Source organism: Arachis hypogaea, chromosome 16 (assembly GCF_003086295.3).
Source record: "Arachis hypogaea cultivar Tifrunner chromosome 16, arahy.Tifrunner.gnm2.J5K5, whole genome shotgun sequence".
NCBI classification, from domain to species: Eukaryota; Viridiplantae; Streptophyta; class Magnoliopsida; order Fabales; family Fabaceae; genus Arachis; species Arachis hypogaea.
Window position 1 is genome coordinate 139,861,587 of NC_092051.1, and position 61,352 is coordinate 139,922,938.

At 32.6% G+C, this 61,352-nt stretch overlaps 4 protein-coding genes and 1 long non-coding RNA gene across 6 annotated transcripts; 1 reads left to right on the plus strand and 4 right to left on the minus strand.

Moving 5' to 3' along the window:
* Positions 1–17,839: 17,839 nt before the first annotated feature.
* LOC112755322 (stearoyl-[acyl-carrier-protein] 9-desaturase 6, chloroplastic) lies at positions 17,840–20,166 on the minus strand. Its single transcript, XM_025803327.3, has 2 exons — positions 19,449–20,166; positions 17,840–18,555 (listed from the first exon to the last, which is right to left on the minus strand). Exons 1-2 carry the CDS (start codon positions 20,154–20,156, stop codon positions 17,986–17,988), a joined length of 1,278 nt encoding a protein of 425 aa, XP_025659112.3. The 5' UTR covers positions 20,157–20,166; the 3' UTR covers positions 17,840–17,985.
* Positions 20,167–23,403: 3,237 nt separating this feature from the next.
* LOC112755323 (uncharacterized) lies at positions 23,404–24,347 on the minus strand. The gene has a single exon (XM_025803328.3). It carries the CDS (start codon positions 24,286–24,288, stop codon positions 23,566–23,568), a length of 723 nt encoding a protein of 240 aa, XP_025659113.1. The 5' UTR covers positions 24,289–24,347; the 3' UTR covers positions 23,404–23,565.
* Positions 24,348–25,860: 1,513 nt separating this feature from the next.
* On the plus strand, positions 25,861–29,679 carry LOC112755324 (plastid division protein PDV1). The gene is made up of 2 exons (XM_025803329.3): positions 25,861–26,494; positions 28,657–29,679. The coding sequence occupies exons 1-2, from the start codon at positions 26,159–26,161 to the stop codon at positions 29,158–29,160; spliced, it is 840 nt and encodes a 279-aa protein (XP_025659114.1). The 5' UTR covers positions 25,861–26,158; the 3' UTR covers positions 29,161–29,679.
* An 891-nt stretch (positions 29,680–30,570) lies between these two features.
* LOC112754095 (ethylene-responsive transcription factor CRF1-like) lies at positions 30,571–31,518 on the minus strand. The gene has a single exon (XM_025801684.3). It carries the CDS (start codon positions 31,516–31,518, stop codon positions 30,571–30,573), a length of 948 nt encoding a protein of 315 aa, XP_025657469.3.
* Positions 31,519–36,848: 5,330 nt separating this feature from the next.
* LOC112755325 (uncharacterized) lies at positions 36,849–39,856 on the minus strand. 2 transcript variants are annotated; one of them, XR_003178977.3, is made up of 3 exons: positions 39,337–39,856; positions 39,155–39,241; positions 36,849–37,048 (listed from the first exon to the last, which is right to left on the minus strand). It is a non-coding gene; the product is annotated as an uncharacterized lncRNA (long non-coding RNA). The 2 variants fall into 2 exon arrangements; XR_003178979.3 differs by having other exon boundaries at positions 36,849–37,085; positions 39,337–39,794.
* Between the last annotated feature and the right edge of the window lie 21,496 nt (positions 39,857–61,352).

Sequence of the window (61,352 nt, forward strand, 5' to 3'; positions counted from 1 at the left end):
TATATATACGATTTTTTAATTAATTAAATCCTCTATATATACACTATCAGGTAGTATTTAATTTTAGAAATTAAAATTAAAATTTTATTTTTAAAATATAAAATTTTAATTTTTTTAATATTTTAAATTAAAAAATTAGAGATAAAAAAAACTAAAATTTTTTAAAATAAAAATTAAAATTTTAATAAAATTTATTTTTAAAAATATTTTTGTTTAATTTTTTAAATTTTAAATTTATCCTACGATCTTTATATTTATCTACTTTCTAAATCTACTTTTTAATCTTTATATTTATCTATATATCCTCTAAAACGCGGCCGCAATATCTCTCCACATTTCTGTCTCTTTTTCCTGCACAGTATCCACACAATATAACTTAATGATTAATTAACCCGAACAACTCCAACCACAAATTGCACTACTTAAGTAGTAAGCACCAATAAATAATACCCTTCCAAGTAAATCCCTGGTTCTGGAAAGGGCAAAACTGTCAAATAATTCTTGTAAAAGACCTTCAACCCCCCTCCCCACCCCTTTAATTCCCTCTCATTCATACGGAAACATATTATATTATATAATAGTAAAACAATAATAAAATGAGTTCTGTTAGAAAGCTAATGGAATACCTATACTGTTATACAATAAGAAAACTTTCACATGTGTCAGGTAATTTTATTGGTATATTGCTATGCCATAATGCAGAGCCGCTGAGATATATATTAAAAAATTATAAGGATGGAGATGAATTGATAGAGTTATGCAGTAGAGTAAGGAGATAGAGGGTGTTGGCTGGTCTTCTAACAGGTTGAAGGGGGAACCAAATTAGAGTTGGTAAAAATTACATGGTGGGCAGTTAAATGCATTTTTTTGTCTTTTTGTGAAGCCATTGTTTGGAACCAAGCCGCAGGAGTGTTATGGAGCCGATGCAAAGATTGGGTCAATGAATAACACTGTATAACAGCAAGAATGTGAGATGGACCATTAAATATATATGGCAACAATAATATAATGTGACTATTTTAACAAATAAAATTTATATTCCAGCCAAAAAACAAATAAAATTTACATTAGGATATTTTTTTTATTGCAACAAATAAAATATAAAATAAATAAATTTTATATTAATTCGCGATATATGATAGATTATTTCATATAACTATTAAAAATATGTTAAATAACTATATTTGTTAAAAATATTATTAAAATAGATTTTTATTTAAAATATTACATGTATAATTATATACAAAAATTGATCCTTTTTATGAAAAAAAAAAACAGTAAAACTTTTTAGTTGTTTCATTTATACCTAAGATTAGTAATAGAAATAAAAAATAAATAATATTATTATTTTTTTAAAATTTTTAAATATCTAAAAAAATTAGGTACGTCAAAATTATATGTATCTAACGGTATATACATATATATCTCATGATGAATTTATGATTATGTTATTTTTTATTTGTTTATAAGACCAGGTAAAAAAAATGAATTTGACTTCATGAATACGAATTATTTTTAATATATATAAATAAAATAATTATTTTTTACCATTATTTTATATGTTACTTATTTATTTATATTTTAATATATTCTATTATTAAGAACTTGAATAATTTTTTAAAAAAAATTATTTATATTTATTAAAATTCAACGATTTATAAAATGTGCTACTTTTAATGTGCACAAGTTATTTTGATTCATTTAGACACTCGTTGCTTGTAATTTGTCTTAATCGAATCAATTGATTATCAACTTAATTTTTTTAAGTATTTAAATTTGGTAGAAATTATACACTCTAAGTTTAACTTATTCAAAAGAATTGTTCATAAGATTAAATGCTAAGTCGATGCTAAAATGAATCGAATTTGAAAACCTTTGTTTACGTTAACAATGACTTGCAAAAACATGTCTGCCACAGGAAGTTAATATGTTTCTTGTTGCTCATAAGTGAGTATTCAAGTCGAAATAAATGTGATGTTAATTGCATAATATTATTGTAAAATTCAATTTATTTGAATTTGTAGAAGTTTATAATTTGATAAGAAACAATATTAGAATAGTTTTTATTCATACCCTAACCCAAAACATAAGTCAGACCCAATAAAGTTAAAAGCGCCAATCAAGAAGAGTGGCCTTATCCACTTATCCACTTATCCGACCTCTTCTAAGAGGTCGGAACAAACTGAAGCAGGCAGTTCATACTTATCTAAGTGAGTAACTGCCTCTGTAAATCTCTCCCCCACTTCTAGAAGGGAGACCTCAACAACCCCTAGATAAAATGGACGGTTATCCACTAATAGTGGATCCACTTCAACGGTGGTTATTGGCACATCACCTATAAATACACTGACACCCTTTAGGTATCTCTAAGTTCCAATACTCTAAAAACATGTTTACCCCCTTGCTAACTTAGGCATCAAAGTATCTTTGCAGGTACTACCCCATTCTTTCACATACATAACTCGGACGGAGGCTCCCAAACGTAAAACAAGTCGGAGGCCACCATTCTTTAGCGCTTGAGCCTTACAAACAAACCCAACCACCATCCAGTTCTAGGTAAGCCCCGGAACAGTTCTCCATCTGATGATGAACATACAGATTTTTATATATTCTTAATTCAAAAATGTTATTTATACATTTACATGAGCTATTATGTATTTTTTTAATATTTTTATATACATATAAAGATCGAATACAAATCAACCTCTCTTATTCGGATTTGGATCTTCTAAATTTTGAATTTTACTTTAGAGAATAAAATATGATCTATCACCATTTATTTCATAGGTGGGACCAAGAAAAAACATAAAAGGAAAAACATCCAATAATAAAAGATTTCACTTTATTTTTGAGAATCCAAATTCTTCTTATTCGATCTCTCTCTTCATCGAACACCAATGGCGGAACCAAGGAGCCTAGCGTAGACCATGGTCTCCCTTCAAAAAAAAACTTTTAATTACATATGTGTGTTAAATTATTAATTATTTGCTTCTAAATTTTTTTAATTTATTAAACAGTTTTAGTACAAATGTATATTGTAATTTTATCGATTATACTAATTTTTTAATGAGTGATTGAATAATTATTATATAAAATATAAGGTAAAGTATCGATTTTTTTCTCAATGTTTGGGGTAAATTCTAAAGTTGTTCCTAACGTTTCAATCGTGTCCTATTTAAGTCCCTAACGTTTTAAAATTGACTCAATATTATTCTGCTGTTAGGGATCCGTTAACAGAATTGACGGCGGGACAAAATTGAGACGATTTTGAAACATTAGTAGAATAGTATTCAATTATTTTTTAATCACATCTAAGTAAATTACACTTAATCATATTATTTTCATTCTAAATAAATTTATTTTTTTTAATTTTACATTTAAAGTTATAAGTTAATATAAAAATATAAAAAAATTTATTTGAAATGAAAGTAGTGTGATTAAGTGTAATTTACTTAGATGTGATTAAAAATAATTAAATATTATATACAGTAAAAAATTAAAATTATTAAAAAATAAAATTAAAATTTATTTCTATCTATCGTTTTTGTTCCCAACATTTTCGTTCTATTTAAGTATCTAACGTTTCAAAATCGTCTCAATTTGTCCCGCCGTCAATTCTGTTAATGGATCTGTAACGGCAGAATAATATTGAGACAATTTTGAAACGTTAGGAACTTAAATACGACGATTGCAAACAACTTTAGGACTTACCCTAAACGTTGGAAACAAAAACAATACTTTACTCTAAAATATATTATTTTATTTTTGTCAATTTTTAAAATAAGATTAAGTACTCTTCTTTGTTTTATGTATGCAAATAATATTTTAATTAAAATTGGACAAAAAAATATATTTCATTAAAAGTTATCGAAAATATAATTTATTTTATATTTTTAATGTGTTAAATACATAAAAAAATTTAATATTTTTATTATTATACGAATATAAAGTGCTCTTAGAATAAGTTCATTATAATAAAAAAATTAAAACTAAAAATATTGTAGATTTAATATTAATTATAAGTAGTACCAAAATTTTAACTTTTTGTCATTTACTGCACCCTGGCTCTATGAAGGCGCAGTCCAGTAGCTTCGATCCTCCCCACCTTAGCTATCTATCCAAGCGGCTACTATTTCTGAGTATTTTCGTCTTTTCATCCACCGGTTCAAGGGTTCTTTTGTAATTCTCATGCTTACTATAAGACAAATTATAAACTTGCTACTTAGCCGTACATGGCATAGCAATGTGACAGTAAAGTTGCTTGGCATATGTGAAAGTCTTCCTATACAATAACTATAATGAGCTATTTTTAAAGCCTAATATGAATTAAAAGTAATTATTAACGAGTTAATAGTCAATTTCGTCCTCGAAAGTGTCTTCGATCTCCATTTTCGTCTCCGAAAGTCAAAATTAATCAAAAACGTCCTCGAAAGATACATGTGTTGATCACGTTCATCCTTCCGTCTTCTCGGTTGATGAGATGGCAAACGGCCGCTTACGTGGCCCTTAACTGCCAAGGTGACAGTGAAGCAGGACGACATCGTTTTAGTTGAGTGAGCCAGTAGCGTTGAAACGTCGCCATTTTGTCTTCTGAAGAGGTATTCAAACGTTGCGATGCCTTACCCCTGTCTCATATCAACCATCGCTCTGTCTTTCGCTCCAAAACGTGTCGTCTCCCACAAGGTATGCCCTAATCGTTTGACTGAAGCTCTGCACCACCCCGACAAGGATCGTTAGTGCTGCTAGACGATTACAGTGAAAAGGCTTTGGCCGTTGAATGCAGAGTTGATGTTATACTGGAGCAGCATTGCTAGTAAAAGAAGGCATTGAGACGTTGAGAGGTAAGGATTGAACTCATAATATGATTTCTGACTTATTCTATGATGTGGTGTATTGTTACTGTGGTGGTGTTAATGTTCGTCTGATTTAGGGTTTGGGGTGACGAAGGGTGTATTAGTGTTGTTTTAGTATTTTCGTGTATGAGATTGTGTTACTTTGTATGGCTACGTGATAGTAGTCAGTGATGTTTGAATTTAGTGATGATTCTGTTGCATGTTTTTTTTCGGGTTAAAGGTTGATTGGTACCAACTGGGTGTACTAGGTGGTGATTGATACAGAGTAGTTGTTGCTGGTCATGTTTGTTTATGATGTTTTCGTGTTTGTCATTGTAGATGGAGGGTCCTCCCATGACGTTTGTTTTTCACCATGGTGGGTTGTTTAGGACGGGTGAGGATGGAGACATGGTTTATGAACCTGATAATACAGAGGTATTGATGGGTGTTGAAGGAGACATACTTGATGTGTTTTTTGTAAGGGGTTACTATAAGGAGCTGGGATACATTGAGGCTGGCAATTGTTGGTGGAAAGTTCCTGGAGTTCCGATTGCATCTGGGTTGAAGAAGTTGGTGACAGATGCTGACTTGATTGCAATGTGCAAGGATTTTGTAAGAGGAACCAACATTTGATCAACCTATACTTTGAGGATTGCATCTCACAGCCCTGTGTAGTGGACAACATAGGAGAAGGTGTAGCTCTTCTGGAAGCAGGAAGTAGTAAGAAGAAGAAGTTCAGTTCCCAGGCCAACATGCACCACTCCCAACCTGTGAAGACTCCCACAGTGAAGCGCCCTCAGCCCAAAAAACCAACCTCTGAGCCCACTAAGGCAACCTCACAGCCCAGTAAGCCCAAAGCTCAGCCTAGTAAGCCTAATTCCAGCCCACGAAGCCAGCCTCACAGCCCAGTAAGCCCAATAAGCCTTATTCTCAGCCCACCAAACCAACACATCAGGCCTCAAAGACCACCTCTCAGCCCATAAAGACTCCCTTGCAGTCAACAAAACTCCACCCTCAACAAACCAAAACCAACAATCAGGGGAAGACAGCCCCACATCATTCCAAAACATCCTCTCAACCAGCCAAGAACCCAGAAAGTAATAACAAGAAAGGAAATACCAGTGCATGCAGAGTAACAAGATTCGGAAGAACTGTAAGAGAAGGTCCCATCCAGGATGAAGATTCTGACTCTCATGACTCGTATGAGAGTACTGAAGATGAGTTGTACAAGCCTCCAAAAGTTCTAGGAGACAATTTATACAGCTGTGACAGTGATAGTGACAGTGGAAAATGTTCACAAAGAAAGCAAAAGAAAGCTGAAGCGAAGGAGAAGCATAGGCCTCCTAAGTCTAGACTTGCGGATAAAGAAATTGACACTGATGACTCAAGTTATGAGGGTTTCGAAGATGAAGAAAGCTCTGAATCTGGATTGCTACTGTTTTAATATTTCATTTGGCCAAATTTTAATGTCTTCCATGTTATGATTTGGTAGATGCAGACGAAGATGATGATGATCTTGGAAGTTTCTCAGATCCTGACTCATGGCATTCAGAGGATTCTGGCAAGGAGTTAGACTCTGATGAGGAGACACCTACTGTTTATCCCCAATATAATGAAAAGACCAAATTTGGAAACCTGAAGTTTGAGGTTAGTATGACATTCAAATCAAAAGCTGAATTTATACAAGCCACTAGGGATTATACTATCCAGTGGGGCAGAAATATATTATTTACCAAGAATGATAGAGTTAGGGTTAGAGCTGTTTGTAAGTTAGACGATTGTCCATGGGTGGTTTATTGTGCTTGTAACAGTAAAGACTTGTCTTGGCAAATTAAAACACTAGTTGATAATCACACATGCCCTAGAAAGAGAAAAACAGGGCTGCAACCCAAACCTGGACACTTAGCAAGCTAGTACCCAAGCTTAGAAAGCACCCAACTATGAAGCATCGAGAGGTGTATGATTGGTTTGTCCGAAAGTGTAATGTGTACCTCAATAGCACATGCATCACCAGGGCACTAAAAGCTGCTAGAAAAATTGTAGAGGGTGATGAGATATCCCAGTATGGTTTGGTGTGGGATTATGCAAACGAGTTACTTACTAGCAATCCAGGATCCAGAGTGCAAGTTGGTGTGATCCCTGTGCCTGAGAGTCCTCCACTATTTGATCGGTTCTATGTGTGTCTTGATGCTTGCAAGCGAGGGTTTAAGGCGGGTTGTAGACCTCTAATTGGACTAGATGGAGCGTTTCTGAAGACACTACACGGAGGACAAATTCTTACTGCTTGCGGACAAGATGCTAACAATCACATCTTTGTGATTGCCTATGCAATTGTCAGTGTGAAAAACAAGGATAATTGGCAATGGTTTCTTGAACTGCTTCACAGTGATCTAGGTGACTAGAGAGAGCACAAATGGTGCTTCATCTCAGATATGCAGAAGGTAATGAATTCTGTAAGGACTAATTTGATTTACTAAATATTCTTTGAAGGACTAGTTTGATTTAATGATTTCTATGTTGAGCACTGAAATGATTTAATATCTTTTCGTGTTTGGTCTTTTGGTGCAGGGTTTAATCCCTGCTGTTCAGGAAGTTTTTCCAAGAGTTCACCACCGCTTCTGCGTGTGGCATTTGTGGCGTAATTTCTCGAAACAGTGGGGTAGTTGTGAGTTAAAAGACCTTGTGTGGGAATGTGCAAGGTCAAGGACAACAGCTGAATTTGATAGAAACATGAGGAGAGTTAAGTTGATCAACGAGAAAGCTTGGCAGTATCTTGATAAATGGCCAAAAGAGGCATGGACGAAGGCGCATTTCAGTGAGGTTCCGAAAGTGGATAACATATGCAACAATGCCTATGAGTCATTCAATGCAAAGATTAAACACGAAAGGAGTAAGCCTATCTTGAACCTAGCTGAGGAAGTTAGGAGAATCATCATGAAGAGTATGGTTGATAACAGAAAGAAGTTACAGAACTACCAAGGAATTCTCCCTCCTGTTCAGCAAAGTAGGTTGGAAGCTATGACAGTGCTGTCCCGCCATTGGGCTCCTCAGTGGTCTGGTGATGAAAAAGAGGAGTTGTACGAAGTGCATGGCTGGCCGACCAATATGGTGGTTGACCTGGGCAAGCACACATGCACCTGCAGGTTTTGACAACTTACAGATAACAACTTTCTTCTCTTACTTAATTAACAATGTCTTCATTCATGATAGTATGTTTACTATATCAATTTGTTTGGCTTGAAAGGAATGTCGTGTATGCATGCAATATCGGCCATACAAGATAAGAATGACAAGAGACCTGAAGAATATTGCCATGAGTGGTTAAAGATGGAAGCTTATAAGCGTACTTACTGTTATAATGTCAATCCGGTTAAGGGGCAGGATCTATGGAAAAAAATGCCACATCCAGCACCAGTCCCACCCCCAGTGAAGCCTAAACCTGGGAGGCCAAAAAAGAAGCGAAGAAGGGACAAAGAAGAACAACCGAGTGGGTCAAAGACAAAAATGAAAAGAAAATACAACCCAATCCGGTGCATGTACTATGGTGAGGTTGGACACAACAAAAGAGGGTGCGCAAAGAAAAAGGCTGTGGATGCTGAGGAACATGCCAAGCAGATGCAGCTACAATTGGCAGTTGTTACCCCTGCTACAGAAGGTGTTGAACCCGAAGTAAATGCTGCCCCTACTGATACTGATATTGGTACAAAAGCTGAGGCACCTATGCCTTCACTTCCATCACCCACTCAGGCTGACTCAGAGAGTGACAGCAGTGACTCGGAATGCATCCCACCAACCCAAGAGCCCCTACAGGTAGTATCATCACTCCTAACTCCTAAAAAAATTTGAATGTAGCCTAATCATGTAACAAACTCATTTGGTACTGGATCATACAGGATAAATTGATAGGTAGGCCACCTAAGTTGCAAGTGATCAAAAGAAAAGCAAGGTTAACGTCCTCCCCTACGCATATTGCAACTGGATCTATGGCTATTTCTGCTGAGACCGTTAAGGGGACAAGTTCTGGAACTACTAATTGGTTGGAAAAATTCATGACCTTTGTGCCTACTCCATGCTTCAAGGCTCCAAGGAAGACTGATGACAAAGTTTGATTTGTTAGGAATGTGTAGTTGTTTACTCATTTTGTGTATGACACAACATTCTGTTTGTTGCTTTGTGTGTGGTAATTTAGTCTATGGACAATGTATTTGTCAGTTAAGAACCTTATGACTTTGTTCTGCTATTTCTCTATTAAGACAATGTGATAATTAGCCGTCAATGACAAGTTACTATTAAGATTACTTACTATCTTCATTTTGTTTATGCCTCAACATAATTCATGCAAACACAGAATTAATTGCCAAATTTTATAAAATTATCCACATTTGACAGGGAATTGCTTCCAACTTCAAATAACTACTCCCATTCAAATCAACAACTTCAATACATCATTACATGTTCATAGAGGATAACTGGTTTCATTTAGAAGTACATAAGAAACAACAAAGTATCACAACTACTACAAACAGCAAAATCATTAGCAGTTTCAAAGCTCTAACTTCAGCTTCCAAAGTGCCCAACTTCCACGCTACCTTCACCCTCCATTCATCATACTCACCTTCAACCTCCATATCAGCTCCTGCATCTTTCTTTGTACCACACACACCCACTACTTCAAATTCATCATCATCAACCCACTTAAAATAATTGCAGTGACTGCCCTTCTGCAATTTCAGATGGGAGTAAACAAAAAAATCAGAGAACATCCAACAGCATATAACAACATGAAAAAGCTTTAACTTCCTTTACCATCACTCACCCGGTACCTTGGACATGCATGGAACAATCTATTCGGATTCTCCGCTGTCCCAGATTTCTTAATCACAGTCTTCAGCCCACAGAAACATGATCCATCATGAGCATTCACCCTCCTCCTTCGCATCGAAACACTGGATCCATGACTGTCGTACGATGCATGTGACAAACCGCCACCACAACCACCATCTCCTCTCTCCATCCACGCAGACAGCCAGGGATTACACCTCCTACTTACCTCTACTGCCCCCGAAAGTGATCACCTCGATGTATTTATCGTTCGAATTGGGATTAGGGTTTATAAACTTGAAGGACTAATTTGATGTCTTAAACAAAACTTATCTTGTCAGCAACAACATGCTACAGCCTGGCGTTGGCCAACTTGGCAGTTAACGGGCCACGTAAGCAGCTGTTTGCCATCTCATCAACTGAGAAGATGGAAGGACGAACGTGATCAACACAAGTATCTTTCGAGAACATTTTTGATTAATTTTGACTTTCGGGGATGAAAATGGAGATCGAGGACACTTTCGGAGACGAAATTGACTATTAACTCAATTATTAACACCCTTTTACCCTAATTAAACTAAATCGCTGTTCAGTTTTTTTTAACAATTTTTTTTCAAAATTCCCCCAATTGTTGTATTCAGAAAGATAGGCTACGGTTCTCCTAAAACCCCCCATTGTTAAAGCTGAACATCCCCTCCCAAGCAGCTGCCGCATGACCGTCGACCTACGTCACTGCCGCAGACGAGCTCTGGAGCCAACCTCACTCGCACACGCCCTCCGTTGCTGGCAGCAATTCCTGGACCTGTGACGGCGAAGCGTTCCCCTCCGACGTGTCGCAGGACACCGACTTTCCGCCGCGCACTGCCATCCTAGCATTTGCAACTTGTCCTATCATTCGCGGCTGAATTCGCTGGCGCTACGTCTCCGCGCAATCCAGAGCCCTAATCTCAGTCTACGCGCCCTGCACCCCGACCGTCATTTGCCCTCGCCGTTCTGCGTTAGCCGGAGACCTTGGACCTCCTCCTGCATCACCATTGCATGGTTGAAACCCATCATCATCAACGATTAGCGGTTAGTGGCTTCATGTCTTTTTATGATGATTCATACTTCTGTTGCTCCTCATGCTGAATACTGTGTATATTGATGAGTTGTTGAATTTCTGAAAGTGAAAACCTCACTTTGCTGCATGATTATTGTGTCTAAACTTATTGATTACCATTGTGCTGCGGATGGTTGCTTTCGATGTATTTTTTCGCGGGAAAAATTACAAAATCTTGGTTCAAATATGCGATTTTTACTTTCCCGCGCTGTGTCGACCGTTGTTGATATTTAGTTGACTCTGTATGGATGGTTACTTCAGCAGGTTTTTGGATGGTCATTTTCCATCAAGAAGTACCTATCTGGTTAACGAGTTATTAGTTTTATGCAGGCATTGCATTTTGTTCTTTATTTTCTATTGCTGTTTAGCAATTAATCTTAGTATATCTGAAAACTATTGTATATTTTCTAAGAAAGTGTACTTGTATATTTGCGTAAGACACAAAAAAAGAGAGTACATGCTTATTGTGACATGAATGTCATTAAAGAGCATTCAAATGGTCTGTAGCTAGTTCTTTCAACATCAATACAACATCCCAAGTAGGGTGGACCACCACATATTTCACAAAATTTTTAAAATATATTTTTCTTTTTAATAGTGTGGCACCCTAAACACAGCTATTAAAATTTGAATGATACAAGAACATTTAACATCAATTGTTCTTGATTTTCCTATCAAGAAAATAATACAATATAATTTTTTTTAAGTGGCGGGGTGAGTTGAGGTGGAAGGGTTAACTCAAATTCCTCTTAACATCACAAAATTATAAATTAAGAAAACAAATGAATAATAATACTATGTTATTCGTACTTATTTTTTCTTATAGTCGAAGCAAAAATATATCTCTGCCTATTGGATAACATGTCTTAATTTCTTATAGTATAACCTTGTTTCCGTGAGTTATTAACTGTGATTTGTTTTTATTTTGGTTTTTTCTTCGTGAGCACATGATAAGTTAAGACTTGAATCTGTTAGTTAGTTTACCAAACATTTGGATGGTCGAGTTCAAAGATGGTAAATGCTATTTTGATCCAAGTACACTAGCAGCTTCTTTGCACGATTTGCTGTTTGACCGGACTCTTGTTTTAGTTAGTATGACAATGCATACAAGAGAAAGGAAGTTAGATCACCATTCACTGCACTTAGCACGAGGACATTGATATAACAGGCGGAAGGATTACCAAAGGGGAGGATAATCAAAGGGAGGAAGAAGTAGCTTTCTTGGGTTTAACTACTATGAATTTATTTACCATATGAAACTTAGCTTACTTTATGCTTAGATTAATCGTGATTTATTTATGATACATTTCAATGACTTGTTTCCAGTAAATTTTTTATTTTTAAAACAAACTTCTATGAATCTTTTCGTTTAAAGTTGTTCAGTCATGACACACTTACTATTGTGGCAAACTGAGCATCCCTTTTGATTAGGAAATTAACCATCTAATTGCCTATTGAACCGAACATCTGGTTTGTTATGTCTTATCACAGGTGTGTCTCTTTTTATTTCAAATTTGACTTCAATACGTTAAGTTATGACATCATTATCACTGGTGTTGATATAAGATCCATCTATTCCTTTGGGATGCATGATGCATATATTCGTTGAAATACCCGAAGAACAACCATCCACACCTACTGAGAAACTGAACATCCAAAATCATACAATAACGAACATCCAACGTAACGCGGTAAAATTAACAACGTCATTACCTTGTAAAACGACCAGCTACTTCACAAGTGACCGTGTAAAATAGGAAAAATAACATTCAAAAACTGTGATAGTCAGATAAAACTTAACCAGCAATCATTGTACACAAGTAGTTACCCAAGAACCCAAGAATAACCATCTATGTTCACAGTAAAATCGAACATCCGAATACGTACATAAATAAACATCCCAAGTATTATAAAAATAAAAAAACATGTAGTCACTATCTAAAACGCAAAGCTACGTACCGAATGACTATATAGTATAGGATGAAGCGAATTAGTACAAATGTAATAATCTAACTCGTAAGTTAAAGAATAAACATCATCTGTAATCATTATGCATTCAGTTCATTTAAATTCATAACGTAAAGTGGTTCATGCTGGCCAAAAAAAATTGGTTTACGTAAATTACGCAAGTATATACTCTTGCAACAGCTGCCTACAAATCTTAAAACTATATATTAATAACATAAGACCACCATCTTCATCTAATATTGATAATAAATGGATACCAATATGAATCCTATAAACATGGAGATTAAAAATAAACACAACCACAGCCATGTCCAACTTACTCTAAATTTTGTTGAAGAAGCTTAACAAATTCATGAAACCACCAGCTTGTTGGGATCATTCCGGCCAATAACAACACCGAAATTTATATCTTGAGATGCCTCCGGACGAACCACCTACTAAACACAACCAAAATGACTACAATTAACTTTTTGCACAGTACTATACTAAATAAACATGCAAAGTGAAGATTGATACGATCATGTATCGGGGAGGCATTCTTGTTTTTCCTCCGAGCATATTTCTTGAGGGACTTCTCCATACATATAAGCATATAACCATGAAAAATCAGCATATAATATGCTTATATGCTTATATACTTACTAATTAATTTAAAGTTAGAACAAAAAAATAAAGGAACTAAACGGTAGTGCACATTTACTTACTAAAATCCAACAACTAAACTATGAAAAAAAAAAGAGTACATGCTTATTGTGACATGAATGTCATTAAAGAGCATTCAAATGATCTGTAGTTAGTTCTTTCAACATCAATACAACATTCCAAGTGAGGTGGACCACTACATATTTCACAAAATTTTTAAAATATCTTTTTCTTTTTAATATTGTGACACCCTAAACACAGCTATTAAAATTTGAATGATACAAGAACATTTAACATCAATTGTTCTTCACTTTCCTATCAAGAAAATAATACAATATAATTTTTTTTAAGTGGCAGGGTGAGTTGAGGTATAAGGGTTAACTCAAATTCCTCTTAACGTCACAAAATTATAAATTAAGAAAATAAATAAATAATAATACTATGTTATTTGTACTCATTTTTTCTTATAGTCGAAGCGAAAATATATCTCTGCCTATTAGATATTATGTGAACATCCAAGAACAGAAAAATATATATCGATTCTGTGTACAAGACAGAATGAATACACAAAATATTTTCCTTTCTCACACAACATTTCTCTAAGGCACAATAAAATTGAATAGAAGAATTGAATCCCAAACCATTTGGTCACATTTCAAGATTTTGTAACAAATTTACCTCAACCACCTTCTAAGATCACTAGTTGAAGAAGGAGAAACTTCACCACCAAGAGTTGGTGGTGCAAATAAAAAGCTCTCTATTTCTGTTCCTCCTAATCCATATAATGTAGGAATAAGGTATGGAAATTATGGCCGTAGTTTGAGGAGTCCAAGTTTCAAAAGTGTGAGTGCTTCACATTTTGGGTTAGAGCAACAATCCAATTACTCTTCTTACGACGGCCTCTGTCTTGGTACACTCTTGTTAGGCAATGTACCGTTACTTCCACTACTTGTTCCAGCTCGTTCGCCATTTCGATATAAGCTACCGGTGTAATGATAATTTATAATTTTACTATCTATCTTTGCTAATAAAACAAAATGACATACTTACTAAATGTTTATTATGCCATAGAGAGTATTTTTTTTCTAAAAATTGGTTGGAATTCTTTAAAAATATTTAATTGTTAGAAGGGTACTATACTATATACCATATAATCCTCAAATTGACCATTCGTTTTTTTATTAGGCCACAGAACTAATTTACGTTTTTTACGATTGACCTTATTTTAGATATGACATATAGGTTTTCAACCCAATATTATGCTTTTGTCCTAGATAACCTCTTAATGTAAACCAAGTTCACACTTATATTTATTTTTAAAGAGTTTAACAAAAGTTAACACTTATATTTATTTTTTGTTCTTTTTATTTAAAATTTGTTTGGTTCAAGATTATTATTTCAATTTGGGCCATTTTAAAAGCCCATTATATTTTTGGATTAATATTACTCATATTAAACTATTATAATATTTAAAAAAAACAATTATAACATTATTATAAAAGGTTTAAAAAATTGAAAAGTCAAACATATTTTTGGTATTAATTTTAAAAGACTAAAATATTTTTTAAGATTAAAATTATTTAATTTGAATTAGAAATTTAATTTAAATTTAAAAAGAGTAAAACTAAAAAGGCAAAAATACCTTAATGTCTAAGGTTGGCAAGACAACACTAGATTATGTGTATGTATTTTGTTGATCCCCCTATTGGTTTGATTTTGAGGTTCAAACATAATCTAATTATACACAAAACTCCATGATTGCTCAAAGTTCCCACATGCTTAGTAATTGTGGATTTGAATTTATAAAAAAAGAAACACATGATACAAAACCTCTTGGTTTTTAAAACTGAATGGATAATTGAACTGATAGAATTAGAGGTTTAATAGTTTAAAGTTTGATCGAATATAAACCAAACATAATACAATAATGTATTTTAAACTGATTAATTGTTGAAAAATTGCACAAGTTAAATTTAATAACTAATGAATCAGATTACAACGATAATATGTATAAAATACAAATACAAGATCTAAGATCCTCGTATTAAGATTTTATCGAAAGTAAAAACTAATCAGATTAAAGTGTTTGATCACCTAGTGTACGTATGATATAAAAGAATAAACTTATATTACAATTTACAAAGAATTGTATAATTATTCAGAAGTTATAGTTATACAATAAATAAAAAAAAAAATCTGAGAACCTGAATGAATGAAAAATAATAAACTTTTTCAGCACTTCCTTCTTCTAAGATTTTATTGACTCGTATATATAACACGAGAGAGTCAAAGATTTATTTAAAACTTTTTTTTTGTTATCACAGTAGACATAAACTATTTGTCAAAAGTTAAAATAAAAAAAATTTACATATTAAAAAAACACTCAAGTTTTACTAGCATTGTCTACAGTATTTCTCCACTCGACAGGATAAGGACTAATTCGTTATGAATCTGAACTCCATTTAACGGTCAGTCATTGGCCAATGAGTTGCTGCATACACAAGACGGAATTTGAACTCCTGTCACTTACTTAAGTGAATAAGTGAACTGACAATTCGACCAACCCAAATTAGTTAACTTTTATATATTATTATTAGAAATAACTATTTCTAACCATGAAAGATTCAAACTCTGACAAAACTGACCATAAAAAATTGAAACTAAAGTTATATCCATATATGATAGATTTTGTTTGTAAAAAATGACCAATGATTAAATTTTTATTCATAATTCCGTAAATACTCGTCTCATTTCCTTATCATTCTTTCTTTTTCTTCCATAACCACCACCTCGCTTTTCTCCTCCGTGTAAAGAAGCTTTTATGCCATTTTTCTCTCTAGGGCTTCTCTTCTCTCCACCGGTTATGATTTCTCCAAGTACCTCTTCCTCTCAAGACAGTAGAGATGCTCGAGAAAGAAAAGCCTGGAGCAACACATGTAGTGTAATGCCGTTCTCCTTAGCAACATCCTACTCTGATCATCATCGCTTCTAGAGTCGCATCTGTGCCCCAGTCGCATACACCGCACATTTTGCAGCAAAGAGAAGCCACAGTTACCAACGCTGGCCACATCAACTAATCTAATCCCTAGTCTCATCGAGCGTTCAAAACCTAATCTCTCATCATCCCACAATCGCAACAACCAAAAACACCATCAGAGGAGCTTCATCCCCAACGTATTCGAGCAGATGCATCCGTCTCGCCGCAAAGCTTCAACCAGAGCAAGAACCGATTAGAGCTCCGACTGAGGTTCTCTTCGGTGGCCATCGTCGTCAACCCCATCGGATCGACGTCAGCAAGTAATGCGATAAAGAGTGAACTCATCCTCATCGAAGAAGAGGTTCTAATTCCCAAAGATTAGGATTAATGTGGTAGAATGAACTTGTCCTCGTCTTTGTTTTTGTTTGGATTATGGTTTCAAATTTGTTTTTGGTGCTAATTTTGGGGGGGGGGGTTTGTTTCTCTATAGCTCTCCAATTGGGACTTGCATTGAAGCATTCGATTGACGTTGGTGTAAGGGTGATTGACGCTGATTATAGAAAGACCAATTGGGGTGATACTATTCAACTATTTGGATGTTGATTTTGTGGCTTGGTTTATGTAAATGGAAATAGCTCTTCTGAGAAGAAGGCATGTATGTGGCTTAGAACCTTTGATTTCATCTAGGAGGTGTGGGAGCAGCGATAGACGGCGAAAGTGACAGCAACGGAGATGAAAACGAGGGAGAGAAGAGAAATGAAAACGAGGGAGAGAAGAGAAAGGGAGATGCAAGCAAAGTGCAAGAGGGTGGCGGTGGTTACAGAAGAAATATGAAAAAAAATAAGAAAAAAGTTAAAGATATTTACAAAATTATAAACAAAAATTTAATTATTGGTCATTTTTACAAACAAAATCTATTATTATTATTATTATTATTATTATTATTATTATTATTATTATTATTCCCAATTTAATTCCTATCAATGCAATGCACACCCAAAGTCTCATTTAATTTTATCCATTATGAGCTGAGTTATTGTGTTTGCATATTGAATACAATATTCATTCAACATGTGTGTCTGATTTCAACCGTGTATTAATAAAAAATAAAAAAATTTTTTAAACACACTTAAATACACCTAAATAAAAAATAAAAAAATTTTTTAAACACACTTAAATACACCTAAATACCATCACGTATCAACATATTTAATTTTATTCTTAATATATAATTTTAAAATAAATTTAAAAATAATATATATTATTATTTATTAAAATAAAAATATTTAAATATTTTATATAATTAAAATAAAATTAAAAAATTTATTTATGTATTAATATCAATAAATATTAAAATATTATTAAAAAATACTTTTTATATATATATATATGTATTTTTGTATCTTATAAAATTTTAAAATTCGTTTGTGATATCGTAATCGTGTTATGTGTAGATGTCCGTACATTGTAAATTACGAGAAATAACTTTGTTGAAAACAATTTTGCAAACAAAGCTATGTTCATTCTTATTAGCATGCATAAGTGCCACCTACCAACACCACCATATCACATATTTCTCTACCAACCAAGGTTTCTTGTGATGCAAGCAAAGCCTAGTACATAATTTTCATGTCTAAACTCCCAACTCACAAAAGCACTTCCTTGTTAAAGATCCAGCTGAACTTCACGCTATGTGACTTCTTCATGTTGCGTGCTCGCTCATCAGCGCGCTCTTGCAGCCTCCTGATCCTCTGAGATAACCCACACACATAATCTTGTGCTCGTTTTCCCTCAGCCGTCAATCCTTCTAGCTTCTCCAATCTCCACCGTCCAACAAGGAACTCCAAGATATCAGCATAATCATTGGCCGTGTACACGCCCAATCGCTGCGCCACGGCGGAGAAGTGCTCGAACAACTTAGGGTCACTCCCATCGTACATCAAGTGTGCTGGCATTGTGATCTTTTTCTGCATCATGTCTCCTATTGCAACAACTGCATCACTGGGATCCACTTCTAGAAGCTTCTCAACAATCTTTTGATATGCGTTTTCGTGGCGCTTTTCATCTGCAGCTATGGTCCCACATATGCGAGCCAGCACAGGATCACCACCCTCCTTTGCTAGCCGGGCTGTGTTTCCATGTGACACGAAGGTGGCTCGTTCTTGAAATGAGGTGTACACAAACCCCAAATAGGGATTGTTTTCGGTTCCTGGATCCTGTCAAATTCAAACATAATCAAATTTTGAATAATATCAATAAATAATTTTAATTTTTGATAAAATTAAATAAAAAATATTGAATTTTAACTATATTTAATCTATTTTTTTAGTTTAATAATCTAATAATATACATTTAACTCATTTTTTAAACATTAATGGTGAACTACAATAAATTTTGCTTACCTCTAGCATCCATTTTGAATAAATTACAACCCATAAGACTTTATCTTTTCATGTAATTATTTTGATGAAAATTCAGATTCAATCAAATTAACTTCACGTAAAATTAAATTAGAACGGTAAAATAAATATACTGATTTAACTAAATTTTTATCTATAAGATGTAAGAGTTCCTAAAATTAACCGTACATGATTTCCACAATTATTTGTCTTGACAAGTGTTTAAGTACAACACTAAAATTGTAATTTTGATTTTGCCATTGTAAAAATCGTATATATTTTTTTTGCAAAGTGAGCTAAAATTCTAAAAACGCTCTAGTTGATTAAAAAAAATTGATAAGATATGCATATTGAATACTAGAGCTTCAATTTTGAATAAAACATTAATTTATTAATTTTTTATCCGTTTAAACAATTTCATTTGTTTAAATTTTTTTTATATCTTTCAATAAAATATACACTAAAATAGACAATAAAAGCACTATGTTATTAATAAAGTTCAAAATGAAACTAGTCACACAATTTTAAATATATTAGCAACTTATATTTATGGAAAATAATACTTATTAAAATTAGAACTTAACATGAATTTTGTACCGTAAATTAAACACTATTAAATGAAAGTTACTGAGATTTTATAGTAATATCACATCTCAGAACCTCAAATATCAGATAATAATAAAATTTAATTGAAATTAGAAGACTTATACCATGCCAGCTCCAATGAGGTATTGCACTGTTTTTTCGATCATCAACATATCAACCCGACCCGAAAGATACAAATAAGTTCTGAGCAAATCCCCATGTCTATTCTCTTCAGCCGTCCAAGCTCGAGTCCACACGGCCCACGGGTTTGGGCTTGACCCGATCTCGTCCCCAACCCCATCTAGGTTGTTAATCATGCTCTGATAAGTAGGTAGAGCCTCCTCCGTGATCATATCACCCACCAACACAACAAAGTAATCATCCGGAATCTCCGCAGTGCGCTGCCGGAGATTCTTCACCTCATCGGTGAATTCATCAAAGGGTTGCGATGAGTCTGGCACCAAATTCTGTGGCTGCCAACATTGTTCTACTGGCTTCAGCATCGGTAGCACACATTCTGAGGCCCAGTTTTCCAGTGACTTGAAAATCTCGATCTTTTCTGGTGCCATGGAGTGGGTTTTCTGGGATTTCAAGGGAGGCGGTGCCGCAATGGCGGCAGCTCTTGGCAATGGCATGATGTGGCGGCCATACTTTTGAGCGGGTGAAAAATGCAAGAAAGTTTGAGTGCGCAAGGAACTTATTTGCATTTGCATGTTTTTTTTTCTCTTGCTTGAGGATGGAAATGGTGTTAGAGTGAGCAAGGTCATAAATATTTGTAGGAGAAATGTGCAGTAATGAGTGATATTTCTGTGGGTAAATGAATCCTTGCACATTGGAAAAATAAATTGTGATTAGATTTGGTTGGTTATTTTTGGTTTAGAAAATGTTGTCCATAATTAGAGGAAGTGATGGTCCCACAAGGGAGGGTATTATCGACATTGAAGACAAACTATTTGTTTAGTAAGTTTGCATTCAAAGTGCCAATAGAAATTGGTGGGGTTTGTAAAACAGGGGGTGCTGTGGTTTTGGTAGAATAGTTGGAGAGAAAGGATTGATTAATGATTCCTGTGGATTTTTAGGGGCCTTGTAAATCTCCTTGTATTGTTAATTACTAAGTTTTTTTAATTAAATTTAAATTTTGTTTTTTATTAGCTTACCTTGAGACATTAATAAAGACCTTTTTTCTAGATTTTTTTTTTCAAATCAATTACAATACACCTAAATACTTTAATCTTAATGAAATTTAGTTTATATTTTTAATTTAGTATCTAATGACTTGGTTTTTTTCACTTGTTGAGTACTAGGTTGAAATGATTTTCTATTTAATAAAAAAAAATCATTATTCCAATGTGTGACACATGTTTAAAGAAACCATCAAAATAAGATGAGTTGGGATTCTAAGGACACTCCGACAAAGTTTGTATGATGACATTTAATAAACTTCATCACACATTTACACTTGGATATTTGATATGCTGAGTTGTTGACATTGAGCCTAATAATGTCTTGTCCACCAGAATCACTACTATAAATTTTTAATTTTTTTTTTTAGCCTTTTTACATTATAGTTCTCCTTGAAAGTTCCATAAAATCATACTTAGTGATAATTAAATGAAATAGATTATTTTTATTTTACTATAATTTTAATTACATTGATGGAGTATAAAGATGACCCCTCCATCAACACACTGGAGGAAATTGTATTACATGCAAATATGCGATTATTTAGCTTTCTCCAATGACCAAGGCTTTGGATGCTGCCAAGTTGCAAAAACATTAGCTTTGGAAATATCCTAATTCATATTTGATTTTTTAAATTAAGAGAAATGTTATTTGTACACCAAAATCTGTTATTAAAATTAGCCATCAATCTAGTTTTATATAAATATATGTGTGGTTTAATTTATTTTCAATGTGTATTTTGTATTCTAACATGTATTTTATACTAGTGACTAATTTTGGTGACTAATTTTGGTGTACACGTAGCATAACTCTTTAATTAATGGTTCCATGTTAGATTAAGTTTATTTAGATCTTTAAACTTGAAGGACTTGATTTATTGCATGAATTTGTGATAGTAATGTGCCTATAAGATGGCTAGATAAATGAATTTAGATCTCTCCTTGATAAGTTTGAACCCTAAAATTAAGTTTCATTTGTCTAAATTAAATAAAGTTTACAGAATGTCTCTTACAGATAAATTGTGTTGTTAATAGATATCTCATTGCAACAATGTCATTTAGTTATTGATGATATCTTTTTGTTTTAATGTATGAGATGCAATTAATTAGTTTAATCAATTATGCTTTTATTTTTTCTTGTTACATGATTCAACTTGGCACCTTGTTCTTCGCCCTTTATTTTTTAATTAATTTTGTCAATAGATTGGGATTGTAATTTGTAACTTTGTAAGTAAACCTTTGCAATTTTTTTTCTTGAAAAAAATTTCAAAAAGCTACAATTTTTTCTTAACAATTTTATGCTTTTTTACGGACGATTTTGAAAATTATTTTCCACATAAGTAACAGTTTATGGATGCTACTTTTAAGTGGGATGAAGATATATTTTTTAAATCGGCTTTGTTGCATACGCAATAAATGAAACAACTTCTATATACTTTGAACAAAATCATTTACAATAAATTGTTTAGAACAAAATCATTTAATAAACTTTTTATCCAAAATATACTTTTATTGAAAATAATAATTAAAAAAAATTAACAATCCTCTACAATTAGAGCCGGAAATGAGCCGAGTTGAGTCAAGCTAGCTCAAACTCAAATTCGGCTCATAAAAATTAAGCTCAACTCACGACTCGTTTCATTAGCAATCGAGTCTATTTCGTAAGTTCAAACTCGGCTCAACGAAAGTTCACCAACTAGCTCAAATAATAAAAATATAATTTATAATTCTATATCAATAAATTATAACTTATATATATATTAAAAAATATTAAAATAAGATCAATTTTATAAAAATGACTATAAAATTTTAAATAATTAAAAATATTAATATATATAATTATATATATATATATATAATCAAGTTAGCTCACAAACTAATGAGTTGAACTTATCCAAATTCAAACTCGACTCATTTAATTTATAAATTCAATTTCAAACTCAAATTCGATTACCAGCTCAAAAGGTCAGCTTATCGAGTTATTAACTCATAAATGGACTTGATTCACTTCCAATCATATCTACAATACATCGGCCAATTTCTAGTTTTAGTATTACTTTCTCTTATTTTAAGTAAGTGTTTTGTTTTAATTATGCATATAGATTTAAAAATGACTAAAAATATTTTGAGTTTAGATAAAGTAAATTGATTGCATAAAATTTTCTTTACCAACTCTTCACTTATTAAACTTTTTTTTTTTGTTAAAAAAAAACAAAAAAATTCTACAATCAAATAAAATATTTAACCAAATTGAACCAAGTTATTATAGAGAATTTCACATTTAGATTTAGGCTAGTTTGGGTAATCAACTTAATTAAGCTCCTTTTGATAAAATAACTTAAACAATTAAATGACTCTGTTAAAAGTAACTTATAAATAAGTTATTTTGTGTTTGAATTTTTAACTCTAAAAGTGCTTATTTTATAGAAATGTAATAAAAAGTAGAAGTATTATGAGAGAAGTCATTTTTTTTAACTTCTCTATAAGCTCCAAAATAGCTTTTTAGAAAGTTACAATTTGGTTTTAAAAATTGCACCAAACATTAATAATACTACTTTTCATAAGTCAAAAGTAAAAAAAAGCTATTTCTAGAGTTTTCAAACGGGCGCTTATTGTCTTCTTCTTTTTACTTATTTAGTTACTTATACTCCTCTTACACTCCTAATGTTTGGGTTTTTGGTCATCGTCCTCTTCTTACTTATTTACTTACTTTCCTATCCTCCTCTTACACTCCTACTGTTTGGGTTTTTGGTTTTATTTGTTTCTTTGTAACATATACTCTCTGTGTTCTTTTTGTTTATTTATTTTGAGATTGACAATTATTTACCCAGCAACAAAAAAAGAGGAATTTAACAAAAGAAGGGTGCATACTATATAACGCCATAAGTTAAAAGAAACATGATTCAAATTAAAATATTTATTCGTTGAAGTAATTTTGGTGAATTAATAAGATATTAGAGGAATTATTGTTTGGACGAAGACAATTCAATAATGGGGGCCGGGGGAATATACACGTACGCATGCATATAAATATTTCAATCACGGCTTGTTCCTGTTCTCATCATGCATTATCATTATCGTGCTTTTGTTGATGGTGATGAAGTAGTTTAGATATTCCCACCTCATCATCAGCGCTTCTTGAATTTCCTTGATCAGTTGATGACGAAGATGGTTCAACATGCAAACCGTGATGATGATGACCACCTTCCTCTGTTTTCTTCTTGATTTCTTCGTCGATATGAACATCATCTTCAACTGATATCACTACTGTCTGCGTTCCAAAAGGGCCAGGAACAATGGTTTCCTTGATCTTTTTATGCTCATCGATGTGAATGATGTCGGTTTCTTCAGTTTTCTTCTTCCGCTTCTGAACCCAGCAAAACAGCGCGAATGCGAGCATTGAAAGACACAAAAGGCCGCCCATGGAGACAATCACGACGATAATGACGGTTGGGTGGTTGGGAGTAGGCGGTGGCGGGACCGGGGATGGGGGCGGGCGAACATGAGGGGGTGGTGGAACAATTGGATGATGTGGCGGCGGTGGTGGGAGCAAATGTGGTGGTGGAGGACTAAATGGATGAGATGGCGGAGGTGGTAGTGGTGGATGTCCACGTGGAGGAGGAGGAGGAGGAGAAAACAGATGAGAGGGTGGTGGTGGAGGGGTGAAGGAGTGGGAAGGAGGTGGTGGAGGCTTAAAGGATGGTGGTGGTGGGTTGAAAGGGTGAGAAGGTGGTGGAGAAGGGTAGAATGGGAAATTGAAGTTGTTGGGATTCGAAGAGGCCATAATGGATCTTATTCTATATATGTGATATGTGATTACTGATTATGATTGGAAAAATGTGTGTGGAGTGTGATCCGGCTTGGGTGGCCTTTTGTAGTGTTGATTTATTGAGTGAGAAATTATGCAAGTTTTAGTAACTTGACTCGCGTGCTAAGTTTCTGAATGGTTGTTTGAAGTGGAAAACACTTCTCATTGGACCTCATTTCCTTGCTTATTTTGGTTTTGTAGCTTCTTCTACCTTGTTTCTTCATTTACATTGCATTGTATGATGAAAAACTTCAAAGACCCGTAGTGCGCGAGAAGGAGAACTTGTTGTATGACAAGGCCATGTTTGGCTCTGTTGGGCCGCCGTGGAAACTCTCTACTACCGAAGAGATTTCGGGGAGAAATCAAACGAGAGAACATAAGATAAGATAATATCACATCTAACTCAAAACCTTAAGATAGTAAGTTTAATAGGTTTTTCATATTATAAACTACTCATTCTTTCTTGTTTTTTTTATGTGGGACTAACTTCATACACTCCTCACACTTGTAATATTAACAATCAGAAAAAATTATTTGGTTATAATTATTGTTGCTCCTCTAAGTTTAGAATTATTTGCTTCCATCTTTCAAGCAAATTATTATCAAATATCCAAAAACTGAACTTTGATGTCAATTGATAAGAATAAAACACAATTTTCTATTTGCAAGAATTAGAGGAGCAACAATATCAACTCACAACAAGTATTAACACCAGCACAATAATACCTAATAGCAGCAGAAAAATCACATAAACAAAAAATTAGAGACAAGCTAACACACCAAGATTTTTAACGTAGAAATCTCTTTAATGAGAGAAGTAAAAACCACAGGTCACCAAGACTAGAAAATAGCTTCACTATGATGAAAAACAGGGTATAAGAGAGTCACAAATTACTGCACAAAACGTGCATACAACAATCCAAACAACACAAACTTCAAAGCTTACAAAACAAGAACAAGAAGATGAAAATACCACAAAAATAGAGCTGCTGTGCGTTACAATATCTCCAGCTACAGACATTGAATCGAAGATCCGATCGGTGAAAATAAAGAACCAGGTGTGTGGAATACACTGTCCAAATTTGAGCTCAATCCAATGGTTAACGAATCTGCAGTGACCAATTTACAGAGACAGCTTTGTATATGTGCAAAAATGACTTTCTCTTTTCTCTTCTCTTTAGTGCTTTAGTGTTCTCCTTGCAAATGAGACATCTCTCTCTCAACCCTAACTCATCTCAACCACTTTAACTATTCATGGGATTAGATACTAATATTTAAGTTTTTTCTCTATATAAAAAAAAAAATCCAAAAACCCAACAAGCTCTTCAAAAGAGTTTATTTATTAGCTCACTTAGAATTCTAGTTCTACTAATTAAACTAACTTTCTTAATATCACTTTCTCATTAGTTTTTTATGGAGAGGAAATGACAAAATGTAAAACGGAAACTAGGAGATTTTTTAAATAAAAAACATTTAGAATATAATAAAATTAATTTAAAATAATTTAAAATTATTTTATTTTGTATTCTTTAATTATAATTTAGTATATTTTGTATTTATTAATCACTGTTAGAATAAATAAATAATATTAAATATAATAAATGTGTAATTATAATTATTGAAATTATTAAATTCCGTTTTATAACTATGCCCCTAAATTATTACCAGAGACCGGGCGAAGGCTAAATTTTAGCAAACGGTCCATCAATAATACCAAAACTTTAGAGTTTAGACAGAAATTCTTTTCGTTGTCGCGAAGTATTCTAGTATTCTAGTTATTACACTTTTTTTTTCCTTCTTTTTAAATTTTCTGCTACTGACAATTGCTTGTGGCTCCACCGATGAAATGAAATGGAACATGGAGATCGAGGAAATCGAAGCGATTCTAGAGAAAATCTGGGACCTTCACGACAAGCTCAGCGACGCTATTCACTCCATTTCCAGGTCTCACTTTCTTAGCTCCGTCAAATCCCTTAAGAACTCTCACAACATTCGCACCGGTAACCTCTCCGCCTCCGCCGCCGCTGCCGATGATTCCGTCACGGCCGAAGACCGCGTCGGTTTCGTCTTCGTCAAGGACTTCCGTCCCGAAGACGATGATTCCGCCCTTCACGAAGCCAAGAGCCTTAACGCTATAAGGACTGCGCTCGAGAACCTCGAAGACCAACTCGAGTTCCTTCATGTGAGTTCGCTTTTCTCTTTGCCTTCCTTTTATTTTTGTTTATTTTGATTTTAATTTCTTCTTTGAGCAATTTCGTTTTGTTTTTCGTGATTCGGCAAAATTTGACATGAATTAATGTGTTACAATGCGGTCATGTTCTTTTGTGGTTGTGTTTTGCTGCACTTCTAGGGTTTTGGTTCACTCCTAATTAGGCTAGAATAACTTATGACAAATTGGAAGCTAAACCACAGTTTCTCTTGGAATTTTGTCTCAATTTCCTTACAATGCATTTGGAAAGAGGGACAAGGTGATAGGACACTGAGTCATGGACACTGAAATTCACACTGAGATAGTGTATTCCATTCTTATCGTGTGCGTCTATCTCTGTTGCATTGCGACCAAATATATTTGTGTTCTTCTGTGTCTCTGTATTTGTGTTTCTGAGACACCAATCAAATGGAGCCTAGGTTATTGCCTCCTCGGTTCTACACATTTAGTGAAATAACATGTAGACATGGCCAACGATTTTCTATGAACAATACTTTGCTGACTTTAAAGATTTAGGTTTAGTATTCTCCAATTATAGAGAACACGTGATGCACCGGACAACGCGTGATTATTTAGGAGATAAGTGCAAATGTGTGTAGGATTATTGGAACACTTGAAGTGATATACTAATGCTGTGAGGTGAATTTGAAATATCGTGGCACCACAACTTGAGTATGTCATACTATATAATTTTTGAAATATGATGCTGACAGTTTAAATCTATGTTTGAATATGCTGGGTGTATAAATGTATATTGAAACATTTTGGTTGTGTACTGGACAATAGAACAAATGAACTGACTCCAGGCTTAACCACCCATGGAAACCGAAGGAAGATAGAAGCGTGTAATTGAATTTTATTTATAAGACTCATTTAAGTTATTGAAAAATGTCAAAAGTGAACACTTGCATTGATGTATTTCAGCGGTATTGTTTATGTGTTGTCTTTTTGGTGGAAGTGGACATTGTCACTCTCTTTTTGATAATACCACTTTCAATTTCATAAGATTTTGTTTGTCAATTTGAGAGTGTCAATATCCACTCTAGAAGCCAACTTTCAAGATGGCCAACTGTGGACCTTGCACTGGATTAAGTGCCCATTCAGTGTAACCTTCGAGACTCGAGAGGTGTAAATGAAAGTAGTACATCCAGAGAAAGTATCTGGCGTAAATAATTTTCTCTTTTCCATTTACCAATGTAAAACAACCAGGCCATAAGTTTTCTGTTAACTCCACTAGTGACTCAAGTTGGTGCCACTGGCAACTGTTATTTGCTTCTTTCAATTTCCTGTCTTGTTCCTGTTAATGTTTATTATCAATCTTTCTTTCGACCATTTTATATTTTATGCCCTATTTTTTTTTCTGCTTCTAAGAACTTTATTTCTCCACTGCCCAAATGTTGGGAAATGGAGTACAATTCTATGGTGTGAATTCCTCTCTTTTGCTCACAATTATTTATTTATTTATTTTTCATTCGGTAAAACTGTTAAAATAATAGGTGTCAAATAACTCTGCAAATAGAAAATTAGATAACACGAGTGTTTCTATGTTTTATTTATCATGTATGGTGCATGGTGAATCCTCATCTTCTCCACAATATATTGAGTTGTGGTTGGAAAAAGAAAATGAAAATTGTTATGTAAAATAGTTGCTGAATAACTTTGTGGTGATTCAACTATGTTTGTGATCTTGGATGGATTGTTAAGGCAATTTGGAGTCTTGCTTTCAACGTAAACCACAAATAGCCACCCACATTCTTTGAATATAGTTATATTATGATCCTGTTACTAACACAAATAATGAACCTGGGTGAATATCTTGCTTGTTCTGTCCAGAGCTCCACAAATAACAAATTTGATTGCCTATAAGCCTGTGATTGGTTCAGTGGTTCCTTTTCTGGTCCTCTTAAGTGTGTTTAGTTCATTTATTGTGTCTTTTCTGAATGAACTTAACTGTTAACAAAGATGTAAATACATAATAATCAATATATGCCATCTCTCCTTTAGTTTCTACTGAAAAATAAGAATACTTTTACTAATCAGTTAAATGTTAGCTCATGGTTATTACTATCACCCTTTGATTTGGCTAAATTTTGCTCGATTTGTTCTTAACCTGAATTTCAATCTGAATGTTTTAGACCATTCAAACGCAGCAGCGTGTTGAGAGAGATGCAGCAATTGCCCGATTAGAACAGAGTAGAATTGTTCTTGCAATGAGACTGGCAGAACATCATGGTAAAAAATATGAAGTTATCGAAGAAGCTCAAGCTTTTGTTGGAGATGTACATGATGCAGGTCGTCTTGTTTCACCTAAAATTCTTTGTGGACAACCAAACTGTTCTGAGAACTTTGTGACTGAGAAAGGGAAGAATTCTAATTTCTTTTACAATGTTTTTGTTTCAAGTTTTAATTTTGTGAAGAAATCTTTTGGATTGGATCATATGGGTGGAATAGTGGGCAATGCTGCTTTGGTTGCTGTTAGCATGATTGCGTTGCTTCATTTGCATCAGATTAGTTATCATGACCATCCGTTCAGGCACGAAGATGGAGTTCACAGCAATAGAACTTTCAGAACAACAACTGAGGGTTCAGCATCCGAATCCTCTTCCTGTAATTTGGATGTATTGTTGGCCAGGGGCTAGGATTAAAGAAAAGCATTCTAATCTTTTGGAGAAATTAGTAGTGCGTGATGGTTTTAGTTTACGAAGGGTTTTTTCTCTTCTCTCTTTTTTTTAAATCCTTTTTTTTGTTGGTTTTTCTGTCTTTGTTGGTATCAGCAGTGTGGGTCTGTGGGGACTGGGGAGGAGGGTAGGCCAAAGAGGAGGTAAACCTGCTTCCTTGAGAATACTACTTAAATCTTGCAACCTGTCTTTGTTCTTAGGCTTCTTGCGCCGAAAAGTTTGTTTAGTCGAGAATTGATGTGCAAGGTGTAGGTCATTTTCTTTTAAATGAATTCCTTGGTGTGATGATGGTGCTTCAAGTATTTTGGCTAAGATGTTTTCATTATGGTGGAAGTCAAGTTGTGATCCATTTTCCTGCTAGCTAGTTATAGTTTGTATCTGTTTGGTAGATGCGTTTCGATGTAAAGTGAGAATTCAGGAATCTACATTTTCTTATTCGGGCTTCGTTCCCTTAGTTAATGTTAATAGTGAATACTACTATCTCCTCTGCATTGTGCATTGTAGCTTCGATGCTGCTGCCTTTAAGGAAATCTATTATGTATTTTCCTGTTACACGTGTAATATATTTGCAGCTTCTCGGAAAGAAAGAGCACCGTTTTTTATTTAAATATATTTTCTCATGAAAATAATCGTATACATAATACGTTCTCAACCACCAGAGACGGGAGATTCAGATATGTGAAACTGGTTTTGAAGATTTAGATATTTTATTAAAATTCAATCCGAATTTAGTATATATAATAAAACAATATGTTTATATATACAATATACTTTCTTAAAAGAAAATTATTTTTTTGGAGTTTTTTATATCAATATTTTTTTAAAGATTAATCGTCTAAACCGTTAATTCAAACCATTTAACCAATTTTGACCAGTTTGATTGCTTCTTGTAAAATTGTGTAAACATCACCGAGAATAGACATTTTCAGTTAGATAAAAATTTATATACAATTTTGTCTTCCTATAAAATTAATAATTAAATTCTCAATTATCAACTTCAGTTTAATATAACTTCTCCACATTCTAATTCACGACGATTTGATTCTTCCACCACCTAATTCACAACGATTTTATTCTTGCAGTACTGCCAACAATTATAAATTTTTAAGCAACATGAGTAAGATCATAACAAAATTCCATTCAACTCCTCTTCTCCATTTAGCTAGCAATCTACATATAATTGAGTTTTTAAAATAAACAAATAAACAACGTAGATAAAGCTACCATTAAAAAAAAATAAATACAACCACCTATTTCTTATTCTTATTTATGTCATAAAACAAAACCTAGTTAGTAATTTGCATACCAAAGACAGCACCATGCATGTAATTATTAAAGTACCAAATCTGTGTCTTGGAATCTGATTCACTCTCACAGCACCACAAGAGGATCCGAGCCTAGCAAAATTTCTTCAAAATAATCGTCAACCTGGTACAAACTTGCATTACCAAGCTCAATGTGGTCACCAAACTTGAAACTTTCACTAACAAAGACCCGTGCAGAAGTAGTTTCATCATCAAACATTGTAGCCACACACTCATCATGCAAAGTTGCAAAGTTAAACATGTCATTCCCCAACGTCTCATCATCAAAGAAACTCGTCTCCCCCTCACACTCTCCATCGTTTTCTTTGTGGTGCTTCTGTGGTTTTCCTGTTTTGGGACTTGTGGAATGGAGAACCGAAGTAGGTGATGAAGACATGTTGACGAGGCACTCATCTTCGCATGATGAGTCGTAGATGTCTACATTCTTTTCTTGTGATGGTGGTGATATCGGAAAGTTGGTTAGAGCTTTCGGACCGCGAAACTTGATCGCGGCATTATCATACTCCCTGGCAGCTTCTTCGGCAGTGTCAAAAGTTCCCAGCCAAACTCGGATGTGCCGGTTTGGATCTCGAATCTCCGCCGCCCATTTACCCCATGGCCTTTGTCTTACACCACGGTACTTTCTGCCATTGTTGTTATTGGTGGTGGCTGTGGTTGGGGTGGTGGCGGCTGCCACAGTGGTCTTCACTGGTCGCCGACATGAAGGGGAGGATATTCCGGCAAGCCTCTTTCGGGAATTGGTAACGGTTTCGCAGGGTGGGTGAATATTAATTTCGTTGATGTAATGCCTCACCCTTTGGCGAGGGAAGAACTCTTCTTCTTCGTCACCGGAAGAGTCAGTAGCATCTTGATCAGTTAGAAATATACGAATTACTTTAGGCTTTCTGGAAATGGGATCATTGAGATGGACAAGATCAAAATTTTTCTTTTGTTTCATAAACTTGTTGGTGACACTACGATGTCTAGTTTGTTTTATTGGGATGCTTTGTTCCATAGCTTTTATTTGTTTCTATTTTGTCATTTGAAGAGTGTATTGCTTATCAAAATTATATTAACTGATTTATCAAGGGAGAAGGAAAAATTTGTTTTTATCAGAGAAATCAGAGCATAAGGAATGAAAAAGTATAAAATAGAAGGTACCAAAATGAAAGGAGAAAAAAAAAACCTGAATTAATATAATAAAATAGTATTTAAACCAGATGTTATCAATGCTTAATGCTTAACAAAATGAATAAAGAGAAAGAAAATACCTTTGAACATGATGAGATGATGAGAATCAAAAAGAAAATCACAACCACATTGGGATTTAAAAAAAAACTGAAACTAATGGATGATTCAAACAGTATTTTGAATGCTCTAGTTGAAGAGACTTTAGTTGAAACTTCTTTTATATAACACTTGAATGAAAGGTAAAATGAAAGAAAATATATATGTGGAATGGAATTGGAGAATGAATAAAAGATGCAGATGCAGATTCTTGTTGCAGTGCGAGTTTTAAGGGGTATTTTGTGCGAGATTTACTGTTTAGAGAAGAAAGTGATGAGAATTAATAAATGTTGAACAAGTAAGAGTAAGAATCGAGTAACAATCGCTCTAATTGCTGAGTAGATGGAAGCATCTAAATCCCTCAATTATAGGATCACAAAGTCAGAATTAGAAAGATCGGATTTTATGTTCACTTAAGTTGCATGAATACGTACTCCATACGGATATGCTACGAAGTATAAAAATTTTTGAGAAAAAACAAAAAAACGAGTACTTTAATAAAAATTAAAGAAAATAGCACAAAATTTTTTTCTTTTCACGAAGACAATAGATTGAACAATGAGCTTAGTCTAAGTAGTTATGATTCAGACTAGCCTAGTCAAGCTCCAAACACTTGGAACAAGCTTTGATTATCATGTTGAGGACTAAAGTATCAGGAATAACACCATTGGCCTTCATTTGTTTTGAGCAAAGCTTCTATGTCGGTATTGATAAATGGTTCGTTATTTAAGCCGTTCAAAATAAAAAGAGGTTTGAGACAAAATGATTCGTTTTTTCATTTTTTTGTTTGTGCTGGCTGTGGATGTTTTACATAGAATGGTTGGTGAGACAGTCAGGAACGGACGTATATCACCATTGGTGGTTGAGCGAGACAGGGTAGAGCTGTCACATATTCAGTTTGCTTATGACATTGGTACAACTTATGTGTAGTTTGTTGGGTTGTAAGAAAAGTATCCTCATAATTAAATACCCGAGAATTCCCTCAGGAGCAAATTTGAAGTTGATAAAGACCTGAAAACCTGAAAACCTGAAAACCTGAAAACCTGAAAACCTATAATCGAGGAAGAGAAACTAAGCCTTTGAAAAGCTAAAGTGCTAAACAAAGTTGGGAAGTTAGTACTTATCAAATCAGTTTTAAATAGCTTGCTAGTGTACTATTTGAGTTTATATAGGATGGCGAAGGCTGTTGTTGAGAAATTGATTTCTTTATAAAGAAGGTTCCTTTGGAGTAAGGAGGATGGGAGAAATAGTATGGCTTTCGTGAGATGAGAATTGGTGCAAGCTCCTAAGGAAGAGTGCCCATTTTGGAAGGTGGTCTGTTTCTCTAATAATCTGAATTTGGATGTGTTACTGTCTGGTCAAGTGCTACCTAGTAGAGGAGGTCCATGGAAGAATATATGCCATGTACAAATTAAGGAGCAACATATAAGGAATAAGATGATTAGTCCATGGAGATTGGTGACAGACGACGGACTCGGTTTTGAGAGGATGTGTGGTTACGTTGTAGATCCTTGAAAGATCGGTTCCCCAAGTTCTTCTCTGTTTCAAACCAATGTGGATCGGTTATTGGAGATTGTGGGTTTTGGGAGGTTAGAGTGGATTTGGAACTTCCAATGGAGGCGTCAGGGGGAGTTGGATCTTCTGAGTCAGTTACATGAGGCTTTGAGACATGTGAGGTTATTAAATAATAGAGAGAATAGACTTGTCTTCTTTGTGCAGGTGCTACAAGAAGGAAGGCTATCAGAGCATGTAACCAGTTACAGTTTCACTGAGATCATCTGGAAAAGTTTAGTTCCACCAAAAATGGAGCTGTTTGCTTGGTTTGTCTTGATAGGCAGGGTGAATACTAAGGAAAGGTTAAGTCGGTTCGAGATTATTAGTTAGGATGATAAGAGTTGTGTTTTATGTAATAAGGATGTTGAGCAGGTCCATTACTTGTTTCTTGGCTATGATTTTATTTGGTAGATGTGGAGTGCGTGAATATCTGTGTTTGGCCGCCTATGGGTTTTTCCGGGTCGATGATGAAGGGACCATTTTCTAAGTTGGACAAGAAGAGAGTAACATAGAAAAGAGGAACGAAAGTAGTAGTTGAGGTGCTTCTGTGCGATCATTTGGAACATTTGGATGGAAAGTAATAGGAGGATATTTCAGGATAAAAGTAAAGGTGTTAAAGAGATCATCAACATGACCATGTTTAGTTGCGACGAGTAGAGAAGTGTGAATTCTTTATGTTATTGATGGTTATGGCGGAAATGACATGAAGATTTTTCTTTTGTTTGTATGTTACTTTTTTCGAGTAGTCTATTTTTTTGGTTGTTTGATGTTGTTTGCTCTACTGTAGTGTGTTGAGTTCTTTTGTTTTAAAAAAAAAATAAAGAGAACATTAGAGTACATTCACCCTCCTGAAGTGACTTACAAAAATAAAGAGAACACATCATATTTTTTTGCTAATGATAATGGGTTTAAGGAATATGCTAATGTATTTTTTGGGTTGGAAATTACAAAAGGTTAACACTCTTTAGTTGAAAGAAATTATCATACATTAGTTTATTCATGTAATAATATTTTATCTGTAAATTACAACCTAATATCAACTGATTATTTTTTGGATATGACAGTTATTTTATAACACATGATAGTTGTTTTATAACACTTGAATTGGTTGTTTCATTGTTCTGTCTTTGACTCTTCCACAGTGATCAAGTTTGTATTTGAGTTTAGACACAACTTTCAATAGACTTTCATTATTATCTTCCTTTAAAGATTTAGCAAACATATTGGTAGTGTTTGTTTTGAGGTACTGAGACAGAGACTGAGAGACTAAGACTCAGTATCATGTTTGTTGGTTCAAAGACTGGTACTAAAATTTCTGTCTCTGTCTCTAAAATTTCAGTATTTCAGTACTTCTAAAAAGTGGGGACACATGGGACTTAAATTTTTAGAAATGGAGACTGAAACTTTAATAACATTTTATACCTAAAATACCTTCATTTCAATTAATTAATTTCAATTTTACCTTTTGTACAAATTAAATTAGAATTTCATTCTTGTTTCAATTTCTGTCTTCCACTTTACACCAAACAGAATACTGAGATTTATTTCAATCTCTGTCTCTCAGTTTCAGTCTTTCTGTTTCTGTCTCTCCACCAAACGCAAGCATTAAGATCTTATTAATGTAATCTAATTCACAATTATTTCGACAAGTTTAACCACCAAAATTTCGTTCTAAACCACCAATTGAATTCGAAATCAATAAGAAATGTAATCTAATTCACAAAAAGAATAAATACACATAAATAAAGATTAATCCAAAACTTGAATGGAAGGAAATTACACTATTTTTCTATTCAATTTTTTAAGTGAGGATCGATCTCATACAAATTAACAGACTAAACAAATAATGGTTAAGCCAGCTATGTGTCCCTCTAGATCGGATATAAGATATGCATTTTCACCCGAAATGGTACTCTCCCACTCTAAACTATACATCGGATATCCAAATTTTGTCTTTCTATTATTTTTTTATTTGGAACGAGATTCAATTGTTTTGTTAAGTTTACATGTTAAATTTAGTTGGAATTTAGATTTTGTTGCTTTTAAATTTAGCTTAAAGATATTGGTGATTTTTTATAATTCTAAAAAAAAAGATTAAAAAGAATAAAAATGGTGATGCTATTAAAATAATGAAGATAAAATTGACATGTTATTATAATTATAAATTGTGTATTTTGTTCAGTCTAATTTATCAAATAAAATATACAATATTAATGTACTCTATGTACTCTTGTGTTTATATATTTTTGTGTATTTATATCTATATGTTTCTGTTAAACTAAGAAAGCAACCAAACACAAGGCAGTGACATATGACACTTCCTTCTGGTACAAAGGTTTCTGAAAAAATAAAAGATACAAAAGTAGAATAACGTAGAACAAAAAATTAATATAGATTTAATTACTCTCTTACTAAACTTACAATAAGAATTTTATATTTTTTATTTCTTTCTATTAGATTTTTACACCATTTTTTAATTTTATGATTAGATTATTTTCGTATTAAAAATATTAAAATTAATAAAATATTTTTTAAAAAAATATAAAATTAAAGATTTAATTAAATTTTTAATTATAAATATCTTTAATTTGTAAGAAAATATTTTTTAACTTTAATATTTTTATATTAACAAAAATCTATTTATAAAATTAAAAATAATATAAAAATTCAATTAAAAAAATATATAAATTTAATTATAAATTTAATAAAAATATAAAAATTATTAATTAATTAAACCATTAATATAATTTGTTTATGTGAGTCATCCTTGCTAAACACAATGCCAACTACTAACTACCCTTGATATCCCTCAAATTTAATTAAGATTTAATATTCATTCTAAGTGTGGATTTGACCCTATCAAGTTCTGCGGGCAGCTATGGATTTCTTCCGTATCTATTGAATTGGCATATTTTTTTTAGAATTTAGATGGTTTATCCATTTTTAAAACTGTATGGTTTAGATCTAGTTTGCTAACAAAGTATGTGAGAATTACCTACTAAGCTTAAATACAAGAAAGAAGCTATCTATATTATGGTCTACAAAATTCGCTTAGTGTGAAATTATAAAGATTTAATATCTTCGAAAGCAATAGAAAGTAGTTACACATTTAAGTATTTTTAATAATCAATTTTAATTAAATTGGTTTAAATCCAATAAAAAATATTTTTATTATACATAGCATGTACATGTGCGTTTTACTAATACAAATGAAATTCTGTTTCATTTTGTATTTATTCTTCATGCGCCTCCTCCTTTTTTTATTGGTGATGTTATTGCTGTGTTCTGTTTTTGTTTCTTTTTCTCCTCCTCTTTTTCATATTATGGCTGTAACACCCAGAATGTCACGCTTTCAGATGCGTTACTCTGATAGCTTGATATTACGACGACACTAAACGTATTTAATACTAAAATAGGATCCTATTTAAAACTTGAAACCGTATAACCTTTCAAAAGACTTTTAGTTGAAAATATAAATACATACTTACAAACCATATACAACACTTAACAAGAATATATATATATATATATATATATATAATATTGACTTACAAGTATTATATAATACAAATTCTATCCCTCTTACAAAATGTGTAAAGATAAAGGTGGGTAAAAACATATCTAAAACAATATAATAGATCATATAAACAGAAACGAAATAAACTCTTCATGACTTCTTCGCCCATATCTTGAAAAGAAAACACCTGCAGGGAGTGAGAGCATCGTCCTCGTTGGTTCTCACTATAAAGTTAGAACATTGCTATAATAAGATACGTAAAATAAAACTGTTTTCAGAGTACAATGATCGTTGTTTGCCTTATGTATCTTTTCAAATCCTTCTTAAAAGAGAAATCCGTTAATTCTTCAAAATCCAAAACCTTTTTCTTTTGTATCAAATATTAAAAGTTTTCCTAAATAGTATGAATGACCAAGTTGTTCCAAGTATAGGTTCATTAAGTCTAACCAGTTTGATTTTCATACTTTACTAAACCAAAAACACAAACCAATCACAGCCTCCGGCCCATCACATAATCAATCATGGCCCTAGACCCAAACAACTCCATCAATATCAATTCACTACAATCTAATCAATTTCAGCCACAGACACAAGTAAGAAGGTTCAAACAAAATCAAAGCAATTACATCAAGTATAGCAATTAGCAGTTAAACATAATTATTCACATATGCAAACCAATTACACTTTGCACACCCAAACAATGTCACATATATGCATATGATGAATGTTTATCCTATTGGCTCGTGATATTACTTGTCGGTCCATAGATGCCAACCTGACACATCCTTTCGGATGTAGCTTTTCTGCCACGCCAAGGATATAGTGTCTTACACCCTCTTGCGACAGAGAATTTGCCACGCCTGGGATATAGTGCCTACACACTATTGACCCGTGGATATAGTGTCTGACACACTCGCATGCATAACCCAAGGATATAGTGTCTGACACACTCTTGCGACAGAAAAGGTTATCTATCAAAATTCAACCAAAGGATATAGTGTCCTGCATACTATCGTTCCAAGGATATAGTGCGTGACACACTTTTAATATCCAACAAGTCCATCGTCCCTTTCCAAGTTCCAAAACTCATCATCAATTTCCAATTTCTCAAATCAATTTTCTTTAAAACCAAAAGCCCATTTCTTTGGTAATATTTTCGAAACTCCAAACAACTTCAAAATCATATCAATTGTAAATCTCTTCCAAAAGTCATCAAAATCATTCATTTTAAATCAAGATTTGGTAATAAAAATTCATAACAGAGTCTCAAAATTTTAGGAGAAAACAACCTATCTCAATTCCTTAAAATTTATTGAAAACCCTTATAATTATAGCTTCTTGGTTTGAGTAAATAAAAATAGAATTTAATTTAAAATCGAATCATATAAATCACAAGTCCCAAACCCAATTCAAAACCAAATCACTTAAAATGAAACCAATCTGTTTAAATCAAAATCACTTTCAGGTTCACTCTTAAAACCAATTCTCTGACTTCTTCCAATACGTCACAAACGGAATTATTCAATCAAAATCCAATTTTCTTTAAATAATTTAATTCAAAACATAATTCATTTTTTTTTTAAATAATTCAAGTAAAATAATATAATTCTTAAATTCTCAATTTTTTAAATAACAGTTCAAACAAAGTCTCAGATTTTATAGAAATTTTGGCAACACCTCTCCTAAAACTTAGACTTTGCCACCCTTTTCGAGTCACAACCAAGTCCTTCCACAACCCTTTTCAACGGGTTCAAGGCCAAATCAGTTCATAATCAAGCCGATTCCAATAATTTATATCATCCTCATATCTCAAAAAAACCGATTCAAAATCAGATCATTTTCAACGAATCAAACACATTTCCAAAAACTTCAAAGAAACAATTCAGCAACGGTCTGTTTAACAAAACCAAACAGAAATTCGAATCAAACAAGCAATCATATTCATCCAATACAGCCAAACAATACATAAAACTTATACAATCACTGAAAAGTGTATTTTTCACGCCAGTATCTATTTATAACAATTCCAAATTATAAAATTGAGTTTTTTTATAAAAATCCCTACATCGACAAGTCCAAACTATAAACCAAATGCGTCAACAGAACTCTTTTCTCTCAGTTCAAAACCGTAAACCAAAACCGTAACCTCAGTCCCTAACCACTCTCGCAGCAACCACAGCAACTTAAATGCGACATGCAACAACCAGAACTCAAACCTACGTTACCAAATCTCAGAGGCTTTAATCAAATATAATAGAATACTAACACATGGATTTTCGAAACAAATACTTACCGTAATAAGAAAACGAAACAGCGGCTGTCGCTGAACCGATTTGGCGGTAGCCCCGGCAGTCACCTCAAGCGGCAGCGGCGACCAGAACTTCGGCGACAGCGATTGTAACAACATGTAGTGACGATAAGGTTCCCGTCTTCCCGAAAACTCAAAAGAATGTAAACCAAACTCAAAATCCTTACCGGTGGTGGATCTCAGCGGCTGCAGCGGTCTTTTTCGGCGGCAGAGGCTCAGCCACGGTGGCGATATAAATGGCGAGGAACAGCGACAAAGACGCGGTGGTTCCAGGCCCGCGACCCTCTCTCTCACTCGCGAGCCTTCTCTCCTCGCGGCTCTGCTCTCGACGGCGCAGGCGACGCGATGATGGCGGCGAGCTGGAGCACGAACGGCGGCGGCTATGGCAGCGGTCTCCCTCCTCCACCGGCACTCCCTCTCTCTTGCCCGGATCTCCTCTCTTCTCGGTCAGCAGCGGTGGCGACGGTGACAGTGACGCCCACCGCGGCGCCTTCCCTTCTCCCCCCTCTCCTTCCTTCCTTGGTCCCCTTCCCGCTTCCCTTTCTGCTTTCTTTCTATTTTAGTGTGTGTGCGCGTTGTGTTTGCTTGTGTGTGTGTGTTGGTGGTATGTGTGTGATGGTGAGCCGTGGATGAGGGGTTGGTGGCTAGGGTTTTTGGTGAGTTGAGTGTTAGTAAAAATTAGGGTTTGTGTCTAAAATTGGGGTTTTGAATTTAATTAGAGTAAGGTGATTTTAATAAAATTGGGGCATAGAATATTAGAATATTTATTTGAAATTTAATTTAATCTCTAAAAATTATTTTAAAATATTATTTGTTGTATTAAAATATTAATTGATTTTTAATCAAATACTCTAATTAAAAATATAAGATAATATAATTAATTTTTTTTATTCATAAAACTTAAAGTATTGAATTATAAAAATATCAATTATTTAAATTAAATCATATAAAATTCTTATTATTTCATAACTACTAATGTTTTAATTTAAATATAGAAAATAACTCAATAATTATAAAATTAGATAAGAATCTTAATTTATTTCAAATTTAATTAATCAAAATTTGTTTTAATTATCTTTAATAAAGTAATTTCTGAAATTAAAAGTATAAATAAATAAGTAAATTTGAAATTAGTTTATGATAAAAAGTTTTCAAAATTCTGAGTCTTACAATTGCATACATTTATTTATTTATTTATTTATTGATATTTTCATCTCTTTTTGATGGTTTTATTCCTTTCATGAGAGTAAATGAAGAAGAATTTTGATAAAATGAAATAAGAAGGAGAAAAAGAAGAAAAAAAGACGAAAAAGAAGAAAAAAACGAAGCGGAAGAGGAGGAAGAAGAGTTTTAAATTGTGCAGGATAACGAGACCAAATGCACCGAAATTACATAGTGATTGCGACACAATTAACTTAGAAATGCACTGAAATTATAGGAGTTTCTATGTTTATAGAATACACAATTTTTGGTTCATTTGTTATTATACAATGGTGTTTTTATAATGATATTTCGGTTCATTTGTAGTCCAGGTGTGTTGTCGATAAACAATTTATCTCAAAGGTTGGAATGACTTTCAAGACAAATTGAATGGAATGGAATAAAATCTAAAATGCAATTGAATAAAGTGATAATGAATAATTTCATTCTTGTTTGCTAAAAAATTTGGTCAATACTTATCAGCAGCATAAAGTGAACCTCAATTAACACACAAATGAACCGAAATTAGTTCAAATTTGACCAAGCAGTCAAAAAGACTCAATCATCAACAAAAATATATCGAATTCATTTCTAGATCCAAATGAATTTCAATTAAACTAAGAAATGAACCGAAATTACTTAAAGAATAAAAATTTTTTTCGATACTTATCAGCAGCATCAAGTGAACCTCAATTAACACACAAATGAATCGAAATTAGTTCAGATTTGAACAAGTAGTTAAAAAGACTCAATCATGGACAAAAATACATTAAATTCATGTCTGGATCCAAATGAACCTCAATTAAACTAAGAAACAAATCGAAATTACTTAAGAAATAAAAAAATTGGTCAATACTTATTAGCAGCATCAATTGAATCTCAATTAACACATAAATGAACCAAAATTAGTTCAAATTTGAACAAGCAGTAAAAAAAATTCAACCATCAACAAAAACACATTAAATTTATTTTTGGATCTACATTAACCTCAATTAAACTAAAAAATGAACTAAAATTACTTAAGGAATAAAAAATTTGGTCATTACTTATCAGCAGCATCAAGTGAACCTCAATTAATTCACAAATGAACCGAAATTAGTCAAATTTGAACAAGCAGTCAAAAAGACTCAATAATCAACAAAAATACATCAAATTTATTTTTGGATCCAAATTAACCTAAAATAAACTAAGAAATGAACCAAAATTATTTAATGATGGTACTAGAGAAAATCAGAACCAATATAGATGTTAGCAAAATATTGGTGTTGTTGGTGATGATGATAATAAAAGAGAAAGATAACAAGAAGAAGAAGAAGGAGGAGAAGAGAAGAAGAAAAATATGCATGCTCGAATTTAGAAAAAGAAGAAGAAAAAGAAGAAAAGTAATGACAATAAAACGTGTGCATGTAAATTTAAAATATTTGGTTGGACTTAAGTTAGTATAATAACTTGGATGTAAAATTTTATTCTATTTGTTAATATAATATCTAGACCATAGTAATACTATTACATCACATAGGTATGATTGACCATATACGAAGAATTATATTTGCAAGGAATGACAAAGTCAGCATTTTATATATTTTTTTTAATTTATAAATCAGATAATATTTAAAGGTTTATAAGTGAGTTAAGAGGGCGTTAAATAAAAAAAAACACAAGTGATAAATAATTTTTTAGAATACGCAACAAATTTGATAAATAGGAGATTATTTTTGTTTTTGTTTTTGTCTTGTCTCGCGATAGGAGAATAAAACGAAAATGCATATTGCAGATTTTGGGGAAAAAGAAGAGTAATACTACGATATATTCTGGTTTGGTTACGAAGTGTAATGTGACTTACGTCTAGTCTCTACTATAATAATGGTAGAATTTTTACTATAATCAAGATTGATTATAAATACCAATTCTAAAAAGTTCATACTCTTGTAGCTATCTAAACTATCCCAAATTTAATAAATCATGTAGGTGCTAAACCAACCTAATTAAGAGGAACCAAGTGCACTTTAATCCATTATATTTTTAAAATAAAAATTCTCAATCAAGGTTAAATGGCTTTTTTATGCACTACTCTCTTTGTCTTTTATATCTATCAAAGTAATCTTGAATCTAGACAAAAAAAAAAAAAGTAAGAACACACTCAAAAACAAGAAAAACAAATGTTATTTTTTATGGTCTTCAATATGCACGAAAATGGTTACATTCTTTCTTGATGATTCATTAATATATAGAGATAACTCTACTTTAATGTAAGAATAATTTTCCTTTTATATCAACTAGCCATTAGGGGTGTGCATGGGTCGGGTGAAACCGGGTTTGATGTGACCCAGACCCGACCCGAAATATATATCGGGTTTATTTATTAGACCCGAACCCGACCCTAGACCCGATGAAACCTATACACTTTCGGGCCACGATTATACCGGGTAAAAACCGGGTGAAAACCGGGCCGTTAACATTACATTACCTTGATACCTTCTTATAAGCTAGCATGTGAAAATATCCAAATTTTCAAGATTCCAACCATTATTTGACATGGTAAAATTCACTTAGAAAAATATAACAAGAACCAACTCTTCTCTAAAATTAAAGCATAACTATAATTAATACTAATATTGTCTAATAACACCAAATATTTAAATTAATACAAATAACACAATATTATGCATTAATTAGTCTAAAATCTTATGCATTTTAAACATAAAATATTAACTTATAGTCTTATAATAACTAATAACACAAAATATTAAGATTTACAATACTTAAATTCCACATAAGAATAGCCATCATTCATCACTAATAACACAAAATATTAATTGTGTATGATGACCGGGTCACCGGGCCGATTTCGGGTGACCCGAATCATGGCTCAGACTAGACCCGAAATAATAACCGAGTCTATTTTTAAGACCCTTACCCGATTTTAGATCCGATAAGATCACACCAAATTAGCCCTTAAAGTATTCGAGACCAGGTCGAATCTTCGGCCCGGGTCGGGCCATGCACACTCCTACTAGCCATTGCACCATTTATGTTTGAGGCCGTTGGCATTAAATGAAGATTCTTTTTGTCTTGATTCTTCATTCTTCACGTGTAGCAGTTGTTCGTTAGTGTGCAATAGATTTTATTCCATTTACAATAAAGAGAGAAAAACTTTTTTTTTTGAACTCGAACTCATGGTGCATCATCTTTCCTATCTTGACTTGAGATCTTTTTTGTTAATGTAGATGCTTTGCATGATACTATCTTACTTGATATGTCTTCCTTGATTGATTCCTCTAATTTTCATCATAATAAATTAGTTAAATTAAAAAATAATTAATTATGTTTGTTATCACAAGGTACCAAAATAAATCTTGACTCAACAATATTGATTTTCAAGTGATACTTATTTGTTATGTGATTTTTTTCTTTGGAAATTTTTTAAATTTAAAAGATTTGCTTTTCTTTTTAGATATTGATAAATAGAAACTAATACGAATTCTGTGAGACAAACTAAAAACTGCCATATACTATTTGATCCAATTATAAGAGTAACAACTAAGAGAATAAAAGAAGGTTTTGCAAGTATGACTAAATTATTTGTTCAAGAGATGCATCAAGAATTGACCAAAATAATGGTTAATGATTATGAAAAGTCAAACATTTTACTATTTACATTGAAGGCTCTTGTAAGTAAATTGAATCAAATAGGCATCACTTTATTAATATTTATTTTAAAACTTATTTTATATTTATTTTTTTTATTTTATTTTGTTTGTTTTAGGCCCAATTTTAATTTGGCTCATTTTTATTTTAATGAACTTATGAGTTAGGATTTTAAACCTAAGAGGTATAAAAATCTCTAAAATCTTGTAGTCATTTTTCTTTTTGCTTTATATTTTACGAATGAAACTTTTTTTGAATTTTTTTAAAAAACTTAGATATGAATAGAAGAGGTAGAAAAATTTTCTTAACTGTTGCATCAGAAAATTAAATTGAGGTAGAGAAGTCTCTTTTCTGTTGCGTATCAAAAATCGTAATAAACACAATCGGGCCTGCTACACATCCATGTAACCATGTAATTAAGTTGGCCCAAACCCAAAACAACTAACGCGTTTCCCAATCTCATTAAATAAATGTGACTTCCACGCGTCCCATACAAACGAAACGACTACTTCATTCGCGCTTCATTATGAAAAAACGTTCTTTCTTCTTCAACACACACGAAAACGCTCCATCTCTTCGAATCTCTCTCAAAATTACTCAAACTTCAATCACATTCTTTACGGAAACCACTACTGGAAAGGAATCGGAAGAAGATTTCGCAAGCAACAACCATAAACAAACGAAATCACTCAAACTTCATCTGAAATCTTGCAATGTAGTGCTTCGCTTAGTTACATTTTAGTTTTACTGGTTTGATTTGGTTCGTTTAGTAGATTGAACTATTGTGAATGATTTTTACAGTATAACTAGGCCTTGGAATGAATTTTGTTGTTATTTTTATTCAATTCAGTGTAACTAGGGCTTTAAGATATACGTGCTTGTTCTTATTGATGTGGATATTTAGCTAGAGCTTTGTTACTATCTTCAGTACTTCTTTTGCATGGAAGAATACTATTCTTGTTGATTGAAAGTTGATCATCATTTATTAATCACATGAACGTTTTTCAGTTCGGTGACTTTTGTGATTTTGGTTCTATGAATGAATGAGTTTCGGTTCGGTAGGTTGTGGCATTTTAATTAACTTGATTAAGATATACATGCTTGTGCTTGTTGATGTATTGAATAAATTTTGTTTAGGACAATTGAAATTAGAGACAACTCTTTCACTTTGATAAGCCATACTACTGTAAAATTGTCTCATTATATTGGATAGATTTCAGCATGAATGGTAGTTGACCTTGATACTTAAAGAAAGATATCAAGTTTTAGTAAGAGTTTTTAAAGAATCCAATCTGCAAATGTCATTTTGAAAGAACACATAATTGATGCAAATGATTGTTACTATCTCCAGTACTTCTTTTGCATGGAAGAATACTATTCTTGTTGATTGAAAGTTGATCATAATTTATTAACCACATGAACGTCTTTCGGCTCGATACCTTTTGTAATTTTGGTTCTGTGAATGAACGATTTTCGGTTCGGTGGGTTGTGGCATTTTAATTGACTTGATTAAGATATACATGCTTGTGCTTGTTGATGTATTCAATGAAGTATTGACCAAATTTTTTCATTACAGCAAAACACAACAAGAAAATGGCAACAACGAAGGAGAAGGCACATTATAACGTAAGCAGATTAAATATATTTATCCGCTTTCATTCGAATAATATCTATTTTGTATTATAAATATATCCTCACATTCTGTTTTAAAACTTGCAGAAAACTCACTATTGCAGATGCCAAATAAAGGCAATATCAACAGTGTACAGGGAAATGAGTCAAGAGAAGAAAGATATTATGGAAGAAATGGGATTTGGTGCCCTGGCAAATGTCCCATAAATGAATGTCTCTAATACACTGTTGAAAGAATTGCTTCATCGGTTTGATGAAGAGAAAGGATGCCTGAAAACTCTCCAGGGAAAAATATACATAACTCCTCGAAAAGTAGCAGTTGTCCTCGGCATAACCAACAGAGGTAATACATTTTTCACTTACTGCTTATTTTCAATTCATTGGTGTCCAGAAAATTAAATTGACCATTTTTTACTGATTTTTGCTATTAAAATATTGTAGGGAATCGTTTTCCTAAAAAGGTTGATTACAACAACCTGAATCCAGCAGACAAGAAATGTGCTGGATATGAGTGTAGAAGGGAAGGAGAACCGGAAAAATTTAAGAGGACTTTTGTTGTCTTCATACAAAAGTGCTTCTTGCTCCCCACAACGGTAAGTGTGACCTCCCCAATCCATAAGCCACCAATCTTTCATGTGGACAACATTCGGAAATGGAATTGGACAAAGCATTTGCTCAACTTCTTGATGAAAGGAGTTGAAAACAAGAAAAAGGGGAAGAAACAGTTTATTGATGGCTGTATTTTTGTATTAATGTTGATATATTTCCACGAAACAAAGTTCTCCCGCCCGTTTGCACCTGATGCTCCTCCTGCATCGTGGGTGGCCCATTGGACAAGGCAAATGATGCTTGAACGGATTTCATCCGAAGCAATAGAACCATTAGTAAATACTCTACTAAAATTTTTCCAAAAATTTGCTTTCAAATGCTTTTAAAATACTCTACTAACTAAATAAACTTCTGTTTTAGGTTATAATTAATTTATTTGTCCTACTTGCAATTGTTAGTTTGTTCATTTGAATGTTTCTGCATTAAGAAACATTTTTATTGATGATTAAATAGTTGTCATGTATTATTCACCATATGAACATTTTTCGGTTTGGTGGGATTGTTTCATTTGGTTCACAGGATTGTTAATGTGTTTTCTTGATGATTAAATAATTGAGTCCTTGTTTCTGTTTTAGGGACTTCTGTATAGAAAGGAAAGAAGAAAGAAAAACCAAAAACAAGTAACTTGGACAAGAAAGAAAAAGGAAAGAAAATAAAAAATAAAATTGTCGAGACGGATTCTTCTTCGGAAGAGGAAAGACTTTCCGAATCTGAATCCGAAAGCCAGTAAGTTTAATTTTTATATTGATTTCATTTAACTTGTATTTGCTTAAATATGTTCTTATGCGCTTGTTCTTATGTATTGCAGAAAAGAAGAAATAAAAAAAATCGGAACAAAAAAAGAAAACAACCACCGAAGGTGGTTAAAAAACAAACCAAAAAAAAAAAAAGCTTGTGCCGATAGATTCAGAGAGCACAAGCGAATCTGAAAGCGAGTAAGTATTGCATAACTTCATTGTTAATGTCTTGTTTCCGGTATAAATTCGATGTGTTTATCTATTTTCTAGAGAAAATAAAATCAAGAAAACACTCGTAATAAAAAGAAAACAATCGGAAAGGGTGGCAAAAACACTAGTCCAACCTGATAAGGAGTAAGTTTCTCGAATCATATTTTCTTTTATTGATACTTACGTTCTAGATTCCTTGATACTTATTTTGTGAACTTTCAGAACTGAACAAGCAAAAGACAATGCTGCGGAAAGAAGAAAACGAGCATTAGAAATGATAAGAGAAAAAAGATAAAAAAAAAAAAAAAGAAATGATGGAGCTCAGTCAACAAACATTGCTTCGGATCAGTTTGACTCTCTAAAGGCACAAAATGAATTCTCTCAGACGTAAGATTCAGTTTATTATTGTCGAGTTCTTTTTCTTTCTTTGCTTACTTTTGCTACAAACTTTTCTAATTCCTCTAGATTCAATTACTAATATTTATTTATCTTCCTTAGAGTGCCGACTATAAATCTGGATAGCAAGCAAAACTTACAGACTCAAGGAAGCTCTACACCTTCTGTAAATGCCACGAGCAATACCAAGTAAATTGGTTCACTGCATATTGTACTTTCGGTTCGGTGGTTGCCAAAAGTGAATTTAATGTGTTTCTAGACCCCTGCTTTTAATCTTGGTTTCTAATTTTAATTTGTTATCTTTTTTTTAGGAAAACAACCCTGGAACTGTAAAATATTTTAGAAAAAAGAAAATCTTTCCAAAAAAGACTTTTAAAACTCCACCAGTGTAAGTTAAAAATATTTATGTTACTCTTTTAGATTTAGGTAATAATTTTTGTTTAATTAATCACAAGAAAAATGTGTTTAAATGTCACTAGAGCTACACCTGATTCTGAGCTACAAATTGTTGAGTTTCGACAACAAAATCCTTCTCAACCTTTGGAAGTGTGAGTTATCCAATTTGCAAATTCCTATTTTTCAAAACAAATTCTAGTTATTCACCATTAACTTTATCATTGTTTACATTCCTTAGACATCCTCTTGCATTGTCTCTTCCAAGTTCTGTTCAGGAAGAGTTTATTAGAGATGACTTCATCTATGTCCCTCCACAAAATGAAACACAACAAACTTCTAATAATGAGTAAGTTAATAAATATTTATTCACCAAATGAATATTTTTCAATGTTTATACATGGTTTAATTATGGTTCACTTGAAACCAGAAATGAAATTAATGTGTTCTTGTCTTTGGACTCTGTTCTGTTTATTACAGCTGCCCTCCAGAACCCGAAAAGCAGGGTGTTCAGTGTCTCTTACGAGTTCTGTAATTGAAGAATTAATCAAAGATGACTATGTCTATGAAGTTTCTAATAAAGAGTAAGTTTCACATAAAAATTCTTTTTATTAATTTTAATGGTATAGGATAATAATTCTGAGTTGTTACTGAAATGTTTTCTATTTAATGCAACAGCCCTGCCAAAGAACAACAGCAACAATCCAAAGAACCTCTGGTGGCACAGTAATCAGAACAAGAAGCACCTGTTAATGTGTAAGCTTAAAATTCTTTAATATCACTTTTGTTTTAATATAATTCAGGTTCACTATAAGTTTGGATTTAGGTTTACTATAATGATTAATGTCATTTCTCTTAAATATCATTGTTAAATATGATAACAGTTTGCGATAGTTATAGAAATGTTTACTGTTTAATGCAGCATACCTCTGGAACAGCAAGAACAGCCCTGCAAAGAACCAACAGCACAGCAATCCGAACAAGAAGCACCTGTTGATGTGTAAGTTTTACTGCTTATATAAATATCGATAATGTTTACTGCTTATACATGGTTTAATTATGGTTCAGTTGAAACCAGAAATTAATTCAATGTGTTGTTGTCTTTGGACTCTCTTCTGTTTCTTATAGCTGCCATCCAGAACCCAAAAAGCAGGATGTTATGGTGTCACTTACGAGTTATATTATTGAAGAATTTTTCAAAGATGACGATGTCTATAAAATTTCTGATGAAGAAGAACAGCAACAATCCCAAGAACCTTCGGTGGCATGGAAATCAGAAAAAGAAACTCTAATCTTGTCATCATTTGATAGGTATCTTACTTGCTTTTCTTTAATATCATTTTTCTTTAATATCATTTCGGTTCACTATAAGTTTGGATTAAGGTTCACTATTTGTTTAAATTTCGGTTTACTACAATGATTAAATATCATTTTTGTTTAATATCTTTGTTAAATGTCTATCATCTTGCAGTGCTGCTCAACCTAGGGAAAGGAAAGATGAAAGGCCTTCCTTTAACCTTGGGATACGTCCACCAGCATCTCAATCAAGTCAACCCTCTCAACTGAGTGTTTCACAACTTAAAATCCTGGAAGAGGCGGTGGTAGATGCTGGAGTGACAGCAGCATTAAACTTTGCTGAAGCGACAACTTCAGAACCAACCTTACCAGCTTCTGAAGTATACAAAACCCGGAGAAAAAGAAAAAAATCACAAATAAGTTGATTGAAAAGTGTTATCATTGGATGACACATGTGAAACAGATAAAAGATGGTAGCAATGAATATGATCCAATATTTGTCTTAAAACACGAGGCACTTTACAAGGGATTAAGAGAATATTTCATGTCTCTAATGCCCAAAGAACAAGTGCATGCCACAGTAAATCCTTTGACAATTGCGTTAATGTTAATGATTTTTTTAAAATATTTTATATAGTATATCTCATAAATTTTCATCCTGTAGGTGGTTTGTATATACAGCATGATTCTCAACGAAATAAAAGTTCGGCGGTATCAAGAACTAATATACATTGTCCGCTGAATATTGTGGTAAGCTAAATTTCTTATTCACTGTTGATTGCTATTCGGTAGAGTGGGAATGTTAATATTGATTCACCTGATTGTTATGTGTTTTGTTGAGTTCTTTTGCATAAAGAAAACTTTTCTCATGATAATTGAATATTTTTCAAGTATTATTCAGCACATGAATTATTTTCGGTTCGGTGCATGAATTGTGTTGGGTTCAGTGCAAATGTGATTTAACTGATATTCTTTTTGCAGAATTTTATGTTGGGAACATATGGCGAGTCCTACATTGATAAAAGTACAAACATGGTCTACCGATTCGATATTGAACAGTATGCCCACCACCGCCAGTTTCTTAACAAAAGAAAATTTGCATCGCATCCATTTGAAAGTTGTAATTTCTAAAAATTCTTCAATAATTCTCTTATTTGCTATTGTTTTGACTGAAATATTTTATTATTTTCCCAAACTTCAGCTATTTGTGCCAATTTGCAATGGAGCGCATTGGTGGTTGTGGATTGCCGATGTGAACAAAAAGAAATTCTATGTGCTTGACCTTATCAATAAGCTGTCAGAAAATATACCTGATTCGAGGAAGACACTGAACAAATTTGTTGTAAGTTATTTTCTTGTAAATTATTCAGTAAATGAAATGAGTTCGGTTGAGTGTTGTTGATTTATTTTTTTTCAATTTTTGCATACCTTTCAGGGATTAATAATTTCTCATATGAGGGTTTATGCTGGGGGGAACCATTAATGGAGGATGGACTGGGAGTAGAAGTAGAGTATATCCTACTAAATGGTCAACGTACAGAGTAAGAATCGTTCTCTTCTATAGTGCTATTTTTAATATATTTTATTTTGTACACTATTAATTGTATTATACTCAATTCTTTCCTAGCTATGATTGTGGGATATATGTCATGAAATGACTTGAAAAAATTAATCCACAAAAGATCAGAAGCAGAAAGAGATATAAATATAGAGCTTGGACACAAGTTAGTACTTTCTAAATTTATAAACTTCTTTCTTTTCTGATTTTAGTTGGGTTCATTTTTTATGTAACTAATTCCTTTCAATTGATAGCTTCAGGTACCAATATGGTCCGCACATTCTGTTGCATGAAATGAACAAAATTAGAGACCAAGTGATTTGAGAATCTGAAGCAATAAGACTCCCGAAGCCATCTACTGCCCTCTCCAGCCCTTATTGTAAATTCACATATGGGGATTTAGATAGTAAATAGCATATACTAGGATTGCTATTTGTAATTAACAATATTTTGTCTAACTTGTTTAAAAAGCAAAAAATGCTTACTTCAAATGTATATATGTGAACATTAATCTAAATGTTAATGTTAATATTTATATTTGATTCAACATGGATTACTCATCTGAGATGTTAATTTATATATCTGTTGGAACTGTCTGGCTGCTGTTTTATTCCAGGTTCTCAGTGATTGCAATGATTGTATTTACCAATACATTATGAACTCCAAAAGAACACAGTGAACCAAAATTAATACACTGGGTGAACCGAAAGATGGAAACATATTGAACCCTTAAACCCTAAACACTAAAACTAAAACCCTGAACACTAAACACTGAACCCTGAACCGATAAACCCTAAACTCCTAAAACCTTGAAACCCTAAACCCTAAAATCCTAAACCCTAAACCCTAAACCCCTAAAACCCTAAACCCTGAACCCTGAACCCTAAACCCCTAAACCCCTAAAACCCTAACCCCTAAAATCCTAAACCCTGAACCCCTAAACCTTAAACCCCTAAGCCTAAATACTAAATCCTTAACCCTGAACCCTTAACACGGTGAACCGAAATTGATACACTTGGCGAACCGAAAGTTGGAAACACACTGAACCCCTAAACCCTAAACTCTAAACCCTGAACCATTAAACCCTAAACACTAAACCCAGAACCCTAAATCCTAAACCTTAAACACTAAACCCAGAACCCTAAACACTGAACCCCGAAACCATAAACCCTAAACCCTTAAAACCCTAAACCCCTAAACCCTAAACCCTAAACCCTAACCTTAAACCCTGAATCCTAAACTCTAAACACTATATTCGTCTAATTATTTTTAGACTCCTTTCTGCATACCGAACCGAACACGTGCACATGGTGAATCAACTCTTTCGTAATTACCGAATCGAAAAGTTACTCACATTTACTCATAGTTACTCACAGTTACTCACACTCATAGTTAATCACAGTTACATGTTATCAATTCAATTCAATTCAATTCAATTCAATTCAATTCAGATATAGATCACCTCAGCCCATTCAATTGATTTCGATTCAAAATTCAATAATTGAAACATCATCAAATTGATGCGTTTCGGAAGAATTATCCAAATCGCACTCATTCAACTGATTTGAAGTTGATTCATTCATTGTTTCAATTCAGAAGTGGAGATCGAAGAAAAAATAAAGAAGAAGATGAACGACGAAGCTAATTACGTTGAAGTCAATCCAGATTAATAATGCAGAGAACAAAAACGCGAATAGAGGAGAACAACGAATTTAATTAGGTTGAAGAAGAAGAAGGAGAACATGAAGAAGAAGAACAAGAAGAAGAACGCGAAAAAAGTTTACGTTATATGAAAAGGTTTACGTTGAGAAAGGTTGATTACGCAATATAAGAATTACGTTTATACGTTACATAAGGCATATGTAAAACAAACGAGTATGTGGGTAGAGGAAAACGCATGAAGTGAAAGGTATTTATATACCATCCATGTAATTTTTACATGGATGTAGAACTTTTCCGTAAACACAATATATATGTGTGCGCACATACACACTTAAAAAGGGATAAATTGAGTATTAAAAGATAATTAAAAACTTTTATTTAAAGATAATGTATTTCTATTTTTCGTAAGCGAATTTCAAGTGTTTAAATTACATATTTAATATTTTTTATACTACTTAGGTAATATAAGACAAGGATAAATATAAATGGTAATGTATAAGTATTATTTTCAAGGATTTAGACCAACTTTTACACAGATAAAGAGTTATACTTTTTATACCATTTAATAAATGGTAACGTATAAGTATTATTTTTTCCTCCGTCTCCCTCTTTTTATTCAGTGTGCGTGTGTTTGGGAATAAAAATTAAGGCAAATAATTAGATATTTAAGGGTTAAAAATTTTTATAAAAAAATAAGGGTGGAATAACAAAATTTTAATTATTTAAATTAAATTAATAAAATTTTTACTATTTTTTAATTATTGAAATTTTAATTTTAATTATATCAAATATTTAATTATATTAAAGATTATACGAAATTTTTAATTAATTTAAATTTTAATTATTATAAAAATTACATATAATTCTTAATTATTTTTAAACTCAAAGTATTATAAAATTTTTTATGGTACATAATTATTCAATTATTTTTTAATCACATCTAAGTAAATTATATTTAATCACATTTTTTATTCTAAATAAATTTATTTTTTTATAATTTTATTCTTAAAAATTTTTACTCATCATAAAATTTTATTCAAACGTTACCAAAAGCATGGTTCTGCCTTCAGGTAAAACTAATTGTTTATCTTTAAGCAACACATCAAATATTTGATCCGATTTTGAAATATCGAAACTATATTTCTTTCCACTCTTATGTTTTGAATCACTTGATTTATCACTATTCAAGATTTTTCTGAGTAAAAAACAAACACAAGGTGGTCCTTTTTAAGTTAAGCTAAATCGACTTCTGTTTCTAAATCGGATTCTTCACCTGCAGAATCCATTGCTAAATAAGAAAATTTTTTTTTCGAGAAAAAGATTTACTTTTCAACTTTTTTTCGTCACTCTTATACTTCTCTTTTTCTTTCTTAAGAATTTCAACCTGACGTACTCTTTTAGCCAAATGAGCCAAATCAGATATATGAACATTAAGCAACTTCCGACGCATATAAAATCCTAACCCCATAATTGCTATTTTTATCACTTCACTTTCAGGAAGAGACACATAGCATCGACTCCTAGCGTTTTTGAAACGGATCATATAATCATCAATGGTTTCACCATCTTCACGTTTCAAAGCCATTAAGACAGTAACTGCTACGTTCAGTTCTCCTCGATAAAATTGGGCATGAAAATCATTTTTCAACTGTGCCCACATTCTTACCGAATTTGGTCTAAGATTTGAAAACCAAGTAAATGCATTATTCGCTAACGAAGAAGGAAAAAACATCATTTTCAAATTTTCATCATTAGTCATGTTTCCAATCTCGACCAAATATCAAGCAACATGTTCAGTAGTTGATTCTCTAACTTCTCCGGCAAACTTTGTAACTATTTTGGAATTTTTTACTCCTCTTGGCACTTTTGCCATTTGAACAGTAAGAGAAAATGCTGACACAAAATGGGATCGATTCATGAATTCTACATTGAATCCAACCCTATTGAGGACATCTTCTACAATTCTCGTGGCCTAATAACGTTCACCAACTTGATTAGCACGTAATCGAGCCAATACATCATTAGCATTTTGGCCATGAGAAATTAACTGAGGATTTTTCCTGTCCCTAAGAGCATCATTTTTATTTTAAAACAAATTTTCAAAACCCTCATAATTTTCTCCTAAATTTTTCCTTTCACCTTTATCATAATCGACAATTCGAGCAATCTGCTATGCTTGCCTGGCAAGACAATTAAACTTTGTCCCATGATCTGCCATCATGGGATTCAAGATTGTGGTCATTTATTGGTCAACAAATTAACCAAATCATGATGACTTTCTTCTATATGCGGTCAAAATGCTGCCACTGATTTAGAAGTATTCGATGTAGAACCCACATTAAAATCTCGAGAATACTCGGGATATTGTTGTGGCATTTGAACATTATTCACTATAACCGCGCCTCCAAATCGAACCGGAGGAGCAAACCCACTTATTGGTGGCATATAACCTGGAAGAAGGCAATAAGAAGACCAACTAGCGGTTACTTGGGGTTGTGTTGGTATTGGATTACCACGCAGGCGAGTATTACGCCCACTATTTCCTGCCTAGACACTGGTAATAACCACTACACTTTCACTTACTACCACACCTTCTGAATGTGAAGTAACATCCGAAGATTGTGCAACTAATGGTGCACTATCATTTGTGAATGAATCACCATTAGCATTCGAAACTTCATCTGCTATGTATACAATCCTTCCACTTCTTAATCGCATACACTATGACCATACAAAATCATTTGACACACTTAATTCTACAACTGTCCCATCGGGCGTGCCAAATTGTTTTGAAAGTTTTTAGCGAATTGAGGGTAGTTCGATATATAATAGTTTGGGAGCGAAACCTACTCCTCTTTACGAGTACCAGTTTTTTCAAAGTGCATCAAAGACCTTTCGATCATACAAAAACTTAAGGAAATCTGAAAACAGTAAATAAAAACTTTGAAAATAAATTGACTGAATTTGAAACGATTTGCATTTAATTTAAATAAAGTAGTAAAATACCTTCGATCAAATCAAAGGACTTTTGAAATGAAAAATAAAAGTACTGGAATGTAAATTGGACAAAAAGATTAAACGTTGCTTGAAAAATAAACTTGCATGAAAAATAGAGTTTGCAGAAAACGTAAATGAAAAGATAAAATAGTGGAAGGAACCCTATAAAAAAAGTAACTTGAATGCAGACTCAGAAAGTCGCTGGGATATGAGTGTGCTTGAGTATTTTTCTGAAGCAAAGTTCCAACCCTTGTGTCTTCGAGTCTTCTTCTATTTCTAAAATTCTTCAACTAATCAAATTGAAGTGTAACTCCCACGTTCATTAATCCATGGATAACCATTCCCGCTTCTTTTGCTGAACAACAGGTAACGTTCAAAAGCGACTCTCAAATCTTAGGACCTTCGATTCGACACGTCGATCAGCTTGTTGTCTGGTCATAATAAATTCTTGCTCGATCTTTCCTGCCAAAAGGCTCTCTTTCGATGTTGACTTTTTTTCGAAAACACACGTTTACTGACTCTTGAATGTTCCTTTTTAAAATAAATTATTTTTGACTAACAACACCAATTATAATTCACTAACTTTGAAAATCATGTGATTGAGAAATAATTTTAACCTTAGTACAAGCATGATTTTAATATGAGAGATAAATTTAATTTATCTTTAACAAATAAAAACTGAGTTTTACAACTAAAACTTTTTTGTTAGACTTATTCTTGTCATTTTATCTTCATTACATGCATGAGTGATTCCTTGATGAGCACATCCTTATAGTTGATACATAATCCTCAGGTAAAATTCACTTTTTACTTGTGAAATTTTTTTACGTTAAATCCCATAAAAATAGAGATATATTAAATCATTCATTAAACCAAATATTATATCATAACATGTATCATGCTATATCATGGAATGAATTTATCTTAACTATATAATCAATCAAAGATATAAATTAAAATATGTAAAAGATATATATTTATTATTTTTTAAGATACTTACTTGTTAAAATATAAAATATAATCGCATATGGTCACTTATCAACACATATAAGAATACATACTATACAAGGTGATAAACATGCATATAACAAGAAACGCAATATTCATTAACAACTAGCGTAATTGCTCGTGCCAAGCACGAAAATGTTGAATTATAATAACTATAACTATATAACATTATTTATTAAGGGTATTATATACAATTCAAAAATATTGTTTTACATATTAAGGGTATTACAGATTTCATGATTTTTTAAGCAAATATGACGAAATTTTAATCAAATTTATAATAACACATATTAAGTATATACTTAGTCAAATCATGACAACAGGAAGATAATAGATCAACCAACCAAAGATAAAGAACAGGCACAAAAAAACATAATTGAGCCCAAAAGATTATAAAGCTAATACCATTTCTTGTCCTGCCAGACATATGCATATAACTGGTAAGCTTTAAAAATTTTGAGACATGGAAATATGAAATTCAGAATTCTAAAATACAATAGATGATGACTACAAATTAATTTAATATAAAAGATGGATGCCTATATCCTATAAATCTTCCTAAATATCAAGTCCCTTGAATTTTGATTCCAGTTCATTGGGGTCAGCATTTTCTTAGGAATCCTCATCAATGTCTTCTCCTTCAAGATCTCATCCAAAGTACATATCCAACATATCAGGTGAATTTTTAAATATATCCTTCAAGTTCTCTAAGTTTTTGTACAACAACTTCAAGTGCCATGACTCTCTTCCAGTGCTTTGCTGATCAAAATTGTAGCTTCATCTTTCATTCATTCTCAAATCCTTACATTTGACAAACTTGGAGTTTACTTTGAAAGTACTAAAACTTATTTTGGTGCAATGATACTCGTTTTGAATATAAATAAATATAGATCAAAAGCACAAAGAACATGGTTTACTCCAATAATCAATATCACCAAGTTGTTTTCCTATGGCCACAGAGAAAAGCTTTAAATTAAAAAAAAATAAAAAAAATTTATCCATCTCATGACAAAGATAATGAGAGGAGCAAAACAGTACATTTATTGTTTGTATCAAAAAAATAAAAATAATAAAAGAGTAATATTTTAGCAATCGTATTACAATACCAACAAAAGAAAAAAAATAGTCAATAATGTATAAGAATCAAGTGAGAGAATATACCACACCAACTTAAAAAGCTTAACGCACTAAATAGATAAATTTCTCATTTCATAAACTCTCACACATTATTTCATTTAATATAAGACTAACTATCATTCACACTTGTTACTTATCAATACTTACCCAACAGAAAAGCAACTTGTTTTTATTGTCTCCTATCAAATGATCAAAAATTCTTTCAACATGTTATTACAAACAGAAAACCAAAACTGATTGTTGAAATATATTTTAAAACAAAATGGAAGAATACTACAAACTAAATCAAGAAAGTCATAATTATTTGTTGAAAAGATAGTTGAAGAGTACCTTTTTCCGATAAAGGTTTGATGCAAATGTTTCGTGAGTCAATTTAGAAAACATATTGCAAGCAAACAATTATTGAAGGATATAATGCATGACACAGATATGTAAATCTCGCACCTTGTAAGCTCTAAATAAGATGGCTATTTCTTGCCATTGCAACTATGAAACTCCAGAACAATAAACAATGTAAATAATAAATAATTAACCCAGAGAGAAAGTGAATGAAGAAACTCCTTCATACCAAGCTTCATCAGTCACCAAACCCAACAGCAGCATAGGTTACAATTTAACCAAGCCAGTTAATACCCCTTTTTTCAATTTCAAAACAGCGACCTCATGGTGCAACCTTTGGGACAACACCCTGACCTTCTTGCACGACACAAAAAAAAAGCATTAGACATCACATGTAATCACCAATAACAACAACATAATACTGTGATAACAACATATAAAACTAAAGCAGCAGAACTTCAAATTGCAAAAACACCTAATGAAAACAACCCAAAGCATATGAAAGCAAGGCAGCAAAACAAATCCCCTTGCATAATTTAATGTCATCATTCAATTTGGTTGACTGAAATAATAAAGCAATATAAGAAAATTAAAATGTTAATCAATTGAGCAATATTTAGATATCGATAGCTAAAATTGAAGTATAAGAGAAACTAACAAACGATTCTACATTGATGTATAAATTGAGCAAGATATTCACCTTTGCCAGTTCAAAATCAGCAAGGTTGACAAATCCGTGTGCATCCACCAATATATTTGAACATTTAATATCCCTTTAGATTAGGAAATTTCAAAGTATGAATGTAAAACTCAAAGTGAGATCAACCTTGCTTCTATATTAAAAGGAAAAATGGACAATTTCTATGTAACCCCTACAATAATGAAGAAACTTAAAATAATAAAAATAAGTAACTTGCTTCTACATACAAAGAAAAATGATGCGGAGAAGAAGTGACCAGCGCCTAATGATTAGACATATCGACAATAAAGAAGATGAGTTCCCTGCATCTACATACAAAGAAAAATTATGGCCAGTTTCTATTGTAGCCCTGCAAAATTACCAAGAAGTGACCAGCATCAGTGATAGAAAATGTAAATGAGAAAGTAGTACGAAGGAAAATGTATATAATATTTTATTTAAGAAAAATATTATCTACAAAATTATAAGAAAAAGTCAAGTTTCTTATGTATATTTGATAGGGGATGAAACATGTCTGTCTATATACTTCAATCACAATTTCAAAAGGAGAGGGCATACCTTAAACTTCGCAGCTCTAAAGGAACCTTCACATGAATAGAAAAAAAAACCCAAAAAAATTGGATCCTTTCTGAAACACAAAATAGAGAAAACCCATCATAGAAAAAAGGAAAAAATCAGAATCACTTGTAACAATTCAGGCGCAATCGAAGACAGAAAGTTTTCACATTTCAATCGAAAAAGATAAAAAAACAAAACAATAAACTTTTGGTTTACGAAGAATCAAAGAGCAATTAAAGTCACCGTTTTGAACGGAATGGAGGAATGAGAAAAGCTGGGAGAATGCTTGTGATGTTTTTGTTGTATCCGAAAAAGAAAGAATTTTTGGAGAAGGAGGTATTGTTCTGTTACAAAGAAATCAGAATGGATAGAAAGAGACATGGCATGGACCTCAGAGATGGCAGAAGAGAGGGAACGATGTGGAGAAGCAGCAAAAAAGGAGGTATTGTTCTGTGTTACAAAGAAAATGGACCTCAGAGATGGCAGAAGAGAGGGAACGATGTGGAGAAGCAGCAAAAAACAAAGAGATTTACGTCCGTGGAACAGAGAGAGGTGAAGGCGAAGACAAAGGGGAGCACGCCAAAGTCAACAAAGAGAGGCACCGTGCAAAGGCGGAAGAAGACTTTGAGGAGTAATGTTTGAATGGTCAATAGTCAATAGGATGAATTGGATTGGATGAATTAATAAAAAATGAGACCGGTGAAACGTCGTTGTTGAAAAGGAAAATGCATTTATTCAGGATGAGCCGAGGTAATGACACGTGGGTTGCTGAAACCGGAAATTAGGATATTAACTTAGGATAGGATGACAGTTTTTCTTGACGAGGATGTGGTATAAATTTAATGAAGAAAAATTAATTTATTTATATTTAATTTGATAAAACTTTTCAAAAACTATGTGATCGATAAATTAAAAAAATTATGTATTTATGCTTATAGCTTTCTAAAGCTAAGAAAGATTTTAAAAGCAACTAAAAAAGACTTTTCAAGATTATTTTTAATTGTTAAAAATTTAAATTAATATATATTTAAATTTATTCTTATATTTATATTTATTAAATTTTTTATTTTAAAATTTTTTTTACTAAATATAATTATTTTTATTTGTATTTATTAAAAATTATTTTTAATTTAATTTATTATATATAAATTTATAACATTTAGAAAGTTATGGTTTAAAGTCGAACCAATTGTTGTTGGGCCTAACTTAGAGTAGGGGTGTTTAAATTAATAAATTCAAATTGATTCAAATTAAATTATTCATTTAATCCAATCTAAACTAAAAATCGATTAAAATTATACTAATTTAAATTTAGTTAAATTTTATTTTTTGCAAAGTGTATGGATCGAATTGAATTTTAGAACTACTTCTCAAAATCGATCCAATCCAATTTAAATTGTATAATATGCTATAATATTATTATTATTTTATTATCATATTTATAATTTTATTATAATATATTTAATTTTTTATATTATTTATATATTATTTAATAAATATTTTATATTTAAAATAAAATTTATTTAATTTTTTAACTAATTTATAATTTTATTTTTATTATTATATTATTATTAATTTTTTACTATTATTAAAATTTATTATGTATATTTAATTTTTGAGTATTTATCTATTTTGGTCCTCAAAGAATTTTGGGTCAGATACTTTAGTCCTCAACTAAAATTAATTACTCAATTGGTTCCTAACAATTAATTCCTACTGTAACGGAAGATAAAATAGTCCCTAACAAGTCTAATAGGGGACAAAATGATCCCTGACTCCTTTGTTTGAAAACGACATTATTCCCTCCCAATTTTCATCATATCTCGCATAACCCTAACATTCATAATCTCCTTCTTCACCTTGACAGACTTTTTTTTCCATCTTTTCCTTCCTCCTCTTCAGCTCCAAAATTAAGTCATGGTGTATCTGCCACGCATGTCGCGCCTACCTCAACATATCAAGAACCACACACTTCCTAAATCTCTGTGACTGGTACACCCACCTCTTTCGTATTTCACCCACCAGAAGCATCCATCTCCACTTGTCCTCGATAACAACATCACCTCTAACTCCGATAACGTCCACCATATCCTCAAGACTAAG

What these genes read in the sequence shown, in the direction of transcription:
- LOC112755323 (XM_025803328.3), bottom strand. Translation starts at nt 24,288, where the DNA reads ATGGCCTCTTCGAATCCCAACAACTTCAATTTCCCATTCTACCCTTCT.
- LOC112754095 (XM_025801684.3), bottom strand. Translation starts at nt 31,518, where the DNA reads ATGGAACAAAGCATCCCAATAAAACAAACTAGACATCGTAGTGTCACC.
- LOC112755324 (XM_025803329.3), top strand. Translation starts at nt 26,159, where the DNA reads ATGAAATGGAACATGGAGATCGAGGAAATCGAAGCGATTCTAGAGAAA. An exon ending in ACCAACTCGAGTTCCTTCAT is followed by an intron (nt 26,495 to 28,656) that starts GTGAGTTCGCTT and finishes TGAATGTTTTAG; the next exon opens with ACCATTCAAACGCAGCAGCG.
- LOC112755322 (XM_025803327.3), bottom strand. Translation starts at nt 20,156, where the DNA reads ATGTGCAAGGATTCATTTACCCACAGAAATATCACTCATTACTGCACA. An exon ending in ACCTCATTGGAGCTGGCATG is followed by an intron (nt 18,556 to 19,448) that starts GTATAAGTCTTC and finishes TGAATTTGACAG; the next exon opens with GATCCAGGAACCGAAAACAA.